The 72,089-nt window shown below is 34.3% G+C and overlaps 4 protein-coding genes across 11 annotated transcripts; 2 read left to right on the top strand and 2 right to left on the bottom strand.

Moving 5' to 3' along the window:
* The first annotated feature begins 10,573 nt into the window (after positions 1–10,573).
* On the top strand, positions 10,574–20,343 carry LOC122587241 (protein NRT1/ PTR FAMILY 5.2-like). The gene is made up of 4 exons (XM_043759389.1): positions 10,574–10,754; positions 12,971–13,188; positions 18,637–19,199; positions 19,298–20,343. Exons 1-4 carry the CDS (start codon positions 10,586–10,588, stop codon positions 20,187–20,189), a joined length of 1,842 nt encoding a protein of 613 aa, XP_043615324.1. The 5' UTR covers positions 10,574–10,585; the 3' UTR covers positions 20,190–20,343.
* Positions 20,344–20,607: 264 nt separating this feature from the next.
* On the bottom strand, positions 20,608–24,163 carry LOC122596589 (protein unc-13 homolog). The gene is made up of 6 exons (XM_043769203.1): positions 23,669–24,163; positions 22,671–23,543; positions 22,103–22,558; positions 21,802–21,988; positions 20,734–21,713; positions 20,608–20,626 (listed from the first exon to the last, which is right to left on the bottom strand). Exons 1-5 carry the CDS (start codon positions 24,161–24,163, stop codon positions 20,737–20,739), a joined length of 2,988 nt encoding a protein of 995 aa, XP_043625138.1. The 3' UTR covers positions 20,608–20,626; positions 20,734–20,736.
* A 9,486-nt stretch (positions 24,164–33,649) lies between these two features.
* LOC122605221 lies at positions 33,650–53,465 on the top strand. Of its 3 annotated transcripts, none has more exons than XM_043778145.1 (25): positions 33,650–33,727; positions 33,862–34,058; positions 47,756–47,973; positions 48,084–48,189; positions 48,338–48,439; positions 48,539–48,598; positions 48,719–48,800; positions 49,042–49,189; positions 49,320–49,443; positions 49,560–49,740; positions 50,560–50,588; positions 50,721–50,869; positions 50,986–51,088; positions 51,178–51,273; positions 51,350–51,402; positions 51,499–51,622; positions 51,722–51,784; positions 51,858–51,917; positions 51,993–52,154; positions 52,243–52,316; positions 52,401–52,494; positions 52,567–52,703; positions 52,778–52,858; positions 53,065–53,170; positions 53,251–53,465. In XM_043778145.1, the coding sequence occupies exons 2-25, from the start codon at positions 33,873–33,875 to the stop codon at positions 53,329–53,331; spliced, it is 2,619 nt and encodes an 872-aa protein (XP_043634080.1). In that variant the 5' UTR covers positions 33,650–33,727; positions 33,862–33,872; the 3' UTR covers positions 53,332–53,465. The 3 variants fall into 3 exon arrangements, with proteins under 3 accessions (XP_043634080.1, XP_043634073.1, XP_043634065.1); XM_043778138.1 differs by having other exon boundaries at positions 49,039–49,189; XM_043778130.1 differs by having other exon boundaries at positions 49,036–49,189.
* A 9,241-nt stretch (positions 53,466–62,706) lies between these two features.
* LOC122585644 lies at positions 62,707–66,516 on the bottom strand. 6 transcript variants are annotated; one of them, XM_043757770.1, is made up of 3 exons: positions 66,185–66,516; positions 63,383–64,908; positions 62,707–63,179 (listed from the first exon to the last, which is right to left on the bottom strand). In XM_043757770.1, the coding sequence occupies exons 2-3, from the start codon at positions 64,844–64,846 to the stop codon at positions 63,015–63,017; spliced, it is 1,629 nt and encodes a 542-aa protein (XP_043613705.1). In that variant the 5' UTR covers positions 64,847–64,908; positions 66,185–66,516; the 3' UTR covers positions 62,707–63,014. The 6 variants fall into 6 exon arrangements, with proteins under 6 accessions (XP_043613705.1, XP_043613708.1, XP_043613707.1 ...); XM_043757773.1 differs by having other exon boundaries at positions 66,283–66,516; XM_043757772.1 differs by having other exon boundaries at positions 66,304–66,516.
* Positions 66,517–72,089: the final 5,573 nt, after the last annotated feature.

Genomic DNA, 72,089 nt, shown 5'->3' with positions numbered 1-72,089 from the left:
ATAATAATAATAATAATAATAATAATAATAATAATATGAACATGGGCGCTTGCTACCGGGCTTGCTGGGTTAGGTTAAGAAAAGAAAACCACTCAAGTTTTTCCATACGGGCTCCAAGCAGTCATAAGCCCATAAGCAACAAAACAAAACCCATTTGGTCAATGCAAGTCAACAGTAGCTAAATAATTCCCACATGTCTTAGTGGTGGGACCCTTAGCAATTTATGAAATAAACTGAGGCTGTTTTTATCTTTCTTCTCGAATATTTCTTGCCAAACGCGAAGCAAACAAAACAACATTTAAGTGGGCTGATGGGGTGGGATAAGGCCTAATGACTATAAGATTAGGGGTTCAAATTCTATATAGGAGGTATTCTCATATTTAATGAGTTTTCTTTTTGAATTGTGTAATATATTATTGTCTAGTGAAGATATGATTAAATGGTACTCTGATGACATGACGATCCTTAATGTGTTAGCCAATAAAAAATACACTTAAAAAATGAGAGTTCCCTCTATTTTTCTTTCCTTCGGCCGTCCAAAATGAAACAGATTGAAAAGAGTGTTGGGCTGAATTTGTTGCTGGCCCGGGTAGACAAAACAATAATCAACATAGGCTATTAGGCTCTCTTCGACTCTTTCTTCTTCTTTTTATTCCTAGGCAGCTGAAGACCAAAACAATGATAATAAATGCAGTGAATGGTGATGGGATTTTCTTTTATTTCTGTTCGTGAGGTTCCCAGCCACCAAATGCAAAAATCAATAAAATGGAAATGAGAAAATGGAGCTTGGCTGGCTATGAGTTCGATCAAAGTGGTCAACTAAACCACCCCATTGTTATTTATTGTTGGAATTTTAAACCTTCAACAAACCTTAGTTATGAAGTGGACCATTTGTTAAGCTTAAATACCTTAACAAAGTGTAATACAACTAAGTTGAAACTAAAAACGTCACTTTAATAACTTGAGGCTTGAGCTGCTTAAATAATTCCCACCCATGTTGCTTAAATAATTCCCAACCATGTGAAAACAATAATGAATCTAAGCAGCTTAAATGATGATCGACCAAGCAAAGATTCCTACTAGTTAGTCAAATATTGTGAGCTATCTAGCCACAATATTTGACTAATAATACTAGTTAGTCAAATTTGCTGTTTAAAGCCAACACGATCTCTCTTTTCTTGCTTTTATTCGACCCAAAAACCCCTACAAAACTGTTGGTTTTTGTTCGACATGGAAGAAAAACGAAAAACTTGATAGACACGATAAAGAGATTTCCAATTAATACTTTGTTTATTAGCCAAGGTATTTCCCTTTTTACAATAGGATGATTAATCGGCTCCCCCATAGGAGGGGGATCTCCTAGTTACAATAATTCTAGTCCAATTCTATATCCTAATTAGAATATAGAGATTATGACACTGGAGTGTAACCAACATGACTGAATAGTTATGTAATGTAGTGACCTTTCAAATTGACTATTTGATGTAAATACCTTCTATTTTTGTTCTTTTAATGTACCAGTTGACCTGTTGTACCGTAGCCGGTAACAATGTTAATTTTACTTTCCGATTATGGCACTGAAGTGTAATTAACCAACTATGACTAAATGGTTATGTTTCTTAAAACCACATGCATAATAATTTTGGTAATATATTTTACAATCTCTACCTTATTAGCAAAATTCCATGTAGCTTTTAGCCGACTCCAATCCCCCACATCTTCGACAAACGCGAGCTCTTTAACCCTGGAAAAAACCTTCCAGCCACACCCATCCCGTCTACATGTCAACTTCCCTTGATTGCTTCCCATAGATGTCTTGTTCCAATTCTTGTCCCTTGTCTTTCCATCCACTCCCAATCAAGTCTCATATAGTCTTTGTATCCAGGTGGTTATCACCAGAAGTCTTTATATCGACTTCATTTTCTCTTTTTCTTTTCCCACATCACAAGCCGCATCAAGACCTGTTTTCCACGACCGTGTAAACGTCACCACTTGCTTTCCACGTCTATCCAAAGCAAGTTGATCTTGACGACCTTTAGATGCTATTCGCTCTACCCTACCACCTTGATCGTTTTTCAAATCATGATCAATCTTGGTCTCCATATTCTCTAAGTCTAAAATTAATTTGTTGAAGTCGTCTATATGATCATTCACCCTTTTACGCGAGCTCATATAAAACGTGCACAACATATTCTTTAGATATAACCAGTTTGCCAAGGACTTCGTCATATACAAGCTCTCTAACTTCACCCACACACTCGCCGTTGTTGTCTTCTTTGTAACCTCTCTTAGACAAAGAATAATAACGACATGATATTTTTCAAGCATACTTGACTTCTCCTTATCCGAAAAACCTGCCGGCAACTTTGTTTCGTCTTTTAGGGCCTTCATGATACCTTGCTGCACAAGCAATACACGCATCTTCACCCTCCAAAGCTCAAAGTCATTTTTCCCATCAAACTTCTCTATCTCAAAATTTGTGCCCCCGAAAGCGACAACCCGGTTGATGATGTACCCTATACGGAGCTCTACCTCCGTATTACGAAGGCTGCTTAAGGATGTTTTCTGCAATAATTACGGAGCTCACCTTCGTCAGAACGGAGCTCACCTCAGGAGAACGGAGCTCCGCCAAATATGGATGAAATATCTTATTTTCTTCCTCCTAAAGAAAAGGTAAGTTTCCATATCTTTTATTTTTATAATATATCTATTATATGGCATGTAAATCTCATAAACATGTCTACGATATCTTTTCCTAAAGTCTAGGGTAAAACCCTAATGACCTAACTTATTTACCAAGATTACCCATCTTATAAATAGAGGACTTCCGATCATAAGATGGGGATATATTCCTTTCACCCTAAAACACCTAAATGGATGATTTATCTTCTATGGAGTCGTCTCCACCACCAACACAAGCACCTCCGATACAATGGCGTAAAGCGGTCTTCGACCCTTTTTACCATAAGGGAATCGCCAACGAATTGGTCAAAACCCCCTTCTTGTTTCGATCGGAGGACCGTGCGGTTCTTTGATCAAACACCGGTACATTTCCAAGCCTAAAAACCTTGACTCTGATATCACTTGTTGAAATTTTAGACCTCCCAACGAACCTTGTCTCTGATACCACTTTAAAGACTTGAGCTTCTTAAATAATTCCCACCTTTGTTGGGAACTATATAAGACACACGAAATTGTATGTTTATTTCATCTAAATTGTTAGCAAAGGGTTTCATAAGTATCTTTCTGTAGTTTTGTTGTCAACCTTAATGTATTACAGTATAACCCGCATTGATTTGGAAGGAATACTAATGGAGAAGTGGGGACCTATTCCTTTTACAATATCTTTGTTGACAAATTCACATGACAGTGAGGCCCTTATTTGTGATGTTAGTAGTTTAGTTTTATTTAAGAAGTGTGTGACTAGAGATTTAAAAACTTACCCATTCACATGCTATGGTTCTCAGGAGGATAACTCATCTAACAAGACCAAGTTCACGTTCACCCTTTTTCAATCTACAAAATCTGACACGCATGTTACAATGTAAGTTGATTTCAGTTTTCATGTAAGTTATAATATTTTTTGAAGTCTAAATATATTAAAAGAAAAGTGAATATAGGGCTCTTATGCACCCAACTTGGATGAAAACCCCTCACATACCAATATTTTAATATTTTGAATAATTGTTTGGCCCCCCATGATTTTTATGGTTTAAAAAAAAGGTATGTGAGAGATTTTTCATCCAACTTAGGTGTCTAACAGCCTTATATTCCCTCCCCCCATATATTAAATTATGTGTGTATACATATAGATTTTAGGTAAAATAAAACAAATATTAAAGTAAAACAAATAAAACAATAAGTTTTTCTTCACTGAAGATCATTGTGCATCATGAAAATCATTGTGCATCAATTGCTTCGTTAATTTTCGTGCATCAATTTAACCATGATCCAAGGGTCAAGATCATGTCTTATTTGTTTTACTTTAATATTCATTTTACAATATCAACCCTTATATATATATATATATATATTAATTGTTGTATGTCACTCACTCAACTTGAAACATTTAATTTGTATGCTCGGGAATATCATCTGACTCACTTTTTAATAATGGGCTAACTTAGCAACTTTGATGCAACAACGTCCAAGGTCCAAGTTCAATCGAGGGGAAAGGGAGCATTGGAAGGCAAGTTCGTGAAAGGGTGAATGACACAGGAAAAGAATGACAAGAAAGGGAGATGTATAGTTTAGTTCAAATTCTTGGTTGTTATAGTTTTATTTTTTGAAATATAATGTTTTTAATAGGTTATGTTGTTAATTTTATATAGTTCAACTGTTGTTTTAATCTTTGAAACAATATATATATATATATATATATATATATATATGGGAAAAGGGAAAATAAGGCTGTCTGACACTTAAGCTTAGGTGTGGAACCCCTCACATACTAATATTTTAATATTTCTTGTTTAATGATAAATGTATGGACCCCCATGATTTTTATGGATTAAAAAACCAATATGTGAGTGTTCCACACCTAAGCTTAGATACCCGACAACCTTATATTCTCATCCCCATATATATATATATGGGTGGATTATTTATAGTACAAGCATTTAAAAAAATACAAAAAGTACATGGTTTTTCTTCCTTCTTTCCATCTCCGACCACCACCACCACCACCATGATCATCTCCGACCACCACCACGATCCGGGAAAAGCTCGAGACGATGGCTACAGGTCACCTCGAGCTCCCTCCAAGATTGGCAGTAAAAGGAAGGATGTCGAGGACAACGTCGCGGACATAATCTTCGGCTCCAAAGAAACCGGCAAATTCTCAGTAGACCCGTTAGTAATACAGATCGCGGTCTGCGATATCCTGGTCTATAGGATATATGTAGATGGAGGCAACGAATGCGATGTCCTTTACGAGCATTGCTTTCTGCAACTTCCAGATCAAATACGAAGTTTGATAACTTCCCCAAAGGCACCTCTGATCGGATTTGCAAGGGGACGAACCTGGCCGATAGGAGAAATCCACTTACCTGTCCGGATTGGCCAGTCCCCCATGGTCAGATCAGAAAACCTAGACTTTGTTATAGTAAGGTCACCCTCACCCTATAACATGTTGTTAGGAAGGTCTGCTATGAGGATACTGGGAATTGTTGCCTTGATGATCCATTCCGTGGTTAAATTCCTGACTCCATAAGGGGTAGGGACAATAGAGTCCCTCCATAGTACAGGAAGACGTGTCCATGATGTGAAACGAGCCAGAGAAGAGACGAAGGTCACAATCCATACGGCTGAGGAGCAGGACAAAGAGGAAGGAATCGCGATAAACTCGGCCTTCCCGGAACAGCTAATTCAAATAAGGAAGCAATTACCGGCGGAGTTCAAATCGAGACTTCGAAAATTACTGGAAGATAACATGGACGTTTTCGCATAGGAATACTCCGATATGTCAGGGATACCTCGGAAAATATCAGTCCGGGGCGAGGAATTTATAACGGAGCACAGTTTGAACGAGCACAAGCACCTGACTCCAGTTCACCAAAAGAAAAGATCCCTGGCAGCCAAAAAAGAGACCAAGCCGCGTTAAAAGAAGTAAACGAACTCCTGAAAGCCGGGATAATAAAAGAATCAGTATACCCCACATGGGTGGCAAACCCCGTTAGGGTAAAGAAAAGCGACGGAGGATGGCGGATGTGCGTAGACTTCACAAACATAAATAAAGCGACACCAAAGGATTGCTACCCTCTGCCCGAAATCGACTGGAAGGTTGAATCTGTAGCAGATTTCAGGTTAAAGTGTTTCCTAGATGCATACAAAGGATACCACCAAATACAAATGGCTAAGGATGATGAGGAAAATACATCATTCTACACCAGTAAGGGAATATACTGCTACACGAAGATGTCATTCGGCTTAAAAAACGCGGAGCCACCTACCAGCGACTAATTGATAAAGTCTTTCATCACCAGTTAGGTAGGAAGTTGGAAGCCTACGTAGACGACATGGTCATCAAAAGCAAAAGCGAAGAAAACTTGTTGACAAATGTACAAGAAACTTTCAACACTTTGAGAAGAATCAATATGAAACTTAACCCAAAAAAATGCTCTTTTAGTGTAGAAGAGGGGAAGTTTCTAGGATATTACATAACGAAGAAAGGAATCCAGGCCAATCCGTCAAAAGTCAACAAACTTTCGCAATTACTCCCACCAACCTCCATAAATAAACTACAAAGTCTGAACGGAAAATTGTCGGCGCTAAGCAGATTCTTGTCCAGGGGGGCTGAAAAGCAACTCCCATTCTTTAAAAGGGTTTCACCGTAACCCCTCAGGGGTAATAACGGAAGATAGATCACTGCGCCCTATCTTTGACATTTTAGTGATGAGTTAAAGAAAAAAGAAGACGAAGATTATGAGAGTTACCTGGAGATGGAGAAAAATTAGGGCAGTGCGATTGAAAGCGATTGGGGAAATTGGATCAAACATCAACATGTAAAAATAAGATATCTCCCCTCACTATTTTAATTTTTCATTTTTGATCCTTGAAGATTTTTGAGTCGCTACTGTCTATATTCTTAGACTTGGGGGGCTTGATGATATACCTCCCCGGAGCTCTACCTCCGCGCCCAGAATATGGAACAACAGAACACTAATACAAAGCAACACCTTCGTAAACAAAAGTAACTACGGACCTCGTAGGTTTAACTACCCCGGTCTGGAAAAGTATAAATGTTATACGAAATGCTTATCGAAGCTCAGATATACTCGGATATAATTTGGTAACAAGATTACCACAAATCTCCTCAAGAACGAAACAAGATATTCACAAAGGAGGAAGAGATTTACCCTAATTCTCTTACCCTTCTCTCCAAGTTATCTACCCTCTATATAAACAGATGAAAAAGCCTCACGACACATCATTCATTGACGATACACAAAAACCATTCCATCAAATATCGTTTATTCGACCTCCGAAAAAACCCTAAATAAAACCCTAAAGTCGAACACACGGCTTAGGATCAACAAAACCATAGGCGTAAAGCGGCCTCTCGGACCCTCTAACCGTAAGGGAATCGCCAATTAACACCAACAACCTAACTCACACATCCGGTTGAGCCATAGTGCAATTATTTGATCAAACACTAAGTTTATGCATACAATAAACAAAAACGTTAGTTCATGCACACTATAACTTTTTGGGCATAGTTTGTTCATTCCGGCGCACTAAACCCTAATAAAACGTATTAATGTATTATTAAAATTTATATATTAATAAAAAAATCCGTGTTTTCATATATACGTGTACTATCGGTTATTAATTAGATTAAACATATTTTCAATAACCTCTCTCTATATAACTTAGAGAGGATATATTTTTTCCTATGTGGCATCCTCTTTTAGATAACAACTAGGATTTTTGCTTAGTTGTCCAAATATTATAATTTTTGCTTATTTTTGGTTATTTTAAAATTTAACTTAGTATTTAATTAAAAATTAATATTAATATTTTTTTTTAACTAAAATAAAACTCCATGTATTTTTATCTACTAACCATCATTATGATTATTAGTATTATATTGTTATAGTTATATATGGAGTACTAATAAAGTAATAATTACCATATATGAGTATTATTTTATTTAATTAAACTTAGATATATCTCGATGCAAGTTTGAAAGTGTAAATTGAGAAAAACATTTAACCATGATCAATAATTTTGAAACCTTATAATTTACATGACTAAACTTTCAGTTATTATGAAATTTTTTTTAAAGTAGCCTATAATTCACAAGTATTTATATCTGGGTATAGTATCTGGGGGTGTAAGTAACTTTTACACCTTTTCTATTGTATGAGTGTAACTTTCATTTGGTTCATTGTATGTAACTAACTTGCTAAATTGAACGATTAATGTAAAAGTGTATACGTGGCACACCATATGAGCTATCACGTAGAAGTTTTTGATTGGTCAACATAAAAATTTTACATTAATCGTTCAAATTTAGCGGGTTAGTTACATACAATGAACCAAATGAAAGTTACATTCACACAATAGAAAAAAATGTAAAAGTTACTTACACTTCGAGATACTTAACCCTTTATAAGAGGCTTATTGAGAATGTAAATAAAAAATGGATATATATGTATATCAGTTATATTTACGTTTTCATCTCTTTACTGTCATATCCCTATTTTAGCTTAGGTTTGCCCAAGTTTCAGTGACATTTAAGTTACCAGTCAATAGGGCCATCTATAATAATAATAAAAATAAATAATATAAAAAATATCAAGTCATAACTTTGTGTAATGATATAAAAGATCTTTTGTGACACCTTCATTTAGATGACAACTAAAATTTTTGTTTATTATTTAAAATGTTATAATTTTTGCTTATTTTAAAATTTAGCTTCGTAATTAGTTAATAAATATTACTCCCTCCGTCCCATATTAAGTGTCCTATTTTGACTTTTTGAGTCTTTTTCTTTAAATTTTGACCGTAAATATTTTTGTTTGTGTTATATAACACTTGATATAACCTATATGAATTGATTGAGTTTACATGTATTTTTCATTGAAATAACTTTCGTCATTTGATATATAACACAAACAAAGATATTTACGTTCAAAATCAGAAGAAAAAGACTTGACCAGTCAAAATTGGACAATTAAAATGGGATGGAGGGAGTAATAATTTTTCCCTAAAATGAAACTCCATGCATTTATTTATTTATTTATTATTATTATTATTATTATTATTATTGTTATTATTATTATTATTATATAGTTATATATATACAATACTAATTACCATACATGAATATGATTTTTTTTAACTGAAACGTAAATATATCCCGATGCAATTTCAAAAATGTATATTGAAATACAATTTCATGCTTTAACATAATTGACATATATCATATATTAATATTAATAAATCATAATTTTACTATTTATAGTCGTAATCTAATAGATTTTTATATTATCATAAAATATGAATGATATTGTAACCATTAATTATTTATATTTATATTTTCGATGAGTTATGTACCACGTACGAGTTTAATCTGGAATCAATGGGATAATGGAAAATTGCTCAAGTGGACTGTTGATAAAAGTATGGCTCTCGATGAGTCATGTACCACGTACGAGTTTAATCTAGTTTTCGATATAAAATCAAATTGCATGTGATATTCAGTATCATGACATTACATTTTTTGTTTGTTTTTATATTACATGACTAAAACTTGTTATATATATTACTTATTCATAATATATAGTTTTCAAACGAGAAGATGACAAATTTGAACAGGTAGCTAGTTGTATTTAAATAGAGAGGATTAGTCAAAGATGTGAATAAAAAAATCAAATTTGGGGTTGGGTCTACACATTGAAAGGAGAGCGGTACCTAGTATATTTTATAGGAAAATGATAAATCCTATAAAAAATTTTCCTAATATATCCGCTTGTTAACACATATAATCTAATAATTCTCTTTCCTAATATCACCCATTGATTTTTCACATCTTACGATCCTATTAATTAAGAGGATTTTTAGGCTAAACAATTAGGAGGATTGATCATTACCTAATTTTATATACGAAAAAATGAGTATATGGTTGTCATATATCCAGTGACAGCTCTAGGTTTTTGGAGATCTCAAACGAAATTAATGTTGGGGGCCTAGTTCATTACCATATAAACTAAAGTAAAAAAAAAGTAGTTCGACTTTTGTTATTAGCAATAAAAAAGATGTAGATGTTAATGCAAAAACCAAAAAGGTGTTACTGAAATGCAAATTATATAATGATACATAGTCTAAAATTCAAACATTAAGTCCAATATACAAGATATTGAGGCCTTAAAATTTTGGGGGCCTAAAGCGTCGCCTAGTCTCATAGTACTGTTAAGCCACCTCTGCATGTATTTTTTTTAAAACATGTTATGCTGTATAAAATTTTAATATATATTATATAATAAATAAATGGTTATCTCTTATATTTTTTATGAATTAAAAAATTGACATATGAGATATTCTATACCTATACTAGATGGGAAGTAATATTCGTATCATTTATTTTGATTGATGTACCACAACTGTGCATTACTGACTTGTACAATCAGTTATACAATTTGTACATTGTGGTACATTAATCAAAACTGGTGGTACGAATATCACTTCCCAAACTAGATACATGACAGGCATATGTTTTCAAACTTCGGATTAGTTTCCTGGAATGTAACTATCTTTGACCGAATGTCTATAGTAAGAAAAAACTAAAGTTATGTGTGTTGTATGTAAGCAACTCAAAAAAATGTTTATTGTATGTAAGAAAACATACATGGCAACCATATACAGGTGCCACTTGTCAGATTTTAATTGGTTGAAACAAAATTCTTACATACAATAAACATTATTTCGAGTTGTTTACATACAATACACACAACTTTAGTTATTTCTTACTATAGACATTCATTCAAAGTTTCTTACAGGAAAGTAATCCCTTCAAACTTTTATATATATATAGAAGTAGAAGTCAGAAGTCTAGTATGTAGTGTGGAAGAAATTAATTAAGATGTCATCAGTCAATATGTTAGATAACATCAGAAGAAGGAATACAGAGGAGGGTGATGAAGATGGCAACTGCGCGGTGGGATACACAGAAGACGGGACGGTGGATCTGAAAGGGAACCCAATACTGAGATCAAAACGTGGTGGCTGGAAAGCTTGTTCTTTTATTGTTGGTATGTACCTACCTATCATTCATATGCCTTATCGTGTTCGTTTGTTATCTTTCTTTATATGTACATATATATGTTTTCCAAACATCCTCCTCCACTTATATCCAACCTTTTTGGATATATCACTTTTACTTGCTAGGTACTACTTACTACTACACCTTTTTTATTTATTATATCATTACATAATAAAACCAAATTACACCCATGCATATATAATTACCTATATAAAACCATACTTTTACTCTTAACTTCCCCCTCTCAGTTCCCGCGGATCAATTACTTTTCTTTTTACTGTAAAAAAAAACAACTTTTCTTTAAAATAACTCCCTACTCCCATGCATATTATATAATTACATATATCATCTTTTATTATATACCCTCATCATCACCTTCATTATGTGCATATGCATTTATCAAGTTGAATTGATCAATGATATTATTTGAACAACTTTGTCATGATTTAATTTCAATTCCATTCGATCACTCAAATTTATATTAAATGGTTTGAATTCATGTCCCATTTTTCTTAATGAAGTTATATTCCATGTCTTTGACTACTGTTAAATTTTTTTTTTACACACACACACATATTTATAAGGATTGGGTATTGTAAAACAAGTATTATGGTAAAACAAATAAGATAAGATCTTAACCCTTAGATTATGGTTAAATTGATGTACGAAGAATCACAAAATAATTGATGTGCGATGATTTTTATGATGCACGGTGGTTATCGCTGTAGAAAAACCTATTGTTTTATTTGTTTTACATTAATACTTGTTTTATTTTACCTAAATCCTATATATATATATAAGATATAATAAACTATTGATTAATTTAATTAGTAAATTGATGATCGAAGATGTTATATATATAAGATGTTATAATATATGTACTAGGTCTTTTACCCGCACGATGTGCGCGTGGTAAAAAAGTTGAAAAAAAGTAAAGATTGTAAATATTTTTAATATTAAAAACCCGTATAAAACATAAAAAGAAATGGTTTCTCACCCATCGAATAAGAAAATTACTTGGAATAAGAAAAAGGATAAAAACACAAATTATAGGTTTTCATAAAAAGTTATATATTTTTGATAAATACATACTTTCCAAATTTAAAAAAAATATGTTATACCTGTTTTAGTTTTGGTATGGGATTTGATTATGTTATTTTTTTTAATGTACGTGCTTTAATTTTGATATGGGATTTGATTTTGTAATTTTTTCTTATAATTATGTTTATATAAAGTTTTTATTTAGTTTAATGTACTTGTAAGAAATCCTACGTATATCCAAAGTTAAACTATTATATTTTTAATTTTGTATTTGTATATTAGTCTTTATTTTAATATTTAAATTTTTTTTTGACATATATAAATAAGATAAATATTGTAAAAAATTATGGAAATGACACATATGATGTAATCCTAGGTGGCAATGTTTTAAAATAAGTTTAATTTTGAAAAAGACTTTAAAATGCTAGAATATTTAGTCTTTTAATATAGATATAGATATAGATATAGATATGTATTTATATTATATAATCATGTTCAAATCTTTATCTACATGCATCGATTGATGAACATATATATACATATTCTATTATTATTGGTTAAAACAAAGAAATAAAGAAAGAAGGTATCTAACGTCATCAATAAATTTTTATTGGCAGATCGATTATACACACTTATCCAATTATGTGGAGATTTGGATTCTTGATCACACGTACACGAGTATTGCTATAATTACATGTGATGGACTTACATACATTTGATCATAGCAATATTCGTACACATGTGATCAAGAATCATAATTTTTATTCAACTTAAACATGAGTAAGTTGTACTTACACATGTGTAAGTCTCGCCGGAGATGTCGCCGGAGATGTCGCCGGAGATAAATATGGCCGGAGATGTCGCCGGAGATGATCAGTGGTGATTAGATATGATGAAAATGAACGGTCTAGATCGAGTCCCTAATAGTCCTTAAAATAAGGAGTCCCTAATCTAACCCACCCTTATATATATATATATATATATATCAAATCAAGCATATGTAGTTTATTTTAAGTAATTAAATTGTTTTTGACGTCTGCAGATTCATGATGATGATATAGACTAATATACGTATATATATATTATGGCCGGCCGGCGTGACTACGGGATATGATATATGATGTGTATTGTAAATTTGTAATGAATGTATGTACATACGTGCAGTGTATGAGGTATTTGAAAGGATGGCTTATTATGGGATATCATCCAACTTAATAATATACCTAACGACAAAGCTTCGACAAGGGACAGTAACCTCATCAAACAATGTCACCAATTGGGTTGGTACCATTTGGATGACTCCTATTCTTGGCGCTTACTTTGCTGATGCCGTCCTTGGTCGTTATTGGACTTTCATCATCTCTGCAGCTATCTACCTCACGGTACCTACCTAACTACGTGACTTAGTTTTACTTGGTAGATCACTCAAAAATCATCATTTTAAAAGTACATAAAACTAACATAGTGTATGTTTAACTAATTATCACTACAAAAAAACTTCATTTATTTACACTTGGTTATAAAAAATGTGAAAAAATTTATGAATTTAATCACATACAAAATTGTATAGAAAAAAGTTACATTTAAAAGTGTGAATAAATTTTAAAAGTTATATTTTTTCACACTTATAGGTGTGCAAACAAAATGTTAACACTTAAAAGTGTGAACAGTTGTTAAATATTTTCACACTTAATACATGTGAAGAAAATAAGTGTTCTAAATTAAATTTCACACTCTTAAGTGTCAACAATTGACATATTTTTACACACTTAAAAGTGTAAACTTTTCTTTTCCACACCTATAAGTGTGTGTGTTTTTTAAAGTTCTTCACACTTTGAAATTTTAATTAATTCTACACACTTTTAAATGTGATTAAATTAACAAAAATTTTCACACTTTTTAAAGATATTGAAAAATAAGTGTGAACAAATGACATATTTGTTGTAGTGTATCATTATTTAAGGTATAACAACATATTAATCCCTTAAAATCTAAAAAATCACATTTTTTTGTTGGATGCATCCATTTTATTGAATATGCATCCAAGATTAGGTGGAAACATTTAAATTAGTGAAAAAAAAATATATATTTTAAAATTATTGTACTCTCTCCGTCCCACTAAACTTGTCCAATTTTAAATTTTCAAAGTTAAACTTTACAGACATTGGTCATAAATATATTTGTTTGTGTTATATAACATTCGATAAAGTTATTTGAATTGATTGTATTTTAAATATATGTTTCATTGGTATAAATTTCATCAACTAATATATATACTAACATATATAAAAATAAAAATATTTATGGTCAAAATTTGTAAGATTGACTTTAAAAATTTGAAAGTGGACAAATTTAAGAGAACGAAGAGAGTATATTATTTGAAAAAAGTAATTTATTTTATAAAAGATAAAAATAAAGATATATGATCTTAATCTATCTCCTATTTAGGATCGATGTTAACCACAAGACCATGGATATCACTTTCCTTATGTACAAAAAACTTAAAAAAGTCTAATATTGGGCGATGTGAAAAGTTGACCCTAAATGCGGGCCCTGCCTTCAAGGAATACGCGGATCATTGACGACAATATTCTAATTCATGTAGATAAGATACTTTCTGAATTTTACATATATTCATCTATTCATGTATTTAGATTAATAAAAATAAAATTTTAGTTTAATTAACTAAATGATAAATATCTATTTGAAATATCTATAATATCCTTAATAAATTTAATATAGATAAACTATACTAACATTTATACATCAATAACCTATATCACTAGCCGCTGCCACCACTACCCATAATTGCCGCCCCCTACACCGCTTCATCGCAAGTAAATAACTAACTAGTATATATGAGTATATATAATAACTAGTTCTAATATTCGTACGATGTACGGTAGCTATATAGATTGTATCATAAGAAATTCGAATGCGTCACACATGATTCGTGAGTATAAAATGAATTGTGGTTAAGGTAAACCGATGGTCGAAGTTAAATTATAATAAACAGTAATGATGGATATAATATATCTTTAGTTAGACTTTTAAATTTACCTTAAATTTTTATAATCACATCAAAATCGGAACTTGTAAGCATAGTGGATGACGACAGATAGCCTTGTAATTTCGGATGGTAAAATCAAAATTTTGAAGTCTTCATGTTAATAACTTATTATAAGTAATAGGAGTTAGAAGAGTAAATATAGAAAAAGAGAAAATTTATTAATAAGAAAACGATCAATCAAATAAGGTTATAATGTCTTTTGAATTAATAAGGCAAGAGTTAAAGTTTAATTCTAAGTCTAATAAGGAATTTGAATCTATATACAATTAAAAAAACTAATTTAATAAAGTAAATAAATTAAAAAGACACGTGTTACGCCACGTGTACAATTAAAAAAGCTAATTTAGTAAAATAAATAAATAAATAAATACATGTTGATTAAGGATTATGTTACGTGTCATTTCAAAAACATTTGAATCCTGTTTTAGGTTATTCGTAGATACTATACCATGTATCGTATAATTAGAGAAAATTACACTTTTTGTACCTCAACTTGGCAACTTTTGAACTTTTAGTCTCCAACTCAAACAATTGCAGCTTTCATACCTAATGTTTTGTGTTTTTTTCAGTTTTGGTACCACGTTCATACGGTGTTAAATTTTGCAGTTAATGCCCTCACGTGACAAACACGTGAGGGGTATTTTAGTCTTTTGACCCTCTTTTTTTTTTGAAAAAATTACAGTTTTGATACCTCAAGTTGTCAACTTTTTCACTTTTGGTACCTCAAGTAGACAACATTTTTTTATTACACTCTATAATTTCATCTCACACATTAGCATCAATCAAACAACACACACTTAAAAATCAACACACATTCATATGTATCCATGTATACCTATATTTCTATACCATACCAAATCTAATACATAAACATACATAAATAGATTTAAATTTCTTATATAAATCATACACCACTAGAAAGGGTTGCCGACTATCTCCTTCCCCACCATGCACCAGATGCCGATCTAATCTCGTTTGTAACAAATATATCCATCTGTAACAGATTCCGTAAGGATCTCATTTGTAGCAGATTACGATCAAGTTTCGTTTGTAGCTTATTCCAATAGAAGAAGAGGGTAATTTAGGGGTGAGAGGATTCAGATTTCTTATTTGAATCATACACCACCAGAGAGGATTTTACGGTAACATGAGTTTTTTCCGGCAATCGATTCACCAATGTGAAAGGACCAGACTCGATAAACCGAAAAACATAAGAATTTTTTTTTTTATGCCCCACTGCGCCGCAGTGGGTCGAGGACTCCCCACTGCGCCGCAGTGGAAATCCTCGGCCAAAAGATGAACCTGCCCCACTGCGCCGCAGTGGGTTCGATACAACTCCCACTACGCCGCAGTAGGAAGAACCAAGACTCATTTCCGTCGGAATCCACTGCGCCGCAGTGGGCAAAACCACTCCCACTGCGCCGAAGTGAGCCACCTGATCAGCAAACCTAAACCTTCCCAACACTTGAACAAACTTGCAACCTTCACAATACAACATGAACTTTATAAAACACATTTCAAAGATGACCAAGAACAATATAGACACATTTTGAACAAATTTACAACATAACTTGTTTCAAATTCCAAGAGGACCATCAAATGGGTCATTTACCCAAATCGACATAATTTTCGCCCAAAAATGCAACTTCACAACTGATTGAGAACTTTACACCTGATCATAGACCCAAGTTTAATAAAAGTATGACCATTAACAAACAATGTACCAAGAGCCAAAAGGTATGGGACTTCTAAGCATCTACCAAAAGATCGTCATTCATCCGCAAATGACCTAATTACCTTCAGGAACTTGCTAAATCCAACTTCGGGCTTAAATCAACTCTTTTCAATCAACAATACTAGTTCCTTCTTCCAGAACTACCTATAAAAGGGTAAACAATTAAAATATAAGCAAAGGCTTAGTGAATACACCTGCATACATCTATGAATACGAATGATGGCACGTGCAAAGACTTTCACATGTAACCTATGACACCGTCGTGTTACATTTACATGCTCACTTTGCACACTAACAATACATATATGGATCCATATAAGCTAAACAACATAATCATGATCATCTATCGGGGTTCTTAGGCCACCGGAGGTTCTTAGGCCTCAATCGATCAACTATCGGGGTTCTTAGGCCCCGGAGGTTCTTAGGCCTCATGAACTATGCCCCACATGGGCTTAACGCCAAATCAATTACCATGCTTGGAACATTCACATCTCATGGTAATTGACCCAACGTATACATAAAGGTATGCAAATATACTCACCTCCTCCGCAACAAAAAAAATAACGCTAAATAGACAAGCACAAGCAAGCTTCAACCTATAATCATATCGTAAAATGCATAAGCTTACATTCACACTTGACTAGCTCAACCTAATCATACTCAATCACTAGCCTTTCTAAACCCAAAACCTAACCCATTTGTCATTGAGTTATTCCCATTCTCACAATAATACTAGATAGCTCATTCTACCATTTTCATCATCATTTCAATAGCTAGCAAAACTTCTTCTTTTCTCATAAATTCAATTTATCATAAGAACTTATCAATTTCATAATCAAACACATTATATAACTCAATGACAACTAGGTTAGCTAAGGAATTGGGGGAAAAATTAACCACAATCCAATTTCTAGCAAAACCCCAAATCTGGTTCCTTCATTAACCCTAATTTCAAAAGAAAAGATAAAGCTAAATTGGGGGAAATTCCTTACCTCAACAAAGAAGACAATTACTTAGGGTTTTCAATTCACAATTTCTTCCCCCTTTTCCTTTTAAATTTCGGCCACCTCCACCACAAATCCACAAACCCTAACTTTTCAATCTTGCTTGATAAGAGTTGTTAATGATGATTATTATTTTGATTTCTACCTTGGGCTTGGAATATTAAACTTTGATTTAGTGGAAGTAAAAAGAATGCATGAAATGAAGAAGAAGAAGAAGAAAAAGTGAAGTGGGAGGTGACTCAAAAGAAAAAGAGGGTTGACACTCTTTAAAGATGCCACGTCCCATATGATTTCTTGGTATTAAAATACCCGCTATCCACTAAAGTTCCAACTAAATTAACCCCATATCCAAAAATAAAATACTAGGAAATTAATTTAATGTTAAAACTATAAAAACGGGTTAATTTCTTTTACCTTAAAATCTTTGGGGTGTTACACAATGCATTCAATTCCTCCACCATCACCCGTAATTACACCAACAACATATAATATTTCAAGAATAGATACACACCATTGGGTGTTTTTTTAGGAGCCGTTAAAAAATAAGAATAAATCATGTGTGTTGACTTTTGAGTGTGTATTCTTTGATAGATGCTAATGTATGAGATGAAAGTTGGAGAGTGTAATAAAAATATGTTGTCAACTTGAGGTACCAAAAGTGAAAAAATTGACAACTTGAGGTATCAAAACAGTAATTTTCTTAGAAAAAAGGGGGTCAAAAGACTAAAATACCCCTCACGTGTTTGTCACGTGAGGGCGTTAACGGCAAATATTAACGACATATGAACGTGGTACCAAAACTGAAAAAAACACAAAACTTTAGGTATGAAAAATGCAATTTTTTGAGTTGAAGACTAAAAGTGCAAAAATTGTCAAGTTGAGGTACCAAAAGTATAATTTTCTCGTATAATTATATAGAAACCGTTGTCTAAGTTTTAATCGAGTGGAGACTTAACATTGTATTGTATTTGTACCATATATACATGAATATGGTGACAAATGATCAATTAATCAAAAACAGGGAATGTGCTTACTTACGCTAGCAGTTTCACTACCAGTGCTAAAGCCTCCTGGCTGCGATTCCGGGACGGACAACTGCAAGAAAGCATCCCCCTTGCAACTAGGCGTTTTTTTCGGCGCCCTCTATACTCTTGCTATCGGAACAGGTGGGACCAAGCCTAACATCTCCACCATCGGTGCTGACCAGTTTGACGATTTTGACCCTAAGGAGAAATCCCAGAAACTTTCCTTCTTCAACTGGTGGATGTTCAGTATCTTCTTTGGTACCCTGTTTGCCAACACGGTCCTCGTCTACATCCAAGACAATGTTGGATGGTCGCTTGGTTATGGCCTCCCCACACTTGGCCTCCTGATATCCATCTTGATCTTCTTGGCCGGAACGCCCTTTTACAGGCACAAGGTCCCTTCCGGCAGCCCCTTCACTAAGATGGCCGGGGTCATTCTTGCGGCCCTTAAGAAATGGAAGCTACCCGTCCCCACTGATCCCAAGCAACTCTACGAACTTGACTTGGCCGAGTATGCTAAGAAAGGAAAGCATAGGATCGATTCCACTGCCACACTCAGGTTCTTAATTAATTAAATATATATACTATACGTTGTTGATTATACGTACGTACATATATGTCTTATATATAGAGATATGTCTGTGTGTGCGCGCGCAGGTTCTTAAATAAAGCTTGTGTTAGAACCGAAGCAGCTAGTACTCTGCCATGGACGGTCACTGAGGTCGAGGAAACTAAACAGATACTGAGAATGATACCCATTCTGATAGCAACCTTTGTCCCTAGCACAATGATTGCACAGATTAGTACGCTTTTTGTCAAACAAGGAACAACTCTGGAGAGAAATATCGGAAGCTTCGTAATCCCGCCAGCCAGCTTAGCCGGGTTTGTCACCCTGTCCATGCTTATATGTGTCGTGCTTTACGACCGCGTCTTTGTTAGAATAATGGCAAAGTGGACCAAGAACCCCAGAGGGATCAGCCTCCTCCAAAGAATGGGGACAGGCATGGTTATCCATATAATTATAATGCTCGTGGCATCCTTTACCGACAGATACAGGCTAAGTGTCGCAAGAGATCATGGTGTTGTTGAGAGTGGGAAACAAGTGCCTCTGTCAATCTTCATTCTGCTTCCTCAGTTCATATTGATGGGCTTGGCAGATGCATTTCTAGAGGTGGCTAAGATCGAGTTTTTTTACGATCAAGCACCCGAGAGCATGAAGAGTCTTGGGACTTCTTGTTCCATGACTAGTTTGGGGGTTGGGAGTTTCTTCAGTAGCTTTCTTCTTTCAACGGTTTCACGTTTAACTAAGAGGGACAATGGTAACAGAGGATGGATTCTCAACAACCTCAATGCCTCCCACCTGGACTACTATTATGCCTTTTTCGCCGTACTCAACTTGTTGAACTTCATTTTCTTTCTGGTAATGACCAAGTTTTACATATACAAGGCTGAAGTCTCAGATTCTATGATCATTCTTGAAGAGGAATTGAAGTCAACCCATTATGTGGAAGCCAAACAACAAGTGGCATCAAGATTCATCTTAACTTAGAGAATACTATACGAAAAAGCTGTGTGTCCTTTCCCTTCTTAATTATATTAATGACATGCATGGGAGTGTAATTAAACCACATAAATTGCTCGTATATATAAAACGTGTTCCCAGAACCTGGGGTCGTGCCATTGGCGTTCCAGGGAACGCGTGAGAACGTCACTGTTGGGATGGAGAGCTCATGACCTTATCCTTCAAATTAAATAGGACACGTACGTACGTACAAGCTAGCTTCAACTCCAAGCACAAATTTAGTAGGTCTAATTACATACTACTGTCTTGTTTTAATTTGTTTGTGTGTGTGTATATATATATATATGCATTGCACATCTCATCAATTAATCAGATAAAGGCTAAATTAAGAATGACGTACATCAAGGCTAAATTAAATTAGTTAGTACAATGGTCACACAATGCATGTCCAGCAGCAGCATCCATAGTTGATATGTATCTATATATATTATATGTACGAACGTCATAAGTATTACTGTAAGTTGATGCACATTGGAGTAACATGGAGTGAGGCAGCAGATATAAAACTTTTAAATTAGGCTCTCTTGGCTAGATGGAAAGTTCTCTTCAAAAATTGGTTTGCGACACGATCTTTTCTATGGCACAAAACTCGCAACATGGTATTGGGATCACTGCAGCTCCACCTTCCGGTGGTGGGAGGCATAGGTAGTGTTTGATGCCCTCCTACTCCTCCTGATGATGATCCCATAATACCACTAGCTTCACAAGCCACCACTGTGAAGTCCTCCACCAATTGCTCCGTTGACTTGCCCATTAACCCCACCACCCCTTCCACCGTCTCGGCCTCTTTTTCTACCACCTCTTCCTCTACGCCGCCGCCTTCTCCACAAGTTGCAAACACTCGCTTCAAATGCTTCAAATCATCTTCAATCATTTCGTGATCCGCTCTCGTGAAACTTCTCCCGCTTCCTCCGGCTATTAGAACCATAAGGTAGGCTTCGAAAGAAGCCTTCATCACTTCTTTTACTGCCAAACCTTGAGCACGATCTGTCACGATAGCACACAAAAGAGTCAAATTCTGCTTCAGAACCTTAAGCGCAGGGCTGATCCTGGCATTCACCACATGGCCTATGTACAGGCTCCCATATAGAACCGAGTTTGAATCTAGGAATATCAGGCGATAGGCTGCAACCTCCGACACATGTTCCGTGGCAGCCATGATTGCGGATCGAGTATGCTCAAAGCGTCGGTTGCTGGTATGACGGTTTTTCTGGGAAGGAACAATTTTATTTGAGGGATGTGAAAGACACTTGTCAACAGAGTTGAGCTGGGAAATAATGTAGTGCAACGTGTTAAGGCGGATGTAAAGACGTTGTGTTCCACGACTAGTTGAAGGGCGTGTATGGTTTGCTTCTTCCTCCAATCCCAAATGATACGGACTCATCCCTGCTACTGCACAAGGAGTTGCCTTTTTCCAGAGTTTGATGAATTTCGAGCCTCGACTGCATCTAGTCAGGGGAGGCAGCGTAGGAATATAATTTTGTTTTGAACCTGAATCAAGAAATGGCCGGTTACAAAAGTAACTACAAGCTTGCTTTTAATCAAAGTTGTAGCGGGAGTACTACTACTATATTTGTACCGCATGATGCAACAAATGTAGCATAATCTCGGAGAATCTTCTCAATGCCATCGGCAAAGTCGTGAACCAAATCTTCAGAAATAGCTATTGGAATATCAAAGAAGGAAATAACTAGTTCTCTAGCCTGCTTCATTAGCTCAACTGATGATTGTGCGTACGGTTCAGTTTTTGACTTGGGATTCCATGTCTTTGTGTTCAAATACATATGAAAAGAGAGATAAAAAAAATGAGTTGGTGAAAGGGTATATATATATATTATGATGAATCAAAGAAATTAGAAGCTAGGTAGGTAGCTACTCACTTCAGTTTCTTTAGCTTTGTGAAGAACATCTTTGATTCTCTTGAGCCTCCCGGTGATTGATTTTGACAAAAATCTAAGGATAATAGAATCGACTTCATACGGAACCATCTCCCTGATGACTGTCTTGCCCCCATCCTCGCATTCCACAGAGTCTTCAACCACCATGTTAACTAACACCTTTTCAAGCTTGTCAGCCCTCTGCAAGACTGTAAGTATGTCATTGTTAATGTCAGAATTGCATGTTAAGAAATGCTTCAACAAGGCACCATAGCATGAGTGTAGCGTCACTGACGCAACTCCAGCTGATATAGGATGCCATCTCTTTAAAACCACGCTAAAAGTTTTCTTTTCCTTGAAGGCTAATTCCTCTGTTTCATTTGCCAGTTGAATCAGCGTTTCACACACTTGTTGGAATGGCATTGTTTTGCTTATCAAGTTCCGCCCGTTTGCTACCATCTGTTACATATAATCACTCATCGTCATATACGTGTGTGTCTCCAAATTCATTTTCCATATGTAATAGGTCGAATTGAATTGTTGTGTTTTACAGACAGATATATATATGTACCTTGGTGAAAGCATTCTTTAAGGAGGATCTTGTATATTGGTCAACCTTGTTCCCTGCAGCAGAATCTGAAGTGATGTCGCCTTTCTCTGTTGCGGCAGCTTCTTCCAAGATTCTGGTAGCCGAGAAAACCAGAGGAAGAATGTGTTCCATGACTCCAATAGTCGCTTTGTTGAAACTTTGATGGTAATCCATCAGTCGCTTCTCACACCAGATGGTAACCGAAGTCAAGACAGACGACAACATCTTTACATACATGGGTCGTCTATCCTCAACTTTCTTGGCATCGTTGGCCACTTGGGTCAGCATGGTAAAAGAGGCACTGAGAAGATCGTTGTCCACTTGTCCCGTCATAACGTATTGTTCAAAAAGTACCCACGTGAAACACAAGTCATGCATGGGTTTGTTAAACCCCAACGTGGTCCATGTTTTCTTCATTAGCTCCACCAGTTCATCTACCTCGTCAAGCACGCTGGTCCCGTCTTTCAAATCAAAGACGGAGCGCAGCAGGGAGACGTAGAGCTTGACATTAAAAGGGAAACCATCAGCCCAGTGACATACGTCAGTAGGGGAACCATCCACGCTCCTCCATGATAATGAAACTACACAATTACATATGGTCCTCATGGTCTCGGAGTTTTTTCCTGTATCGATGGGTTTAAGATCGCTGCCCTGGATGATTTCTCGAAGGCACGTCGCAAAGTTGTCGTCGTCTTTGTCCAAGGGGTTTGAGGGGTAATGGAGGAGCCCGGCCTCAAGGATTCTGAGTTGACGCCTTTGCCAGGTGTGATACTCGTTTGAATTATTGAACTCAGATGGTTTTAGGTGGCGAAGGAGCTCTAACGGGAGAATGATGGTCTCTGCACGTCTCCCCATCTATATATACATGGAAAAAAAAAACAAAAGAGTTATGATGGTCTTTACTCTAAATTGCATGCATGCATGAGATCAATCATTCCAATAATTAATGGGAAATGAATCAAGAATATTTACGTACGTACTTGGCCAACGAGGGTCCTCATGAGGGTCTTTCGAAGCCTGTTATCGCTAGCCTCAGAGACCATCATCTGTTGTCTCATAATTTCAGCACAAGTCAATGGTCTCCTGGACCTCCCCCCTGGTACTGTCGAAAACCCGATGCCATAATTGGGCCCACCGGGAGATAAAGGGTTGGATCCGCATGAGTTGCTCCTTCGAGAACGTTGTTTAAGCATCTTCAAACCAAGGGCCCTCTTGATACGGCTTCCGGGTGGTGGTTCATTATCACCGCCGTTATTACTAGTACTAGCATGATCAGCAGCGGCGGCGGCATTGTTCAATAACGATGCAGAGTAAAACTGAAGGGCGTTACGCCCACCGAAACCCGGGGAGGACCTGCATGAGGTGAAGAATATCTCATAAGCGGTCACACGGATATCATCCAAGTCGAGCCCCCCTTGGAGGCTTCCGAATGGGCAACAAACATCATCATCATCATCATCGGGTGGTTTGGGCATACTGAATTACATACAATCAATTTACTTATTGTCAAATTCCGTCCAACAATAATATCTGGCGGAAAAAGACAAAACGCAAAAACATTTCAATTCATTTCATTCCCAAAATCCTATTTCCGAAGAATTTGATTCCCTCTCTCTCTCTTGTTTTCTTATAGCAAACTTTTGGTATTCCGCATCTTAGGAATCTTAAATTGCGGGATTGCTATATATAAATAATAATATAATTTCACTTCACCTCCGTTCAATTTTTTGTCACCTTCTACTGACTAAATTTTGCCATATCTTCTATTCTCCTTGCTAACATTAATACCTTCAAATTAAATACATCATATTATTTTAAGGCTGCTGATCGCTTATGAAGCAAACAACTCAATGAAGCTGCTCTACTTTTGCAACGAGTAACAATTTCTGATCAATAAGAGAGATGGTGTTGGGCCTACGAAATAGGATGTAATTAATTTAATTATCTGTTCAATCAATGAAAAAAAACCTTTGTAATGTCAATGCATTGGAATCTCCCCTTTTATTATGAAATGGAATAGTTGGATTAATAGAAAAAGTGAATGTGTTTGTTTTGAAAGATGCCATGAATCGTGTTCCAACCCGTAAGAGCTTGATCAACTTGCCAAACAACGAAAGTACTCCAAGTCTCTTGTTTCGGTGTAATATCGGAAACATACCGGGACATTTTGACATTGTATCCAAAGCATTAAAGGAAGTTTAATTTACAACATCTTTAAGCGTTGTTGGTTCTCAGTCACGAGAAATATATTCATACATATCTGGGGCAGCATAGTGTTGCTAGACGAATGTTCGATGTCAGTATACTTTGACGTATATTGGAAATATCCTCAAGCGAGAATGTTGAAATTGTAAGAATATCCCAATATATTTATACGGCCATTTATTTATGGACCTTTAGGGTCGTACACGAAGAACGGTGAGAGCTTAATTGAACTTCATATAAATAACAAAAGATCCACTAGAAATGAAAATAACTAAAAGTTTTCGAAAATAGAGTTGGAAATGTCGAGCGGGTCGAACTCACGAATCGGGTTGAAAGTCGAATAGGACACCAAGCACTATGAGTCGACCCATGGGTTGACAAAGTTGATCTATGAAAAAAGTTTAAGGGCTTTCTTTTCTTATATAAAGAACCCTTATTCTTTCCGAGAACCTTTCACCAAATTCTTTCTCTCTTCTTTTCTTTGCGAGTTCAAACCCTTTAAGGATCAACAGCAAACCAACTAGTTATTTTTATCGTGGGTATTTTTGTTATAACTTGAATTTATAGCTAGCCCCTAACTAAGTGTATCGGAGATCTGTTAATGTGTGATGAGCGTCCATTTTGTGATAAAAACCCCTATTGAAAGGCTTCATTTCTATGTCTAAATGAGTTAATATTCCAGAACTATTGATACTTAATGGAATCATATGTCTAAATGAGTTAATATTCAGACTTTGTTATTCCTTTAATAATGCTAGGCTAGTAGGCTGAATACTTGTTTGGATCAATGTAATCATGTAGACGTTTATTGTTTTGTTTGTTAGAATCTGTTTTACTATTTATCGTAGATCCATGTTTTACTAGTCTTTCATATTATTATCGGTTCTATATCCGAATATATTAAGTTTAATTCTGATGATTGTCTATGATCATACACTATGATTAATATGCTAAGATGGAAAACACTATTCGCTCTATAACTAAATGTAAAAGGTGATTCACTTGTAACCCAGGGATCCAGAACCATAATAATTAAGATGAATAAAACATCATGCTTAACAATGTCAGACGCGATCCAGTGACTTGGAAACGAGCATTGTGGTCACCGGAGAGAATTATTATCTGATCATGGCTTAAGAGTCGGCTAACTAAAAGATGAATTAGTAACACAAACTTTAGGTCATTAATGCTTAAACAATGAATCTAACCATAATTTGTTTATAGGTTAGTGTAAGTCTAGCGACAACACTAGTAATTAGGCAAATTGAATCTAACGAGAATCAAAGCCGTGATTAAGTTTCCAACAGTCTAACAAACAAGTAGAATTGTATTTGGTTGTACCATGAGATCGGAGATGCCAAACAAGTATTTTAATATTATTAAAGTGTTTTAATTGTTTTATTACATGTTTCCGTATTTGTAACTAATTAGATTAATTTTACAACGCTATAAGAGGAAAAGAACCAACTTTCGAGAAAAGTCTTCTCTTGCTGATTTGAGAGTTATACGAGTTTGGTTCACGGTAGAGGACTCTGGAACTTTCGGGTAATCTGTTTGAGCGTATTCAGAGGTTTGATCATGGATAAGGTTTTGTAAGAGTGGGAGCGCGAGGAGTGTTTTGACATATGTTGAAATCGACGTTGGGTTTTAAAGACTAGGTTTCCGAATGAAATATCTCCTGTGATGCTACCGCTGGTGGAGAGTGTTGTCGTTCCTCTGAAGTCTTTAAGCTGGTAGTTCAAATTATTAGGAGTCATTTAAGATTGAGGATGAGTCCTTGGTGGTCTTTGCCATGCCTGGGTCAGCTATGTCTGACTATATTGGAGCGATATACATCAGTTTTGGTCCAGTCACAAGAAGTTAATCATCTTTGGAGGACAGTTCGCATGATTTGTGGAGTCTTCAAGGAGTGCAAGAACATGGGGTCATGGCAGCCTCTAGATCACTTACCCTCCAGTCCTTCAAATTTTGAAGCAATTATAAAAGGTCTAGATGCTGCCAAGGGGGAAAGATCTGTTCATATTCCCAGCACTCACATTGAAACTCCAAGTTCAAGTATTGGGAAAGAGTTGGTTGTTGCTGCTAGTACTGATGCTGGTATGCACATAATTGAAGAATTTGAGGATATAGGTGATAGGGGGAAGAAGAATAAGGGCAAGGCACTTGCAACTGATGAATCTGCCCAGCCGGCCACTGATGTACCCTTAAAGTAAATTGGAAATCCTGATCAGCTTCCTCCAGTGACTGAATCTGACAGCAAGAGATTGGCTAGAATTGGAAATGAAATAAATGAAAGAAAGAAACAAAAGAAAGCCACTTTGCTGGTCTCAAGGGTTCAACTGCAAGGATTGGGCATACTAGATGTTAATGATGCTAATCTGTTGGGCATCTCACTGGAGCAATACAGGAAGGTCAAGAGTGACCCAAGGATAGTGGGACTGGTAAATGATATGATTGAAGTCCATCTGGACAAAGATTATCCTGATGATGAAGCTGAGCATGATGCCAGAAACTTAAACATATCAGTGGAGAAGGCCAAGGAAGTTAGAGCAGAAGGGATTCTGAAAAGGACTGAGCAGATAACGAAAAGAGTCAAACAGGTGTTGAACCCACCCAAGTCTAAGAGTAAATTAAAGCCTAAGCCCTTGCCAAGGGATGCAAACTTAAGGACTTGGGTGGAACCCAATGAGCCATCCACCGAAGATATCCGAGCTGTTGTACAGAAACTGAGCACTGCCCAGATCAAACTGGTCAATGAGTCTGATGCACGTGCATACTTAAATGAAGTTCTTCAGCGAAGATATCATCTAGGAAAAATCAATGAAATTAAAGTTACAACCAAACCTGGAGGAAGGCAATTTATGGTAACCATTCAATACTTCAATGGACCACAACTCACCACTGAGAATCCTGATGTTCATCAGTATGGACATTCTGAGCAGGTTGAAATGCTGAATCTACTGGAGGCAAGGCAACATAAGAACAAGATCGAAAAGGGTTGGGTTTATTTACTTCAAAGTTTAATCAAGTTCAAGAAAGATGTTGAGAAAAGATTGAACTTTAATCCTGAAGATAGACAACCCATCTCTTCAGTTGCAAAGCGAAGGAGAACTGGCGAAGGGCCATCCATTTAAGTTCTTCTTCAGTTATCTATTTTGTAATTTTACTTATTCTCTTGTAATTGTTGTAGTTTTATCATGTATATACAAGTTGCCAGATTGTAACCACAAGATAGATAACAGATTAAATCTAACAAACTAAAAAGGAAAAACCAAGGCATTTGATGATCTATAAAAATGCCTTGGAAACTTAGATTAGATTTAGTCATACAAATCTTTCAAGTTCATACTTGTATAGTTACAAGAACTTGAACAGACTTGGCAATATTTCAGGACAAATAGGGGGAATTTGTTAGGACCAATTTCGACTAAAACTGACTAGTCTCCAGTTGCATCTGGAGACCAGAAGATTTGTCCAGAAATATATTGAAGTCTAGTTGCAACGTACAGTTAATGCAACTGAAGACTTCTTCCAGTTGAGATCTGATCAGAACTGAAGACATTCTAATTGACGTCGAAGACAACAAATGGAAGATAGAGAATGACAATGGCAGTGAAGCCCAGTTGGCATTCTACACAGATTGAAACTGGAGAATATTAGTCTAAAGCCTTTACAATGCTTTACAATGTTTACGAGGAAGACCTTTTTGCTTTATGCAGCTTTATACAGACAATATCATTTGTCTATGATTAAAGTACAAAAGTGTATAAAGCAGGTTGGATAAAGTAATATCCTGACTTACCTTATCAAGCATTTCAAAGGAACTCACATAGTTTCCTTAAATGCTGTCAACGATATCTGTACGAAAAAGTTGGAATCCCAATGCCAACTTTGTCTATAAATAGAGGTCTTTGCACAACAAGAATATAACTTTGCACATTCAGACTTTTGCAATATTCTTTGTGTACTTGTGCAATATTCTCTAAATCGTAAAAGGGAACACTTCACAACTTTAAGTGTTTCGATTTTTAAAGAAAATTTCCAAGTATAGATCGTTTGTATTTCATAGGTTGTTAGGATATTTACACTTATGTATTATCTTGGTTCCGCAACAACCTTGTATTTTATTTAGCGTCAATAAATAAAATACATTTGAAAATTACAACTTGGTCTCACCATTTTTACTTTGTTGTACTTACTTATTGCATTGTCTTTTCCTTACTGTCACCTGCTAAGTAATCTTACTAAGGACTTGGTATACATTCACTATAACAGGTAGTCTCCAGTTAAGTGTTTATATTGCAAAGAAATCTCACCATTGACATAGAGGTGTCTTCAGATAGTACCATCTCTTGAGTTGGGACTTACAAAGTTTATATATGATCATTAATGAGATTATTCAAACAAGTTTATCGTATTAAAGGCCTTGAAATATAGTTGAATAAGGTTATCGTATTTAAGTCCTTGAAATATAGTTGAATAAGTATAATAGATAAACTAGTACCAAGCTTGAACTCGAACGATACCGAGTCGAGTCAGGATCCAACACATTTTTAAATATTTATAGGAGCTCGAGCTCGAAAGTAAAAAATAAATAAATAACCCTAAAATTTATGAAACTCGACTCGGTTCGGCTCGGCTCGTTTTTCACCTCTACTGGGTAGTATATTTTTTTGAAAGGTGTGGATCATTTGTTCGTAACAGAGGAATCTAGTTTACGTTGTCTTAACCGGTTCCGCGCAAGAGGGTCCCTCACCTTCAATATCTTGTAGGAGAAAATCCCCCAATTAAACTATTTAAAGGCACAACAATAATTGGGATAAAACTGTGCCCCCTCAGCAAGACTTGACCCTGGGTCTTACATCACTAAAAGACTTGTCTAATATATCTTATACCATTAAGTTATTTGCTCGTTGGTCCTAGTGAGTAATATATAAGGTATCATAATAATCTAAATGTATTTTTGACGTGTACGGTTTATATTATATAAAGATTATAAATTATGATGAAGTATATCAAGTTTTGATGTACTTGGGTCCTTTTTTTTTATAGGTGTTAATTGAATATCATAACGGAATGTCTAGATTAGATTATTTTAATCGAGTTCATGCTAGAGAGTTTTTCGCCCAATATTTAGTAGTAGGAAAAATGCTAATTGCCCTGAGAGAACAAGATTTACCCCTATTAATTGTCATGTATTCAGATAAACTAATAAGTTATTTTATTTAATTAAGAAATTTTAGATAATTTCACGATTAAAAATCCAAAAAATAATCAATTTGAAACGGGTAAACCAACTCTACATATACTAATTTTTTAATGTTTACTTATATAATGAATATAATGTGGCTCAAATGTTTTTGGGATTATGGCACCGGTAATGCCACATTGGATGTAAGAAATAATAGAGATTAAGGCACCGGAGTGTAACCAATTATGAGTAAATGGTCATGTAATGTAGTAACCTACGAAAGTGTTAAAGTTGATGTAAGAACCTCTCTGTTTTGTTCGCTCGATGTATCCTACCGGGTTACTCTGATGACTTTATACTCTAGTCATCTTCACCGGCTAATTTTCGGCACTATCTTCGGTAACAACAATTTTTTCGGAGAGGAAATGTGAAATTGTAACTAAATGTTTAACTTCAATCCCAAACACAAATCAACACTAGATATAGATAGATGCACAAATCAACACGATTCAATAATAATCATACTCAAACCCTAATCCCTAAATCGAATTGTGTTATGATCACCCCATCATCGTTACACATAAAGATCCGGCCATCCCATCCCCACCACAATCAAGATCCAACAACTTTGGTTTACAATGGGGTAAAAGGGGGGATTTTGACAGAGAATGACGACCGTGGTTTTCTGGGTGGCGGCTGACATTTATTTCTTTTATTGGTGGCAATCAGCGGTGGCACGTGTCCGGACTTGGAGACGGTGAAGAGATGACCGCACCTCTTGAATGGAAGAAAAAATGAGACCGAGACCACCTACTACAACCTTGTCAGAGTCTAAGACCATCCACCATTGACCATCCATTTCGTCGGAGTTCATAACCCACAACCGTAACCATGACCGTACAACATGTCAACCGGTACATAAAAAGTACAAAAATGAGAGGTTCTTACATTAGATAGCCAGTTTTAAAGATCACTGCATAACATAACCATTCAGTCATAGTTGGTTACACTCTAGTGCCATAATCCCAAAGTAAAACTAACATTGTTACCGGCTACCGGTACAACAGGTTAACCGATACATTAAAAGAACAAAAATGAAAGGTACTTACATCAGATAGCCAATTTGAAAGGTCACAACATTACATAACCATTGAGTCATAGTTGGTTACACTCCAGTGCCATAATCCCAATGTTTTTTTATGGATTAAGATATTAACATGTGAGGGTATTCATACCCAAGCTTAGGTACATGACATCCACATATATTCTAATTTCTATATATATACGAAAATATTTTTAACAACCTATTTTCAACACGAATATAAGCTTAAACCTATTTTTAACACGTAATCACGTCTATATATGTGGAAAAAACAAATATAAGGTTGTTTCGTAATTAAACTTAGATGAAGCCTCTCACATATATATATATATATATCAATACTTTATATATGTTATATAAAAATAAGAAGTAAATTAATAACATGGGTCTCATGATTTTAATGGATTAAAAAATTAGTATTTGAAAGATTTCATACTATGAGACAACCTTATATTCATTAAGGTTAAGCTTAGGTATGAAATCCTATCTTTTATATATATATATATATATATATTATGGGGAGTGATATATGTGCATCACTTTTTAGTCATCTACAACAATTTTACTGTATAGTATACAACTGTACAACGTTTGTATTGTTGTGGATGACTAAAAGTAGTTATATATATATATATATATCACTTTCCATATATATTATCTATAATATAACTAAAAGATGGGGTTGAGAGTAGACTTGGCACCTCTAATCCCCTCTTTTAGTCTAATACTCCCTCTTTATTAATCCTCTATTTTTTTAATATTTATTCAATAAATAATGTCCGACCATTAATAAAAAAATCTTATAAAAAATCTTTTTTATTATTGTAATCTCACTAATGCCAAAGGTTATGAATAGTGGCTATTTTGTTTTTTTCTGTGTTTTTAACATAAATATACCATTTGTCAAAATATGAACATAGTTACCTTTGGTAGAGTTGATTTGGCCAGCGCTTTTCATTTGAAAGGTCGGGGGTTCGAAACTCCCCACCTTCTTTTTTTTTTATAGCTTAGTTTTTGAAGGATTTAGAATTTTACATTTTGCCCCCTTATTATTTATCTTATTTCCCTTTGCTATTTGTTATTTTGCTTTCCGCCCCCTGTTTTCTATTGTAGTTTCCATTTTAGACCATAAAAATTTTATACTTTACAGAAAATAACATAAATTAATTTTTACATATTTAACATGTGTTTGTCAACCTTGATGTACATTTTTTTTGTATATTTTGTATATTTTTTATGACTTTTGTAATATTTTTGTGTTTTAACATATTTTTTTTACATATACTTTTTCGAAAACTTTTGATAATTTTTGTTAATTTATTTGTATTTTTTGTTTGTTGGTTTTATTTTATTAGTATTTTATTTTTTTGTGACTTTTAGAGTTTTCTCTTGAAGCTTTTTTTAATTGGTTTCTTCTTTGAGTTTTTCTTTTAAATATTTATTTATTTTTTTCTTTTTAAGAGTAAATATAAATATGATTTCGTGAATGTCGTACTGGCATTAAAAAAAAAAATACATATCCGTGGCACCATAATTATCCTTTGATTTGGTTTTTGGGTTTTATATAAAAATATTTCTTTCCTTGAATTTCAAACTAAATTTATGTAATGTTATTAAATAAATGACTCTCTTTGCCGCCGGCTATCGGGCGGCCCCAAACTCCCTAGTTCTAGTTATTATTATTATCCATATATATACCACCTAGAAAAAACTCCTACATATTTTAAACCCAAAAAAAAACCTACGGCAAAAAAAAAAAAAAAAAAAAAAAAGAAAACCTATGATCGACTACCAAAAAGAGTTTTTTATTTATATACTTTGTTCATATTTAATCATTATTATTATTATTATTATTTAACATTGAATTCTTATATTTTTTATTTAACTAAAGTTGAAAAAAGGGGTAAACTGAAATGAATATGTATACGGAGTTAATTTTCATTTTTTTTTTAACTTTCGGATTGATTAAGTTGTGATAGTGGTCATATTGATGGTTACTCAAATCATACCGTTAATGTATAATTTTTAATTCGTCTATAATTAAAAGTTGTCATCAAGAATCAATTTAGTAAGAATATATATACAGATTTATGAAGCAGGAATTTACCCATTAAGAATTAGTACTTAATCTTCGTACGCAATGCAACTTCTTTATTTTTTAATTACTAATATATGTTTATGTTTTAATAATGAGTATGATTCCGATATATATGATAGGTCTTTCACGAAAGATTAGTTTATTATGCATTACTTTTTTAACTTTTTGACTTATTTAAATCGTTTTATGTTTTATTTTTAGATATTTTAATTTTATTTGGTATCTATTTAATATATTTGAATTTTAATTTTTTAATTTTGATTAAAATATTTTAAAACAACTCATCCAGTGAACGGGACTCAACACTAGTATGTATATGTAAGGTACCTAGTTGGTTGTTGCTAGACCATTTAAATTATCTATCTTTTCTTAACTTGGGGGTGCCCCGGCATCCTTCTCCTAGTCCATCTTCTTCTACAACACAAATACATTAATTATTTAAGGTATATATATATATATATATTAAAGATATATACTGTATACTAAATGTATAATAGTAATAATGCTGTTCATCCAAGCTTCAATTGATGAATTACTACTGTATACTAAATGGATAACTAGCTACTAATAGCTGCAGGTAGGAGCGGCATGATGAGAGTGGCGGTGGTTGGTGCGGGGATAAGTGGGTTGGTGTCAGCATACGTATTGACAAAAGCTGGCGGGGTGGATGTGGTGTTGTACGACAAGGAAGACTACCTCGGTGGTCATGCCAGAACCGTCACCGTCGACGACCACCACCTTGATTTGGACCTCGGTTTCATGGTCTTCAATAGGGTACGTACGTATCATATATACATCATTCATTATCCTTTACCTCAAAATGTAGCTACCTTACCATATCCATCTATATATGAGAACCATCGAAACTAAGAAAAAAAAAAAGTATAACTAATTTTGACTTTGTAACTTTATATGTTCATCACCACACCATCCTGATCCTATTGTATTCTATCCTATCATTTAATATATATAAAATCTAATTAAAGCAACATATTTTATAGTATTTATATATTGAGATAAAAATTAAAATAATAATAAGTAGATAGAGTAATGATTGGATAAGTAACGAGTTGTAGTATATATAAGTCATTTAATCGACTTTTGGAATATACCTTCATTTTTGTTATTCTTCTTATATTAACAACTACATTAAACCCATACATTAGCAACCAAGTTTAGAAAGTTCTTCTTCGTTATATAATCCTTATATAATAAATTTGATTAAGTTTATCCTTTAATTAATATCACAAAAGACTAAAAAGAGTAAAATACAACAAATAAGCAAAAACTTAGTTGACACTCAAAAACTTGAGCCACATTAAATATAAGAAAATTAAATAAATTAATTATAGATACGCATTAAGTATACAGAGATTAAATTAATTAAAAGATTAGAAAAATAAATAAATAATAAGTACAAAATTTTCTTTAATAATTAGCATAAAAACCAGAAAATCCTATCCTATATATTAATAAAACAAAATTTTTATGACATCATTATTGCTTACTTATCATTATTAGATTTATTTATATGAATTATTTTTTTTTTTATTTTCTTGATTTATGACATCGTCTTATTTTAAATTTAGATTTTTTGTTTAATTTACTTATGATATTAAGCATTTTCCTTCTTTAAGTTTATTTCATTTTTATATTTGTTATTTATGATGTCTTTTTTTTTTATTAAAAAATTACCTTTTTTTTTTTAAAACCCTAATATTTTATATATGGTCTTTTAGATTTTCATCATCTAAATATTTTTATCATAATAGATTTTTTAAATTATTTGCATGGTATGCGAGTTAATAAGCTAATTATATATACTCGAAATATAAGGTATACTATTCCGAGATTATGTGTATGGTTGAACTATCTCACAGTTCTTAGACATCGACGTAACTTAATATTACAAAATTTCTATTAATAAGCCCGGGTTGAAACCGGGTTAATTAACTAGTAACACATAAACCGAAATTCTAAATAGCAAATAAAAATAAGTGTATATAATAATTAACTAGTAACACATAAACCAAAATTCTAAATAGCAAATAAAAATAAGTGTATATAATTAAAATATATCATCTTTTAGTTATATATAAAAAACCACAAATTTAAAATTTTATATACATATATATTTCACCCTCACCTTCCCACAAAGAAACGATAACCCAATAAGGCAATAACCAATACATGACGACAAACTATGAAAAATCAATTGAATGAGAGATAAAATTCCGCATTTTCCTCTTAAGAGAACTGTATTTACCTTTAACCAACTAGCTAAGCTGAAACTCTTTAACTAATGGTAATAAAATGATTTTCCTAATATAAGATTTTGGACATGCATATATTTCACGTATACATTAAACCGTTAACTATAAGCTATATCAAATTGGACTAAAAATAATCGTTAAATCAATGTCAATATCGACCAATTTCATGCCTTGGTCATAAAGTTTCTCTTAAGAGGTGTTTTATGTGTAAGTATGGGGTTCGAATCTTTTGGTGTACATTACGATGAATTACTAAGCTAAAAGCAATTCATAAATTGATGCTCACTTTCGTTTTGAGCAACTTATAGGTGATATACATATAGTTTTATCTATATATTCACGTGTAGAAAGACGTCTTTTGAAAAGACTTACATCCAATAAAATACTCGTTAAATCAATTTAACATTTATCCTTTTAACTAGTATAAAGCAATAGTACTCGTGCAATGCGGCGGTGAGACGGTGAGGTGATAGGTCATAGAAGGTGATAAGTGATAGAGTGTGATAGCCAAATGCCTTAGCCGTACGGGCTCCGTACTCGGATTTAAAAATTCGTCGAAAGTATACGAATGACATCTCTAATGAAAGAGCATGAAATTTTAAGAACACCCATACAATTTTTATAATTTATTTTTGAGATAAAAGATTTTGAATAAATTAGAGGAATAAAATGATTTATGGAGGAGAGGGGAAAAAAATGATTGGTTGAGATTTGAAAAAAGAGAAAAACATAAGTGGTTGAGATTCAAGAGTATTATAGGTATATTAGGTAGAGATGTTTAAATTAGTGAATAAAAAAGGAGAGTATTTTAGGTAGTTCAAATCATCTTTTGAGATTTTAAATAAGGGCAAAATGTTTTATAAATTGTATAGAAGTATAGATATAGATAACATAACTTAATATTCATCCGTGACAAAAAAAAATGTAATATCAAATATATATTCACGGTATACATAAAGGAAATGATCCTTACACAACACCTTTAGCCATAGACAATACTGTATGCATAATATAATTGTACTATACAACCATATAATACATGTATTTGTTGTGCATGGCAAAAATAAATTGTATAGGGATCAACTCTTTATACATAAGGGAAATTCTAAATTGACAAACAAATTACAAACAAAATTATACAAACACACTTGTCATATGAGATACACCAATTAAATTAATTCTTTTTTTTTCTTTTCATGTTTTTCTTTCCATGTTCTATTGGTGACACCTAAGTTTGTATAATTTTGTTTGTAATTTGTTTGTTGATGTAGCATGTTGAATATGTAAGAAATGCATAATAAATTAAGAGTTTTGTTAATACAGCTGTTAATATTAATTAAATTGATACATTAAAATTTGTAATTTGTCTTGTGAAAATTTAAATGGACGGTTATTAGTATATAAATTATTACTTTTTATATATGTAATAAGTTGTTACTGTCATTATTTATTACTCATAATTTTTTTCTTGTATGAAAGATACTTAAACAGTTGAACATAAAAACGACGTGTCTGTTTTTTGAATGCAAAACCAAGTCTCATTTGCACCACACAAATGTGCTTTTATAGTGACCCCCACAAGAAACTGGCCTTCTCTATAGATATTTGTGTACCTTTTTTTCTCGAAATACTTTTAAAGACGGTTGACTTGTTAATTTGTTAGTATATTAATAATTTGTGAATAAATCTAAAAATGCATCAATCAGTTGGATCAGAGTTATTAACATATAAAAAAAAAACTGCATTTAACATGAGAAAAAAATATATATATCTTTCATATCAAAAAGTTGTCAGAAAATTTTATAGTACGCGTAAAACTATGTCTTTGACATTCGTTTAACAAAACCTTATTAAAAAAAGATATATAATATATCGTCCAAAAGATTAATCTAAAAATATTCTTAATATATATAATAATCTTTTGATTTTTTTAGATATCCTCATCTTACATTGAAAATAATAATTTTTACCCTATTTTTAAAAAAAGATTTACTCGTACTATATTGCAAGAAAAACAAAAAACAAACAGCAACAGCAGGCATGGTCCCTCTCTTGATTCCATATTCATATGACCCTACCTAACCAATTTAAATAAAGTTGATTGGCTTTGTTAATTTTTTAAACTTTTGGTAGCATTCTAACATGCAATTAAATAAGGTGGCTGATGTCCCGACAAGATTTTTAGTAATTAAACCAAACTATTTGCAGCAATTATCGCTGCAAATAGTGGTGTTTTTGTCCATATCTAATTATTTGCAGCGATTACTGACAGAGGGCCCGCTATTTTTTGCCAGATTTGTCATTACAAACAGGGGGCCCACACTATCTGCAGCGACTATCGCTGCAAATAGTAGGTTTGGTCGAGATACCAAAAAACCTTGGTTGGGATACAGTGGGCTTTAAATAATTGCTAAAAAAGATGATCAATTATGCTTTTTGAAGCGGTCAGTTTTTGGCTAAAAATAGTTTGGTTACATATATAAAGGTAGGACAAATCATAAATTCCATTCTTAAAACCCCTAAAAATCATATATACCCAAATTATAAGTATTCAAAAAAAAGATATATTGGGTGGTTAGGGTGGGGGAGTTGAAGTTTTGAATTTGAGTTGCGATTAAGGATGTAACTACAACTTGTGAATCATAATCCCGAATCATTGCTCGGTTAATACTATATTTAGTGTCATATCAAAATATAGCAATTTAGTGTGTCAATATGATATATAATAACCGAATAGCAATAAAAGTTGTGACCATTCGTGAACAGTCACAATGGATCAGTTTATGTCTATACATACAAAGTGTCTATAACATAATCGATCAAAATACTATATGACATATAATAACCGAATCATTGCTCAGTTAATACTATATTTAGTGTCTACTATATTTAGTGTCGTATCAAAATATAATATATAATAACCGAATAATGGTTATTGACAGTCATAGACAGTTATGTCTATTCGGGAAAAAGTTGTGACCATTAGTGAACAGTCACAATAGATTAGTTTATGTCTATATATACAAAGTGTCTATAACACAATTGATCAATCTATCACACATGGTTATATTTTAGTCACTTTTCTCTTGCACATATTTGTGAATCAAACGATTAGGGACAACAATTGGCATCAGAGCAATCGGTTGTTTGATTCCAAAACACTACTGTGACCGGAATTAAAAAAAACAAACATCAACCGGAAATTCTACGGTGGTGGACGGTTATAGGAAGAAAAGAATAATAACTTACTTGATATATAATCGGAATACGTCGGACACGGTGGTGCACAACCAAAATCCAGAAAACGACGGAAATCACTTCAATCGTACTTTGTAAAGAAGGAATAAACTCATTGAAGGAAATAAACCAACTTCCATCCCACTCTTGAAAAGGAGGAATACCGATTGGAGGAAAGAAACCACTTCGATCAGACTCTTGAAGAAGAAGAGGAATATACCGATTGAAGGAATCCATTAACCCGATCAATACTTTGATTTGGGGAAGAAATTACTTTTCTGTTGGGAATTGTTCGTAGGAATGACACAGAAGAAGGAAAATCTTCTTTTGTTTTTTAATCCAAAATACACGCGTGGCTTTATATAGGAAACAAGCATATTACTTTTAATTGGGCAAGGAAAGGAGTCAATGGGGCTTTTACAGTTTTTTTAAAAGGAAGATAATTTCTACAATTTAGGATTTATAACACTTTTATCGGCTCGACAATTTAAATCATTCTTGGATTTCTAATTCACTAGTAGTATAAATTTATTATCTATACTATTAGGAAAGCCCCAAATTTTAGAAAGTGAAAATCATTAGAATAGAAACCATGTCTAGAGAAAATCCTAATGGCACCTTAGTTACACAAAAACCTGTTGCACCAATCTCTTATTATCAATGCCCCAATTTGAAACCAACAAATTACACTGGGTCATTCAAATCAAAGTTATACTTGAAGAAAATTGATTATGGGAGATGATAGAACCTAAGGAAGATGCGAAAACCGATGAGAAAAGGGATAACGCAATGATTGCTTTTTTATACCAAGCATTGAACGAAGATGTTATACTGCATGTTGCGGGGTGTAAGACTACGAAGTCTTGGAGGCGCTGAAAAAGAGATATGTCAGAGCAGATAAAGTGCAAAACGCACATTCACAATCGTTGATGATTGGTATTCAAACACTACAGTTGAAGGAGGAGGACACGTTAGATGCCTTTACTGCTAAGTTAAATGGTTATGCCACTAAGGCAAAAGAATTAGGAAAAACTTTGGATCAACAGTTACTTGTACGAAAACTTTTAGATACCATACCAGATAGGTTCATCCAAATAATGGCATCCATAATCAAAACTCTGATCTAGACGAGGTCACTTTCAACGAGATCATTAGAAAATTAAAAGCGTATGAGGAAAGAATTAAACTCAAGAAAGGCGGACGTGGAGACAGCCAGGATAACTTATTATTCGCACATGGCGAACACTTTGGAAAAGGAAGGCAATTCGGTAATCGTGGACATGGTAGATCAAACTCTTCACGATGAAACTGGCAAAACAATAGAAATAGAAACGACTCGAAAGAGGAAGGCTCGACTCACAGGGCAAGAACAAACACAAGGTGGAATAAGCAAGTGAGGGATATGAGAAAAGTACAATGCTACAGATGTAGAAAATTTGGACATTTAGAAAGGACTACAATCAATTGCCAACAATGCAGGAACAATCAAATCTTATCCAAGAAGACGAAGAGCCATCATTGTTAATGGCAACACACAAAACTGGACACGAAGAGGTACTGTTAAATGAAGGACAATTTCAACCCAAAAAGTATGCTACAATAGACGAAAGTATTTGGTATTTAAATAATGGTGCAAGCAACCATATGATGGGGATCGAAAGTCACTTCAGGAAAAGGCTCTATTTTGTTAGGATGTAGGAATCACGAACATGAGATTATATCAGAAAGTATACTACATTCCAAACCTTAAGAGCAACATACTAAGTCTAGGACAACTCACGGAAATAGGGTGTAGAGTCCTCATGGAAGGAAACAAACTGACTTTACTTGACAAAAATAAGAGACTGCTGATGAAGATTGAGAGATCAAGGAATAGACTTTACAGCATCAAACTAAAGATAGGCACACTCATATGTCTCCTAGCGAATATAAATAGCCAAACATGGTTGTTGCACGCTAGATTAGGTTATCTAAACTTTGAGGACATCAAGAACATGACAAGAAATAATCTAGTTGAAGGGATACCAAAGATAAATCACGCAGGACAGATTTGTGATGCCTGCTTATTAGGAAAACACAGTAGGACTCCATTTCCAAATCAAGCCAATTTTAGATCGAAGAAACCTTTGGATTTAGTATATGGAGACCTGTGTGGCCCCATAAGCCCAACCACACACTCCGGGAAGCAATATATTTTCTTGTTAGTGGACGACTGTACACGTTTCATGTGGGCCTACTTTCTGACATCGAAAGATCAAGCATTTTATACTTTCAAGGAATTCAGGCAACATATTGAAACAGAATTGAGGACAAAATTAAGGATGTTGAGAACAGATAGAGGAGGTGAGTTCACATCTAATGAATCCACCAAGTACTCAAAGGAAAACGGAATAGCACGACAGTTAACAGCACCTTGCTCACCACAACAAAACGGAGTCGTGGAAAGGAAAAATAGAACAATGTTATCTACAACTAGAAGTATGATGAAGGCAATGAAGTTGCCACTGAACTTTTGGGCGGAAGCAGTCAGACACGCCATCTACATACTAAATAGGGTCCCTATAAGAGCCTGACCTGGTGGATAAGACTCCATTTGAGGCACTCTACAACAGAAAACAAAATCTGGAAAAACTAAGAATATTTGGGTGCACAGCTTATTCTAAGGTAACAACAACAAGTTTCCACTTACAAAAGTTGGATGATAGAAGCGTACCCATGATTTACTTAGGTGTAGAGGAAGGATCAAAAGCATATAGATAATATGATCCAGAAAAGAGGAGGAAACATGTAAGCAGGGATGTTAAGTTTATGGAAACCAAACCATGGAGTTGGAATAACAGTAGAGAGGAACCAGCCACACAAAACTTAGAATGGACAAGTTTTGTGGTACGAGGAGTCGACGATGGAAATACTACATCAGTCAACTCGGAAAGCAATGAAGACGCGCATCAGGAACAGGAACAAACTACTGCTCCAAACTCTCCCGTTATCCTAACAACATATACTTACAACCCATACTTAGAGGAGGAATATGCTACTATTAGTTCATTTGGGAACTTAGAAGAAAAATTTGAGGATACACCAACACGGGGTTTCAAAGATTTGAATACAGTATATATGCAAATGCACGTGTAGTTGAATTTGAAAGTCTACTACTTACGGAAGAGGAACCACGTAACTATAGGAAAGCATTGACAGATAGGAAATGGATTGAGGCCATGGAAGCAGAACTGGATTCAATTAGCAGGAATAACGCATGGACTCTTACTACTTTGCCTGCGAATCATGAGGCAATAGGACTCAAGTGGGTTTTCAAGACCAAGAGGGATGCAAAAGGAAGTATCATCAAATACAAAGCAAGACTAGTAGCAAAAGGCTACATGCAGAAACACGAAATAGACTTCGACGAAGTATTTGCACTAGTTGCACGCACTGAGACAATTCGTTTAATTTTAGCTTTGGCAGCACACCATGGATAGAAAGTACATCATTTGGATGTCAAATCAGCATTTTTACATGGGCAATTAAATGAAGAAGTCTACGTTACACAACCTGAAGGTTTCGTAAAACCAGGAAGTTCAGGGAAAGTTTACAAGCTCTCGAAGGCATTATATGGTTTAAGGCAAGCACCAAGAGCTTGGAATATGAAGCTTGATCAAACCTTAAAGTCATTGGACTTCAAGAAGTGTACTCTCGAACAAGCAGTCTAGGATTGCTGGCTAATTACCTCAGGATAGAAGTTACCCAGACAGGGTAACTTCTAGGATTATAATCAAGCAGATAGGTTACATCAACAGGATTTAAAGGATGCTAGTATGATGGAAAGTAATGACACAAAGATACCTATGGACCCGAGAACAAAGTTGGTCAAAGCGGAAGATGGAAAACCAGTTGACGCAACTTATTACAGAAGTTTAATTGGATGTCTAAGGTATCCACTACACACTAGACCAGATCTAAGTTATTCGGTTGGATTACTCAGCAGATTTATGCAAGAACCAAAGGATCACCATCTGAAGGTGATAAAGCAAGTAATCCGATACATCAAAGGAACCAAGGAGCATCGTATTATATACAAAAGAGATAGCGGCTGCAAGATTACAGGTTATAGCGACAGTAGTTATGGAATCAATACTGATCAAGAAAAAGAAACTACTGAAATAGTATTCTATTTTGAAGAATCCCTATTACCTGGTGCACTCAAAAGCAACCAACAGTAGCACTTTCATCATGTGAATCAGAATTCATGGCAGCTACTAGAGCAGCATGCCAAGCTTTATGGTTAAAGCGGCTACTTAGTGAAATAACGGGCTGGAAGGAGGAAAAAATAACACTAAAGGTTGATAACGTTTCAGCAATAGCACTCGTCAAGAACCCAATATTTCATGGAAGAAGTAAGCACATCGATATTCGTTACCATTTCATTCGTGGATATGTAGAGAATGGACACATCAATGTGGAACACGTTAGTGGTGAATTACAAAGGGCAGATATATTGACTAAAGCACTACCAAGGCCAAAGTTTGTCACTATGCGGCAAATGCTTGGGGTTCAAGATCTAGGACGAAGCAACGATCGAGATTAAGGGGGAGAATGTGAACCATAATCCTGAATCATTGCTTGGTTAATACTATATCTAGTGTCGTATCAATATATATGGGTTTAGTGTGTCAATATGATATATAATAACCGAATAGCGGTTATTGGCAGTCATAAACAGTTATGTCTATTAGGGAAAAGTCATGACCTGTATATACAAAGTGTCTGTAACAAAATCGATCAATCTATGACACACGGTTATATTTTAGTACTTTTATATCACACACGGTTATATTTTAGTACTTTTCTCTCGCACATATTTGTGAATCAAACGATTAGGGACAACACAACTCTTGGTTTAGAATATGTCGCTGGGAAGAGGATTTTTGTTTTCAACTTTTCTTATATAAGTTTTTATTTTAATAACTTTTCATGGCTTAAAGAGCTTTTTAAAGGCAGTGTCGGTCCTGAGTTATTTGATGCTCAGGGCATGATAGCCAAAATTTGCCCATACCAAAATTTTGACGTTAAATAAGGGTTTATAAAATTGTCAAGCTAACGGCTCATTTATATACCAATTCTTTTTTAAATACGTAAGATATTTCAAAGAGAAAATAAACTCCGAATTAAACAGTTTTATATTACGAGTCACTTAAATTAAATTGATGTATATCTTTGCATTTGAAGTAAAAACATGAAATATTATATATTGTAAGTCAATGTTTAGCTTAAAAGCTATGTTGCATACAAATTTTAATACATTCGATATCTCGACTTAAAATATTTTGTTAATGATTTTCAATAACAAAAAAAATACTTAATCGAGTTCTTTTGGGTAAAATCAAGAGCCTAAAATTAACAAAAACAAAATTTTAGTTACTTCTTAATTAATTATCAAGCATCTAAAGTTTTTATGCATAATTATCGAACATGTAGTAGAATATTTATGAGTCTTAAACCACTTATAATATCAAAACCTTTATTATTAAAAACTATATACATACATACATAAAATAAAACTACGTAGCCTAAAATTTGAAAATATGGGCTTGTCTTTTTTTTTTTTTAACCGTGGGGGCTTGTCCAGTTGTCTACATTGTTTTTATTCATCAAAAGATAAAAGAGTTAAAAACTCACTTAGTTCAAGGACTGATATAAATATTTAGATAGTTATAAGGGGTTATAGAAAACAAAATAAAAAGCGAAAAGAAGTTTACTATAGATCTTCATCTTCATGAATTAAACCATCTCAAAATATCCATTAGAACAAAAATATAAGTTTTATATTCAATTTTAAATTTTTAACCTCACCATGACTACATATTACATACTTATTTCGTTATCAAACATTATTATATTTACACTGATGATACGAAATTTGTACAATAACCAATGTAAATTACGAAACTAGCTCAAATCTGGTTTTAATTGACCCCAAAATTTTGTGCCCCTTATTAGTTCCCGCTAATGTTTGTCGCCCGGCCTGCCCTTAGATATTTGGGATATTTATTTCAAATGCTTATTCAAACAAGACTATCATTTTAAAATGAACTTATTTTTAAAAGATTAAAGTTTTATGCTTTAGAAGTTCCTTAAAAACTTTTTGCCAAATAGCATTTTTTTTTTTACAACTGAATTTTACCTCAGACGCGTATGATGTGTTTTAATCGCACAACGAAAGGATCTCGCACTAAGCGGATCTTAAATTGTCTTTCTCACCATACAACCTCCTTAATTGGAAAATACCGTGAAGGAGAACCTAACAAAGCTCGAACTCGAGACCTTTGAGTAAACTCCCCCGGGGCCTCGCATAGTAGGTTTAGTGAAACACCCTGGCCACTAGGGTTTGATCTCAAATATTATTATCATAAAGTTATATATATACATTGTATGTGTATATATATGGGAAATGATTAATATTTTTAAAGTAATGACTTAAAAATCTTTCTAATCACAAGATGATTACATGTGAAAAAAGATAAAAGGTAAGATAAAAAAAAATTTAGTTAAATTCACATATCATCATCTTATAATGTTAGGAGTATTTTTAATCTAATCTTTACGAAGATATATCATTTCATATATATTGAAAAAATTTAAACCATCTACTTCATATATCAAAGCACAACTTTTATTGTGTCTCATACCTCAAATAGATATATCTTTAAAATAAAATTATTAAAGATTCTCAAAATAATATTACAGAAAAAATAAATTGTTAGTAATGAAGTGGCATAAAGGTTGTTGGTATAAACTATAAACCTTTTCAGTTCATTAAAATAGATGCTTTATGCGAAAATTCAGAAGGTATTTTTTGATATATATGGTACTACTTTATAGGCATGCAATTGGTTATTAATGATGGGTATTTTTAATATATATAATATTACTATATAGGCATGTAATAGGTTATTAATAACAACCCTTAGGATTTTTACACACACAGTGATTTTTCAGTGAGGACACTCTTAAATTGAAAATAACGTGAGAACACTCAAAAACTTTACTTTGATACATTATAAATCCATAAAATAACATAGTGTATAGCTAATCATTATTTAAGTGTTTAACAACATATTGATCTGTTAAAATTGTGATTTGTTTTGTACATCTATCTTAATCACCTATATTTATTTATGCGATCTATATTGATGAAGATGAATGTATAATACAAAAAAACACGATTTTCACAATTTTGACTAATCAATTTGTTGATAATTAACGCTCGGCGTTCGACCACCTTTAAGGTTAAATTTCATTTCGCAGAGTTATAACGACGTTATAACAGAGACTATAAAATATAAAGGAATTTTCATAAAAAAATTATATACATACGAATATATATATATATATATTAGCAATATCCTAACAAAATTAGTCAAAAAGGATGTCTTTTGACCGTTATTTGACTATTAAGCTCCGTTAATCTCCGTTAAATCCGTCATTTGACCGTCGTTAAATCTCATTGTTAACGACCATTAAGGCCATTAAATCTATTATTTAACCTTTATTGACTCAGATCTTTAGATTTACCCTCCAAACCCCATAACAAACGCTGACCTCCATTACCGTTATAACGGCCTTTACAACACTGACCTTCCATAACATCTTTCATTTCTCTCCGGTTGTATTCAGAATAATCACATTGCTTTTTTATATACTTTGAATACTTATAACCTCATGCATAATCATTTATAGTTACTTAGGCATTCATCACATATCAAAATATTTATCTACAGTTTAAATCAATTTATAAATAATCTAGATACGTAGTATGTTACATTATTATGTTCATTTAACCAACTCAAACTTGAAATTATGACATGCGGCCATATGGATTTCAAATGTTAGCTTATACGACTCCCATGGAGTTACGATTGATTTATTATTTTCAAACACAACTTTTTCTTTTTTTAAGCCAAAGTTGCAAAATTTCGGACAGTATGTCCTATGTAGCATTTTGCAAATTTGGCTTACTTAGCATTTGAATTAGAATCTGGGACCAAATTTGTTGAAAAGTACATTTGAAGAGCTTCAAATTTGGATCTGACCTTGTTGAAATCGGATTAATGATTGATTTACTTTGATTTTTCCAAAACAACCTTTTTTTAACAAGTAAAGCTGATCAAATTTGGGCTCACTACAAACAGGGGCGGAACGTAATAGAGTCCAGGGAGGTTTGTGGTCATCCCAGATTTGAGGTTGATGTAGTACATATATTTAATGTTTTAGGGATATTTTCTGCCATTTTTACTATTATATGTTTTTGTTTTTACAGTGAATGTAGTTTTAGAGTCGGAGAATCCAAATGAACAAGATGATGTACAAGATAAAATTAGGGCCCACTTGATTTTATTATAGTTTTAGTTGTATGTACATATGGTCCTTCATATTAAAGTTAGTGTCATATAACTCCCTTGTAGAATTAATAATAACTTTAGTTTATTCATTTAAAGTAGAAAGAAAAGCATTTATTTAATTTTGATTAATTTTCCTAATGAAAATTTTTTTATACTTTAATTGTGTCTGGCCCTGCCAGTATAAAAATTCACGTTCCGCCAATGACTACAAAGACACCAATTCATTCTAAGTTAATCACAATATAAGGTACTGATTTTGAACAAGATTAACATCAAAATAACACCATTTTCAATAGCAAAAACTCACAATTTTCTCAACCAATACTAACGCTTATCCGTATATTTGGTTTCTCTTAAACATACTTTCATATCATCAATGCCAACATATTTTAATATTCTAAGATTGTAAATTATCTAATTACTTTCATTAACTAATTTAAAAATCCCAATTTTTTCATAATAATAAAACCTTAATTTAAAATATATATATATATATATATATATCTTTATTTGGGATGTTTGTTATAATAAATGTGTATGTATGTATAATGTATGCATGCAGGTGACATATCCGAACATGATGGAGTTATTTGAGACGCTTGGAGTGGATACTGAGATTTCTGATATGTCCTTCTCTGTGAGCTTGGAACAAGGGAATGGTTGTGAATGGGGCAGTCGAAATGGTTTATCAGGTTTATTTGCACAGAAAAGGAATGTTCTAAATCCTTACTTCTGGCGGATGATTCGAGAGATTACCAAGTTTAAAGATGATGTTTTGAGGTCGGCGTGTACTCCTCTCGCTAGCTCGTATATATGTTTGAAAAGTTACATCTTCATCTATGTACATGTAACTTGAAATTCCCCGGCCCGTTAATATATATATTATATAGGTACCTCGAAGACGTTGAACACAACCAAGATATTAGCTGCAACCAAACATTGGGGGACTTCATCAAATCACATGGTTACTCTGAATTGTTTCAAAAGGCTTATCTTGTGAGACGACAGATTTTCTCTCTCTCTCTCTCTCTCTCTCTCTATATATATATATATATTGGAGTATTATTATTTTTTTCACATTTTTTTTATTTTAGCCCGACACTAATTAAGCGAAATATAAGGTTCTTTGTATGACGACATGCAGGTTCCAATATGCTCCTCCATTTGGTCCTGCCCTGCACAAGGAGTTATGACCTTCTCTGCTCTTTCTGTTCTCTCATTTTGCCGCAATCACCATCTACTTCAGGTATATATATTTATATTTACTCATACTTCTATACATATATTATATATGCACTACTGTTAAGTTTAAACTCATCGCTCCATGTTAAACTTTCATCATCAGCTTTTTGGTCGCCCCCAGTGGTTTACTGTAAGATGGCGTTCACAGGCTTATGTAAAAAAGGTAGTAATTCTTAACTAATACCGTATATGGTTAATCGATCAGTTACCAATAGATAGTCATAAATACCTATATATATATACATATATATATGCCTCATATATATGAATATATAATTAAAAGGTGAAAGAAGTACTGGAAAGTAGAGGCTGCCAAATAAGAACAAGTTGTGCTGTTCAGTCTATCTCAAACTTATCCAATGACGGTAAGCATATAATTTCTTTTTTTAATCACTTGACTGTGACTGTGAGTATATAATCATAATAAAAAGTAAAGTAAATCCCAATGGGCATGAGGATCGAACCCATGACCTTTGTCTCCAGAGGTAAGAGCTCCAACTAGGCAACCAGTGAACCAACCCAGTTGGTTGGATCATGTTAATGTGGCCCTTAAATAATATAATCATAATGAATCATGTTAATGTTGCCCTTAAATATTAGCAGCAGGTTGTTTAGTAGTGTGTGAAGATGGATCTGAAGAAAGATATTCGGGGTGCATAATAGCCACACATGCACCGGATACCCTCATGATGTTAGGAGAAGAAGCTACTCATGAGGAAACAAGAATACTTGGGTCTTTTAATTATGTCTATAGGTAGGTGTAGGCCGGTGGTATTCTGAGTCTCGATCTATCTCATGAATTTAATGGGATATATATCCTCATCATCTTTTTAAATTCAGATTTGAACACTGCCTGCTTTACAAGTTAATGAATTTGTGCGCAGTGATATATTTCTACATCGTGACAAAAGTCTAATGCCCCGAAACACATCAGCTTGGAGCGCATGGAACTTTCTTGGAACAGTCGACAACAAAGCTTGCTTAACCTACTGGTTAAATGTACTTCAGGTTAGTTTGTATCAACATCATCATCATCATCATCATCATCATCATCATCATCATCATCATCATCATATCTTGTTAATTAACTCAGTATATATATATATATATATATACATATACAGAACATTGATAACAATGGGCTCCCATATCTGGTTACATTGAACCCACCCCGAACACCCGAAAATACGATGCTTAAGTGGACAACTGGGCATCCGGTCCCATCAGTCACTGCATCCAAGGCTTCACTTGAGCTTCCTCAGATTCAAGGGAAGAGAGGAATCTGGTTCTGTGGGGCATACCAAGGTACGTACCTAATTAAACATCGAGGATGCAGGTAAAGTACGTGAAATTGATATTATTGGTATGAGTTTGTTGGTTAATTTCTTCTTTGGATGTGGCTAGGTAATGGGTATGTTTGTAATATCTACACCGGCAAAGTGTGGGATTGGTTGGGGCCTTGGTGGTTTATAAGCCTAGGTGTCCCCTCCTCCTTTGAGCTAGCTTTCGGGAGTGAGTTATACACCTAGCTCATGGCATGATACGAGCCTATTATAGGATGGGTTCGTATCAAAGGGTGGGGTATTGATATGATCCCACATCGGCCAAGTATGGGATTGGTTAGTGGTTTATAAGCCTATAGGTGTTCCCTCCTCCTTTGAGTTTTACACCTAGCTTATAGCACGATACGAGCCTATTTATGGATGGGTTCGTATCAATTGGTATCAGAGATAGCCCTACCTTTCTAGGTTCCAACACTCGGAGTGGTGGCCTATGGAGTGGTGGCTTGGACCCAAGGAGAAGGGTGCCAACCGTGACCAAGATAGCCGTGACCAACGAGGACATTGACTCTTCAAAGGGTGGGGTATTGATAGGATCTCACATTGGTCAAGTATGGGATTAGTTGGTGGTTTATAAGCCTAGGTGTCCCCTCTTCCTTTGAGCTAGCTTTTGAGAGTAAATTCTACACCTAGCTTATGGCATTATACGAGCCTATTATAGGATGAGTTCGTATCGGTTTGAGTTCTTGGATGTTTTGTTTTTTAAATCCGGTCGATTCGTGTTAGTTTTGAATTATATTATATTATTATGTTGATTGAAGACGATTTTCTTTAACTTTTGTAGGTTACGGTTTCCATGAGGATGGACTAAAGGTAAATCATATCTTACTATGATAAATTGAAACCATCGTGTGGATTTATTATATATAATCCAGTATCACACACACACACACACTATATACATATATATCAATATGTTTAGTGTTAATAATTTGTTAATTCCAGGCTGGCATGATTGCTGCAAACAGTGTGCTTAATACGAGATGTGAAATTCTCAACGACCCTAAACATATGGTACCCTCTTTGATGGAAACAGGTGCACGGTTCTTTGTTGCCCGGTTCCTTCAGAATTATATTGCTATGGGCAGTTTGATGTGAGTAATAATATTATACTATACATACATCATTTCTTTTAGCAAACTTAACTTAATCATCTCACTACACTACTTTAGCCTAGCTAGCCACATTATCTATTAATTATTTCTTACAGTTTATTAGAAGAAGGAGGTACCATGTTCACCTTTGAAGGGACCAGAAAGAAGACCCCTTTAAAAGTTTATTTGAAAGTTCACAATCCCCAATTTTATTGGAAGGTAATTAATGCACTCTTCCGGTCCTTTAAGAATCAACCCAAATTAAAGTGTTACTCACTAGTAGTCGCTAAGCGCAAATCTCCCTGTAGATTGTTACAGAAGCTGACTTAGGTCTCGCTGATGCGTACATAAACGGAGACTTCTCCCTTGTTGATAAAAAACGGGGCATTATAGATATGTTCATGGTAATACCGATAGTTTTTTGTTGATATCAAAAATTTTCCTTCTTTGCTTCCTTACTGAAATTGTCCTGTTTCATAGATTTTCATTCTTAACAGAGATTTAGAAAGTTCTGCCTCCAGCTCCAGCAAGAGGTAGTAGTTATGTGTGTGTGTGTGTGTGTGTATAGCTTAGTTTCAAGTGAGTTCCCCACAGGTTGTTGACGATATTCTATGTGTACCTTTAATTAGAGGCTGGTGGACACCGATTTTTTTAACAGCTGGAGTGGCATCTGCCAAATATTTCTATCATCATATTTCAAGGCATAATTCTCTTACTCAAGTACGTAGGAACATATCTCGCCACTATGACCTGGTATAGTATATTACATTTTCTAAGTTTTGAAAACTTCTTGTTAGCATGCTATTACCTGCTATATTTTGGAAAACCATTATCGTCTCTTTTGGTTTTTAGAGCAACGAACTATTTGCCCTTTTCTTGGACGAGACCATGACATATTCTTGTGCAATATTCAAGGTGAGAATTTCAAATTTTAGATTTTCCCCGATTCTTGTTCGATTATGACTCTTTCCCCATGTTAACTCACAAGAGTGAAGACGAAGACTTGAAAACAGCACAGATGAGAAAGATTTCTTCGTTAATTGAAAAAGTGAGTGTCTCCATACTTGTACTAGTGTATTTTCTCTAAGCAGGTGTTGTGCTGAGATGAAACCACCCTATGTAGGCAAGAGTTGATAAAAACCATAAAGTTCTTGAGATAGGATGTGGTTGGGGAACTTTAGCTATTGAATTAGTGAAACGAACAGGATGTAAATACACCGGAATCACCTTATCTGAAGAGCAACTCAGATATGCAGAAACGAAAGTGAAGGAAGCCGGCCTACAAGTATGTTGTTAACAGATACTGTAACATTATACTCAAGTGGCTTTTCAGCAATTAGAATTATATTGTTTCAAACTCAATGATTGTTCAGGACCAAATCAGATTTCTACTGTCCGACTATAGGCAATTACCAGAAACTTACAAATATGATAGAATAATATCCTGGTGAGTTAACATATCCCTCTTCTCTAAAATTACTTCAAGATATGATGATCTCTAAGACGGGGATGGGGATATGCCTGTTTGCAGCGAAATGCTAGAAGCGGTTGGACACGAATACATGGAAGAGTTCTTTGGGTGTTGTGAATCGGTACTGGCAGAAAATGGACTATTTGTCTTGCAGGTATCTCTAGATAAAAAAGACTAACATTTTACGTTAACCTAAATGCATAACATGCTAACCTTAAATTTTTAGTTCATATCAATCCCTGATGGGAGGTATGATGAGTACAGGCGGAGCTCAGACTTTATAAAAGAATACATATTTCCTGGAGGATGTTTACCTTCACTTAGCAGAGTAACAACAGCCATGGCCTCCTCATCCAGGCTCTGGTAAGTCTTTAGGATTGTTTCTTTTCTTATTATAGTCCATCTGAAAGCTCAAAAAAAAATGCTTATAATTGCAGTGTAGAGCAAGTGGAAAATATAGGGATACATTATTATCAAACACTCAGATATTGGAGAACAAACTTCATGGAAAAGCAAAGGTAAAGAATTAGAGAAGCTATTCATATGCCTCACAAACAAAATTACACATGTCAAAATCAGAAAAAGAGGATGTTTTGTCATGTGTCAATAATTGAATGGATTTTAAAGCTTTGCTTTAGATACGCATATCATTACTCAAACAAATTACTAAATGCCTTTTCTTTTTATCATATGGCTTGTTGCAATGGCTGATTGGGTTGTTCAGCAACATACTTGATTTGGGGTTCGACCAAAAATTCATTCGCACCTGGGAGTATTACTTTGATTACTGTGCTGCTGGTTTTAAGACCCACACACTTGGTAACTATCAGGTAAACTTTACTCACCTACAAAACTAGCCTTTGCATATACATTTGACATCATAAAAGTAATGTTGTCGGTATAAATGAAGGTTGTGTTCTCAAGGCCAGGAAACACTGCTGCACTAAAAGATCCTTACAAGGGCATTACCTCGGCCTACTGTTTGAATTGAATGTAATCTTCACCTGCACTTCAAAATTCTTACTAGGGCATCATCTTGGCCTATTTTTAAATTGAATGTAATCTTCATCTGCATCAAGATCTTGTACTTACAAAGGCAGCTTATTATTGTCTAGACTTCATCTCTCTTTTGTGTTCAGGTTGTCAACTCTTGTAAGTTCGTAATAAACAGCCAAAAGTTAACATTTTTCACATGGCTTTATATATATCTATATATATATATATATATATATAGGGGGAAGAGATTATGAGGTTGTTAGGCACCTAAGTTGGGTGAAAAACCCCTCACATATCTTTTTTTAAACCATAAAAATCATGGGGGGCCAAACATTTATTCAAAATATTAAAATATTGGTATGTAAGGGGTTTTTCACCCAAGTTGGGTGCATAACAGCCCCATACTCACTTTTCTCATATATATGGGTAAAGTTATTTTGAGAACCCTTTTTCTTGCGAGAACCTTTGAGAACTTTTCAAATCAAGCCCAACCGATGATTGTTCTTTACATGAAAATTGTTTTTTGATTGTTTTCTGAATAACTTATGTGTAATTTTGAAGTTTATAATTGTGTGGGGCACGGATTATCATCCGTTATACAATTATGTGGAGATTTGGATTCTTGATCACATGTGCACGAATATTGGTATGATCACATGTATGCAAGTTGATCACATGTAATCATAGCAATATTCGTGCACATGTGATCAAAAATCCAAATCTCTGCATAATTGTATAACGGATGATAATCCATGCCTTCATACGATTATAAACTTCAAAATTACACATAAGTTATTCAGAAAACAATCAAAAAATAATTTTCATGTAAAGAATAATCATCAGTTGGCCTTGATTTGAAAAGTTCTCAAAGGTTCTCGCAAAAAAAAGGTTCTCAAAATAACTTTTCACTATATATATATATATATATATAGAGAGAGAGAGAGAGGGGGAGATTGAGGAAAGTGAGTTTTAGTACAAGGGTTTGAAAAGGTACAAAAAGTACAAGGTATTTCCTCCTTCTTTCTTCCATCTCCGACCACCACCATGATCCTCCGGCGACGGCGACCATCTCTGGCGAGACTTACACATATGTAAGTAACTTACACATGTGTAAGTACAACTTTTTTAGCAATTTAAGGTTTAAAATTTCTAGGTTTTTTCCTTCGCGAGACAACCACCACCAGCCACCATCATCTCCGACCACCCCAACCACGGCGCCGGCATCAAAGGCTTCGCCCGTACCGTATCCACCCGAAAACGAACCTGATTCTCGCCGGAAAGTTAACTTACACATGTGTAAGTTGTACTTACACATGTGTAAGTCTCGTTGAAGATGGTCGCCGTCGCCGGATGATCATGGTGGTGGTCGGAGATGATCATCGTGGTGGTGGTGGTGATCGGAGATGAAAGGAATAAGCATGTGTAAGTTAACTTACAAATGTACTTTTTGTACTTTTTTAACTGCTTGTACTATAAATAACTCACCCTTGTGTGTGTATATATATATGTGTGTGTGTGTAGGTATATAGGAAAAACTTCACATGAGAACCCTTTGAATGGGAGGAATCATGAGAACCATTAAATTATAACTTCATGCTCATATGAATGGTCTATGTGAACAAATTCGTACATATATGAATAGATCATCTTATACCTATATTTCATATGTTCATATATGAATAGTTCCCACATGAACCTTAACCTATATATACACACATTAAACAAATGCTCGCGTGATGCGGTGGTATGGCGACAGCGGCAACTAGGCGTGACTAAAAAACCAAAAACGAAAACGAACCCGAACCCGAAAGACAACCCGTAAACGAGAATGGTCAACAACCGGCTTTGACCCTAACCGGTTCGGGTTCTAAATAACCCGTAGGTTAGGACCCGATCACAAAATATAGTTGTTGTAATCAGGTTGGGACCGGTTAGTCAGGACCCGTTTAGGAGCCGTTTTTTTTTCTTTTTTTACAAAATTGCCATTGTATCATTTATATATATATATATGTACATTAATTTTGGTTAGTTTACAACAATCAAAAATCTTCGAAACACTACCAAGTTATGCAAAAACACTAAAATCACTCACTCAAAACATGGGAACACAAAGTTCTCAAGCTTCCACAGGTGTTAGTCTTTCTTCGAGTGAACCATGTAAAACGGTCATTCGAGTGTTACCTATAGATCGAGCAGCAGATGTTTGGTGTGATTTCGACTTGGTAGAGTATGAAGATCATACAAGAAGGGCACGATATAAAGTGTAATGTGCATTTGTCCCCCAATTCCAACACAACGTTAAGGTTGCATATGAAAAATTATTGTAATAAAAAAAATTGCAAAGGAAGGTCAATCAACAATGGGACAAAATGGGAGTATATTTGCACACTTGGCGAAGGTGTGTCGTCAACAATTTGCATAATTCGTGATTCAAGATGCATTGTCGTTCAACCACTTTGTCATTCAAACCGCACTTCAACCTCTATATACTAAAGTAAGTCGTGCTACTCTTAGACGTGATTGTATGAAATTATGGAAAAAAGGCTAAAACAAGTTTTGAAATTTAAAAATAAGTGTAAACTTAACAACCTATGTTTGGTCCACTCCTTATAATTTGCCTGGTTGTTACTTATGTGTTACCGCCCATTGGATTCAACCCGAATCGTGGCAAATGATGAAGCATACCATTGTTTTTGAAAACTTTGAATATCCTCACACGGCTCAAAACTTATTTGTCATGTTGAATGAAGTAATAAAAATGTTTAGACTACAAGAAAAAAAAAAATTTCATTTCATTTGGTTATGCGAGTAACAATACTAGTGCCGTAAAAATACTAATACTAAAAATACAATTTGCTTGTGTATTTACCATGGTCGAAGTGTAGGTCATATTATAAACTTGGTTGTCTAAAGTGGGTTAGCGGTATAGTAAGTGAATCATGCAAAAACCAAATTTAAAAGACTGTTACAAGAAATATTCATGGGGGTGGTTTGTATGAAACAAATTTATTTGGTGAGTGATAAAATTGGTGAATTTCAATGGAAGGGTGGTTTGTATGAAAAATTGGTAGATCCCATGAAAAAGAAACTTGCTAAGTATTTTCAGAAAATACCACCAACTTTTGCTTGTGCCACCGCATTAGACCCATGTTTGAACATTAGCGGGGCAGAACTACTAATTAAAAAAATAAGTGTTGGTTTGGATTTGAATCTTAAGGACCCATTTTATTCATCAAAAGCATATAATGAGTTTAAAAAGAATTTTAAAGAGTTTTTCAACGTTATTTTGCTAAACATGGTGGTAATGTTGGTTCAGGTTCGTCTTCATCATCTTATTTTACACCTTCTCAGAGCTCAAACCCATTGACCAACTTTTTAAATGAGTTTGAGAAATGAAAACACTAAACGGGCTAGGGGTGAAGGTGATGCATCTAGTGGGGAATAAGGGAGATATACCCAAACCGATTTTTTGGCCACAAGGGAATCGATGAGTTTGATTCTTTTGATATTTTGGGTTGATGGAAAGTAAGGGAATCTCAATTTCCCATTCTAGCCACCATAGCCCGAGATTACTGGGAGTCCAAGCTTCCACGATAGCTTCAAAATCCGTTTTTTCTCTTAGTGGTAGGGTACTTACTATACAAAGAACAAGACTCACACCGGTATCTTTGAAAATGTGCATTTTCTTAAAGGATCACTTAAATGCGGTGAACGTTTACAAGACACATCATCTTTTGAAGGTGAACTAGACATTAAGCAAGAACTACACAATGTTGAGGTGGGAGAAGGTATTGCAATATCACTATCGGATGAAGAAATTCATCTCCATGAAGCTTCGCGCGAAGCTAGTTCCGAAGATCATGAACTCATTGAAGTCTTGGGTGTTGACGATGATCGAAGACGTGAAGATGTTTAGTGAAGACTTAAGAATGAAGATTAGTTGAAAACTTGAAGACTTTTATATTATTGAAGACGTTTATTAATGAAGATGTGTATTTTTGTTATTGAATACATGAAGACGTTTATCAAGTATTTGAAGACGTTTATTTATTACGTATTTGTTAATGAAGACTTTTGAATTTGTACCTGAAGACTTAAATACCAAAAGTTGAAGATTTTCTATTAATATAGACATTTATTAACGAAGACGTTTATTTTTAGTATTTAATGTCAAACTCATTTGAAGTTTGAAGATGTTTTTATTGTGTGTTTGAAGCCTCCATATTAAGTATTTGAATGTCTACTACAACTTAATGTGGGTTTTTAAGCAAAAAAAAGACTATAATTCAATTAAGTTGAAATCTAACCGATTACTAACCCTAACTAATTAGGACCCCCGGGTTGGACTCGGTTGAGTTTCCTTCCTCTTAAAACCGAGTTGAACCCAACCTGGGTTGGGGGGGAGGGGGGTCACACCCGGTAGGAAAATGTTGACCACTAACCAAATCGAGTTTCAACCCGAACCGGTTTTCGCTCTAACCCATTTTTGTACACGCCTGGCGGCAACAGGGGGTGGTGGCGACGACGAGTGATGGTGACAACTGTAAAGGTAGTAGCGGTGTGGGCATTAATGTAAAAGTGATTGATGTAAAAGGGAATGGTATGATTATTTTAAGGTTGGGAGATGTAAGTCATAAATAATTTCATTAAGGGTATTATAGGTATTTTATGTGAAGATGTTTAAATTAGTGAAAAAATTGGAGAGAACAAATACTTTTTTTTTAAATGGCATTCTAATCTAGGGATGAGCAAATGACCCGAAAACCCGTGACCCGTTCCAGACCCGCCTGAACCCGACCCGAGAGCTTAACGGGTCGGGCTTCGATTCTGCTTTTAATGGATATTCGGTTCTCAGGTCGGGTCGGTCCAAAACCGTGAAAACCCGGCAAAACCCGAAAGTGTGAGAGAAAAGATTGGCAAAAAGAGTGTATATTTAGTTGAATGTGCAAGAGAAAAGATTGGCAAAAAGAGTGTATATTTACGTTGGATATGTATATTGTCAAGTCATGGTCATATTTGGCTTTTTCTATAAATATATTTGTTTATTAATATTATTGTACCTAGGGATGTGCACGGGTCGAAACCCGGCCCGACCCGTCAAGACCCATCCTGACCCGCGACCCGCGAGAGCATGAAAATGTCACCCGTGACCCGGCCCGTGGAGGTTCGGGTCGGGTCGGTTTCGGGCGGGTCGCGGGTTTCCTTCACAATTTTTCGGTTGTTCCCTTCACCCGACCCGTCCAACCCGTGACCCGGACCGTTATGGTTGCAGGCGGGTCGGTTCGGGCTGGTTCCGGGTCGGGCGCGGGTCAACGGGTCTTTTGCTCATCCCTAATTGTACCCTATGAATGCATTATAGTAGGTTAGTAGGTACCCTATTAATATTATTATATTTGTGATGGAAAGAGTTTCCCATACACGCTTTCTTTAAATATTTGAACATTTCCATACAGGCTTTCATTATTCCCCAAACATCTCTTTTACCACATATTTTTATATTGTAAATCTCCATATATATATCATTTCACGTATACTGTTACACACTTGCAGGGTAAAACAAGAAGAAAAGAACGCGAGACAAATCAAAAAACCCACCATCTTTGATACGTTGTCACTACTCGATCTACACCATGCTAGCCAACAAAAGATCTGCATTCTCAGTTCAGCCCTTAAAACCCGAGCCCAACCCGTTCAAACCCGAACCGAACCGACTGAACCCATTTCGGGCCGGGTCTCGGGTCCATGTTTTCTGCCATTTTGGGTTTCGAGTCTACACGGTTCAGGCCGGGTTTTGACCCGTGCTCACCCCTATTCTAATCTACTCCTACTCCTATATTACACGCATGCCTGGGATGAAACCAGGACTTTCGAAAAATCCCTATTAATCTACCCCCATAAATGTGGGAAGTGGGATTCGAACCCAGGTGGATCCCCCCAAGGTCAAAGACCTTACCAATGGGCCACCAACCCCATTGGAAAGTACAAATGCTTTATAATGTAGTAGAGATATACGAGTAATTGAATACCAAATATGCTTGTTTTCAATCTTCTATAATGTTTCATTTTGAAAGTTTAGACCTCTTCACCCAGAATAACTTAATAACATATTTGTTGGTTACCCATTTCACCTATTTCAGCAACAACTTTAAAATTACAATACATAGCAAACATAACAGTTCGCACGTAAGTTTAGCCCAACCAAAACCACTACTCTAAACATCTAAGTAATTAAGGACATAAATTTCGATGTTTCGGTCCAAGACTCGTATGCGAAATATCGATTTTTTTGGTGGTATTTCGGTAATTTTAAATATTAATATTTTATATATTTTATATAACATAACTATAATTTTTTAGTAAAAGTAAAATGCTACTCCTACCAAGTTACTCTGTAAATTGGAATCTAACATTAGAAATTTGGAATCTAGCATAAATATTAATTAAATGGTATTTTGGTACATAAGTTATTATAATGGAAATAATAATTTTCATTTTGGAAGCTAGCACATTTACATGACTAAAATATCTAACACGTGGTTAACGGAGTAACGGTAATGGAGGTCCAGCGTTACGTTAAAGGGGCTGGAGAGTAAATTTAAAGGTCTAAGGATTTAACAGCCGTTATAAAGGATTTAACGGTCTTAACGGTTGTTATAACAGGATTTAACGGTCAAATAGCAAAATTTAACGGAGCTTAACAGTCAAAAGACATTTTTTTGACTAATTTTGTTAGGATATTGCTAATATATATAATTTTTTATATAAAGTCCTTTATATTTTATAGTCTCCGTTATAATGCCGTTATAACTCCACGAAATGAGATTTAACCTTAAAGGTGGTCGACCTACCAATTACATTATTCTTTAACAGCCAACGTTTTCACTCTCATTCACACTTAAATCCTAAGTAGTTAAGCACAGAAATTTCGGTGTTTCGGTCAAGGACCGGTAAGCGAAATATCGTTTTTTTCGGAGGTATGTCGGTAACTTTAAATATTAATATTTTATATATTTTATACATAAAATCAATATGTAAGGGTTCAAAATGAAAATAATATATGGATTTATAATGGAATACAGCTGTATTCTTTCCACTTGTTCTTCCCAGACAGTTTATTTAATCAAAATTTCCAACACTTATCAAAATTTCCACTTTTTACTTTCACTCATTATGTGACCGACTTTCAAAACAAAAAATCTGCTCTTCTTACTTTCTTTTTGTTCAAGTTCTACACATATTAGCCACCATGATCCATCCCTCTCGCCACCACAGTGACAGGTCTGCTTACCCCTCTCCCCCTTTTCTCTCATCTCTTTATCCACCACCATATCCACCGGTGTGACCATTTTTCAGCCGTTGACCACCGTTGACTGCCACCAACAGTATTGTCTCCTCCACCATTTCTAAAACATTGATTCCACCTATATTTTCTCTTGTTTTCTTAAGTTTGGCCCAAAAATAGTAAAAAAAAATCAAAACCGGTAAAACCACCGAAATTTGGAGGGTTGAATTTGAGTCAAATTTCGGTCAATACCACCGATAATCTCGGAAACGAAATCAAAACCAAAATTTGAAACCGAAATCGGGTCCAATCACCGAAAATCGGTATACCACCGAAATTGATAACATAGCTTAAATACAAACATATTTTACAAATCTTCAAACACAGTGTCATCGGAGACCATTATGGCCGGATACACGGACCACCACTAACCATCGCACATCTGAGAACATTATGGCTTCATAGGTGACAGGTCCCCCCCCCCTTTTTCTTTTCTCTATATATTCTTCTCTTTATCCACCACCATCTTTACCGGCGTGGCTATTTTTCAGCCGTTGACCACCACTGACCACCGCAATCGTCTCCTTCAGCCACCATTTTTATAATTTTGCTATCACCTTATTTTCTCCCTTTTTCCAAAAAAGTTAAAAAAAAAAAAAATACAAACCGGCAAAACCACTGATACAACCGAAATCGAGAAGGTAATATTTCGGTCAAATTTCGGTGAAAACCGCCAAAAATTTCGGAAACAAAATCCTAACCGAAATTTGAAACCGAAATAATGTTGATGCACCGAAAACCCGTATACCAGTATACCACCGAAATTGATAACATAGTTAAACATGAGCTCTATTTACAAACATGCCATTCTCAATTAATAAAACAGTACAATTTAACAAGAAGAGTTTATTAGGGAGGTAGCGTTAGCAACGACAGCGAGGTCATCGACTCGCTCTTCGTCGTTGCCCATCCATGGGTCGAAGAGGGAAGACGGGAGGAGGAGCGTGTGTAGGGACCTTTAACCGTTTGAAAGTTTGATTTGTTTTTATTTTTTATTGTTTTTAAAACTAACGGTTAGTTTTTTTAATTAAGGGGGAAAAAAATCACTTATTTAAACCACTACTTATTCAACCATTCTCATCCACTTCATTTCGTTCAAAAACAAATATACACAATTACATGCAATTTTATAAACAATCCACCATTTCAAAAACTAAATGTCGAGTTTCGACTAGGATTCAACATTATACATTTGTAGGTATACAATAGATCTGGAAATGTTGAACCCATTTGTTGCTTTTTTGAAAAATGAAGATTGGAAGTCGAGAGCTCCACACGGCCAAACATACAAAGAGCACCAAGAAGGAACATACACAAAAACTAGAAGCGGGGCTAGCAGGAGGGCTGGCTGGTGCTCAGCCCCCGCCAACCCATCGTTTTCACTATGACCGGCAATTCCAAAGGTATTGCCAATCAAGCCACCCCAATGTCCAAATTTGTGCATCAAATTCGTTTGTGAATAAGCTGTGATTTGAAAACTGTATTAAAACTATATGTTTTTATGGTGATTGATCTTTGTTTCATGTTCTGTTTAACTTCTTGTTGAAAAAAAAAAAAAGATTAAGGTATTCATCTTTAATGGAGGTACTTTCTTATGGTAAAGTAGATGGAGATGATGAGTCTAGATGAGTAAGTGGACAGCTTTATCTAAAATTATTATTGACCCATTTTGTTTTAAACCCCCTTCAGATTCATTGAATACTTACAATAGTCCCTATTTTTGTGGTTTTGACTTTTGACATTCTCAGCAAACTATTTATATACAGTATTTTACAATAACAACGATTTAGGTGTTTAAAACTTTTTACATGATTCACCTATTCAAAATGTCAATGAGTTTCGTATTTTTAAAGATCAAGACGTTATCCAAGACAGTCAACCCACAACCGAACCATTTCTCAGATCTGATTGTAGGAAATAGCAACATGCTTCATAGAGAAATAAATCACACCACCGATAGTCGTAACACAGTTTTTTTAGTCACAAACAGGGTATAAAAAGGCATTAAAACTAATCACACCAGTTCAATATAAAATCATGTGAATCAGTAAATAATATTATCCTTTCTTCCAAGATGAACAGGAGCATAAGTAATACAAAGCTACACGGTCACTTTATCCATAACTCATAATCTTTCGATACTACAAAAAACAAGGGATTCCAATTGACTCCTATAGGAATCTGCATTGGAACCTCGCATCTATCCAAGTATGCAAGTATACAACCCTCTCTACAAGAAGCTCAACTAGGAAGAAACAAACAAATTCTAATCATGCATCATTTAAGTTTCTCCATAGCTATCATTATTAGTAGTTATAAAAGAAGAGTAAACTATTTCAATTTCTATATACTTTAGGTTTGAGGGTGGGACTGTGACTATGAATGATTGCCACAGCAATCGAAAGAGACTGCAGAGCAGACAGAGTTGGTTGGTAATGTATACAATACAAACCATCGTGAATGTTAGCCAACTCTAAAACTGGTGGACTTTGCTTAGAACCCTGAAATAAGCATCAAAGAAAATTAAAATTTAATAAGAAAAAAATATCCGGTGAATACGAAATTTGTAGTCCCTTCACCATTAAATGCTTGACAATTGCACTGTAAATGACAAACATAACCAAAGAAAAGAAAACGAAATGTTGAATCTTTAGCCAAGTCATATTTGCAAAATATTGTCAGAGATAAGTGTAAATGGTGGTACCTGTGTAAATAACTCAAATGAATTGCTCCTCCCAAAAACACCACCAACTTGGTGCAAGACTTGATTGTTATTTGGGCCAGCGTTGAGCATTGTTAGTGGGCAACCGATATCCCAACCACCACAGTCACAAAAGCCACCAGTCCTCCACCTTTCAACAAGACTCGAAGGGCCACCAATTTTTGTTCTGGGCCCACCGTGAATACCTGTGGGTACAATAACATCCAAACTACTAGATTGCTGACTGACATCTTGCCTACAAAATACAGATTGTGTCGCATACTTTTGTATGTGCCCGCTTTCTTTGAGAAATTTAAACCCCCACCCCCCAACTTCCACCTTCTTTTCAGCGTAGGGAATATGATCTTTCAGAATAATGGCGGCTAACTCAAGATTTGAAGGAAAGCTGGATTCTGAAGAGAGATTACCTTCATTGCTTGACTCAAAAGAGTTGTCTTGTATTGCAACTGACCCATCAAACATAGAGGATGTCTTTCTCCTATTATGGTATCCTTTTAAAATGCTTGACACCTTCTTTGTCAGCCCCTTGGTCTCCTTAACCGTCTGATTTATCGAACCCCCTTCACGATGATGATCAGTCCCACATAGAATAAACTGAGTCTCCATAATTTCTGTTTCAGGTGAACACGGTGTGAAAGAGGTAGACACCCGCATATTACCAATAAGATCCGACTCTTGATCATGGAATTGAGTTTCCCTCTTTCCAGCTCTAGAATAAAACTTGTACATATAATCGGGCCCGAGTTTGGAAAGATGTGTTGTATAGGCTTGTTTCTGGTCCTCTACGGAGAAAACATAACAGGGAAACCCGTTGTTCCAAAAGCAATGGAGCATACCTTGACAGTAGGCACTGGAAGACGTCGATGAAGAAGGAGGATCAGAGAAGGTTGAATTTGTACTAGAAAACGAAACAAGCCGTTTATTGCATCCATAAATATGATCTTCGGGTAGTATCCTTTTCATTTGTGTATCCTGTGATGAAACAGCAGGCAAAGAGTTCGTACCCTGGATTGCCCTCGGGTTATCATCGTCGGGGATGGGTAAATGGCGCAGTAAAGAACTGTTTAAAAGATTTATGATGCTTGTGCTACCTGTGATGGAACCAACAATGGGAGAAGAGCCTTTGACTGCATTTTCTTGTTTTGATGAAAATGAAAACAAAGCATCACAACTAGCTCCAGCAGCAACTAGAGGCGAATCTGTTGAGACATTGGCGGTCATATGAATGGACTGAAGGCAGCGGCGAAGGTATTTTTCGTCAAGAGTCATAATTTGCCTTGGAATTGTTAGATTGAAGTGTAGAAGAAAGAGTTTCTGTTTGCAGAAATGAGTAACGACTGTAGAAGGAGGGGGGGGTTCAACAGGGAAGCCATAATAATGTTGTATAGATAAAGGAGAATCCTCCTCCATCATGTTGTTGGATTCAACAATGTTATTAACCATCATCCTCCTCTTCTTCTAAGGTGGGAAGGTTGTCACATAGATACGTGTATGTCTAGAGAAGCCAACTGTGAAAATAAAAGAAAGAATAGTAGTGAGCCGATGATCAAAACATAAAAGTTACTCCTACAAGAATCGATAGTATTAAATAAATAATAAAAACCCCTGAAGCCAACCATGCCAAGTGCAAGTGATATGCGTGAGAGAATACAAGTAAGTAATGATAAATGGATAACAAAGTGATGTTAAGCAATCAGAGAATATGAATGGAATGGAATATATTATTGATTTTTTTTTTTTAACGAACACATTTGCGACACTAAAAATGCCAGAATCGTCCAAATCACCCCAATCCGGGATTCATGGCTAACTTTGGTGGATCCGGGTTTGGCTATTATTCTGACATTTCTCTGAACCGGCACTACAAATGCCGGATTAGAATGAGGCTGATAACTAATATGGGGTCACACACTCACACCTTGGGTAATCCAGTGTATTTTCAATGCATGCCCAATGGCTACCTTGTTACGATTTCACCCCAGTCGAAGACCCCACCGCGGCCCTTAATTGGAATTAGAAAGCCTGCCTTTCTTAGGTCTTATCATCGAAATTATAGCAATAATCCTGAACCGTGGACAAAAGATATTATTGGGTAAATCCAACTGATTTATGAAACGATTAATTCTAATTTTCTGCTTTGTACTCATGTTTGTTGTTTCTTTTGTGTGCTTTAACTACTTACATTTGAACATATCATGGCGGTGCACTAAAAAGCAAACGGAACAGAAGCTGTTGTATGCTATATTGACGCAGAGGCTGTATATACATATATATTGGGGGGGCGGGGGCAATCCGGCATTCATATTGCCGTTCAGAGACATGCCAGCCAGGATAATAGCCAAACCGGAATCTTCAACACCAAAAGTGGAGTGCCATGTGCAGAAAGTGAAGTGAATCCGAATCCGTCAATGGCAATGCCGGGTTGGGGTGAGTTGGACGAATCCGGCATTTCTAGTGCTGGAAAGATAAATTTTCTTTTCGAAACAAAATGCAATTCAAATATGTCCGTTCCAAAAAAAGCTTCATATAATATTGTTATTTGACAAGTCAACAACAACAACAACAAAAGAAGAAGAATAGCCATAATAATAATAATAATTTCTTGTAACTTCTATGGAAATTTAAAATAAGTGTTGTTATACTAATAATAATAATAATAATAATAATAATAGATGGAAGGAAGGAAGGAAATAAATTAAGTTTAATTAGAAGAAAAAAAATACTCGTAATAAAGAGGAGAACTGAAGGAGGAGGAAGATATAAAAAGAAAGAAAGAAAACATACGTGAAGATAGCAGCAAGGGTTTGGGAAGAAGGAGATATGTGGCGGCGAGGCGAGGGATTCAAACAACAAATAAAATAGGAATAGATGAAGAAGAGTACCGGAATTCTTAATTAACTTACTGAGGGAAGGAAGGGGCTCTTCCTTACTTGAACGCAAACCCTACAAAAATCCCCTAATTTTAATGTTATATATTGGATGGATGGAGAGACTGATTGAACTTTTTCCTTTTACTTAATTGATTATATAATCTATATATAAATGGGAATGGATGATGAACAAGAAGAAAGCCAACGCGATTTTTGGGCTTTGTTTACACCACAACATCAAGAAGAAGAAGGGGGTGGATGGATGGATGATGAACTGGTTTCCATTTTCTCTTACTGTGTTTCTTTTTTTCCCATTGTGTGCGAGTGGGTCCCTCCCCCCTTTCTCACACTCTCTCAGATTTGTTTTTTGGGGTTTTATTTTTTTTTTAAAGGTAACTTTTATTAACATATACCTTGACCAATCGTCAAGGTAAAACAAACATTACATCTTTACATCAACTCAAATCTTTGGGTTTCTAACTCACCACTTGGTTTGGTTTATAAAGACGAGCATGGTACCCGCGCAATGCGACGGTAATGACAATGAAAGTGATGTGGTGACATCGACGGATGGTGACGGCAACATATGCGTCAAGTGGTATACGTATTTGATTAAAATTATTTGATTTTAAAGAGAATTGGATATCTTTTAGAAGATAATGGAATGGTTGTGTAAGTTAATTCATTAAGGGTAAAATAGTAATTTTACATGTCCCAAAAATATTAACTTTTCAACATGGGGGCATAACTTTTATATAGTAATATAGATAATACAGAGTAATAAAGAAAAAATATTAGTCATATATGACTCACCACTTGATTTACCGTGCATCATGCATCAATTATTTTGTAAATCTTGGTTTATCAATTTAACCATAATCTAAAAATTAAGATATTATTTTATTTATTTTACTTTAATACTTGTTTTAAAATATCAACCCCTAAGTTTATTTTTAAGGTTTCACAAAGAGTATCATTACATACCTCCCTAGTTTAAAAAATTAGTATGGTCCCCTTTATATTTTTGACCATTGTTGCACCACTTTTATGTGGTCCTTTATTTTTTAACTTGTATCTTTCTATCTCTCTAGTTTATCTTCCTCCCAATAATATATATTCATATTCCTTTAACAAAGTTTTATTTCCAAAACACTCCTTTCTTCAAAAACCTTCCAACCGCCTCCCTTTGTTCTTCGGTAGTCAAATGTTGCCAACGATGGTTGGTGCCTGGCAGTGATAGCAGGAGGTTTTGCTTGGAGGGTATCTAGGTTTCAAAGTATACAAGATTTTATATATGCGTTTAAAAGCATACAAGATTTTATATCTTGGGTTGATAGCATACAAGATGTTAGGAGTATATCTTGGTTTTGAAAGCATGAAGATTTTATTTTTGTTAATCTTTTTGAAATTTAAATTAATTTGTGAATAATCATATGTTAAGTCAAAAATGGAGTAATCTAAACCCTTTATTAAATTTCTTTCTTATTTCTCTACCCTTAGATCAAGATGATGACATCATCATTGACTCAACATATAATCAAATATTCTTTTAATCCTTCAACTATGAATAAAATGTTCTAACAATACATATTTATAATTAATATTCTACTAATCATATCAATTTTAATATGTCTAACATTTTAGATACCCTTTTTTATTCACATCATCATCTATCTTTCTTTTAATTTTATTTTGATTTTATTATTGATTTTCTTATAAATCTTCTTATAGATTAATATTATTTATAAAAAACACGTTTTTTTGATTTGTTAACAAATAATGATTGTTTCAAAAAGCTATGTCGATCCATGTTATAACTTTTTTGATAATTGATTTTTTAATAAGTATTAGCATTTATATTTGCAGTTGCTTAACTTGTGTCAAGTAATATTATGCTCCATCTTCCATCATAGTTTATTTTTCATATTTGATTTACTTACAAATAATTAATAGCAAATAATTTTGTATTGTATGGTTTAAATTAACCTTATGCTATGAAGTATAACTAAACACTTGATAATATATGATTAAGGTTGAAATATAAGGTTGTTATTGTTTATAGTGAATCATTTGAATGAGCTGGTAGGAATTGAAATATTGTGACAAATAGTCATTACCGTGATATGAAAAATGTATGAGTATTATACATCAACTACACATTAGCATAATAAAGATTACATAGTTGCTTCCATATCACTATATACAATATCATAGCTGATCAAGTTTTGTGCGATAGGATGGTTGACATCGATGCATTCAAGGAATCTTGGAACATCTGGGTTAAAATTGTCTTACTTTGGAAGCAGACGTATACGTACAACCAAAAAATTGTCTCATTCGAGCCTCTATTTAATGAAGGAGGCGTTAGGGAAATCAATAACTTCGTTATAGCTTCAATGAAGGAGATTACATGCTTATGGATCATAGACATAAAATCAGCTTCTACAAAACCACTACTATTTGTGTATCCAATTATTTTGTGGATACCGTGAATCCTTATAACTTTTTATACTATACGTAGTTAACTACCTTCATGCATTGGACCAACTGTTTTTGTTTTTAGTTCACTGGGAAAAAACGTGTGTTGTAATATTTAAAAATATAATCATTGTGATACTACATAAAACTAAAAAACACTTGTCAGGTGGATGGAAAACCAATGTCAAACCTTAGTCTTTGAAATTATATTTATAGTATGGTTGATTTATGAAAAAATCAAACAGTTTATTTTCATTATTCTTATTTTATTTATTGTTTTGTAAATTTTAATAGCTTTTAAGTATTTATTATACCATTATGTTAATTTTTTATAAGTTTTTTCATAATTTTTTTCCGCATTTCACGCGGGTTATAATCTAGTTAATTCCATAAGGATATATAAACGAAGATATATATATATATACAGAGAAAGGCTTATTTAAGAACTTACAAGTAAAAAAGAACGCGAGAACAATTATGGATCACATATTTTCCCTACTTTCTATCTTTTCAATTAAATAAGAAAATTTATCCAAATCATTCAAAATGTTTTATCTCACCAACCGTAAATCGTTAAATGAAAAAAAAAATATGTGTAGTCTTAAAATTTCGTCATTTTTCATTAGAGATGCGATTCGATATACTTTTAACAACTTTTTAGTTTTCGTTTTTTTCCCCTTATACTTGTGTACTTACACATGTGTATGATCTTTGTTTTCACATGTAAATTACTCCCTCCGTCCCATTTTAATTGCCTTATTTTGACTGGTCAAGTCTTTTCATTCCGATTTTGACCGCAAATATCTTTGGTTGTGTTACATATTAGTTGGTGAAATTTATATCAATGAAAAATACATTTAAAACTCAATCAATTCATATATCTTATATCAAATTTTATATAACACAAACAAAAATATTTACGGTCAAAGTTGAAAGAAAAAGACTCAAAAAGTCAAACGTGGACACTTAATATGGGACGGAGGGAGTAGTAAATAACCATCTGTACACAACAATGAAGATTAAGGGCGGAGCCTGTCGGTCCATGGTGGAGCCCGTTATGTAGATCACCCATCACCGATCACCCCCTATGACCTATCACCCTATATGACCTATCACACTATGACTTATCACCCTCAATGACCTATCACCCCCACCAGCTACCCTTTATGAATATCCTTAAAGGCGAAGCCCGTTCAAAATCACAATTTTCATTCAACATACACATGTGTATATTAAGTATCAAAAGAAAACGAAAATTAAAAAGTCGTCAAAAGTATACCGATCGCAAAGCGGACGAAATTTTAATACTACTCATACTTTTTTTCATCTAACGATTTATGGTTTGTGAAATAAAACATTTTGAATGATTTTGATGGATTTTTCTTATTTTATAGAAGTGAGAGAAAATGAGTGGTCCTGATTTGTTCTCACATTCTTTTTTATTTGTGAGTTATTAAAATAACTCACCCATATATATACATATACATATATATAATAGTTAACGTACGTGGTTCCCTTGATCGCCATCCATAGTGAATAGAAGAATCAATTAAATAAAACATATTACTTAAACATAACGCAGTCATATCTCTACTACATTATAAAGCATTTCCTCCAAGTTTTCAACTTTAACTAAGTGAAAAGACCAAACTATCTCTATCACTTATTCATAATATCTTTAGAAGAAATCTCGACCACTCATTTTTTTTTCTCTCCTCAAATCTCAACCAATTATTTTTCTATCTCCTCCAGAAATCATTTTATTCTTCTAATTTATTCAAAATCTTTTATCTTAAAAACCGTAAATCGATAAATTATAAAAATTATATGGGTGTTCTTAAAATTTCATGCTCTTTTATTAGATATGTCATTCGATATACTTTTGATAAGTTTTTAAATCCTAGGACGGAACCTGGACGGCTAAGGTATTTGACTGTCACACTCTACGACCTATCACACTTCACCCCACCATCTCACTGCCACAACGCGCAGGTAATTTGTCTCGTATATATTGAAAGGGACATACATGTATATTTTTCTCCAAATCAACATTGATTGAGGAAGTAGAAAAAGGAGATGGTCTTTTTGTTGATTAAGTAAAAGCAGCAAAGTTTGGTAAAATGATGGAAACGCATATATATATATATATATATATATATATATATATATATATATATATATATATATATATATTTAGGGTAACACTCCGGTGATAACAATCTTAAAATAAGAACGGTGAGAACACTTAAAAAACATCATTTTGATTCATTAAAAGTCCATAAAACTAACATAGTGCATAACTAATTATCATTATTTAAATGTTTAACAACACATTGTCCTGTCAAAATCAAGAAAATCATGTTTTTTTGTTTTGCGCATCCATCTTGGATGCATATTCTTCAAAACGATGCATCCACCAAAAAATGTGAATTTTTCGATTTTGACGGATCAATGTGTTGTTAAACACTTAAATAATGATAATTAGTTTGCACTATGTTAGTTTTATGGACTTTTAATGCATCAAAATGATGTTTTTTAAGTGTTCTCACCGTTCTTATTTTAAGAGTGTTCTTATTTGATTGTTCCCATATATATATATATATATAATATATAATATGGGAAAAGTGAGTATGGTGCTGTTATGCACCCAATTTGGATGAAAAACCCGTCACATACTAATTTTTTTAATATTTTATATAAATATTTGGCCCCCCATGTTTTTTATGTTTAAAAAATGGCATGTGAGGGGTTTTTCACCCAATATGAGTTCCTAACAGCCTCATATTCCCTTACTCAAATATATATGTATGCTTTTCCATCATTTTTCTAGACTTTGCTTGCATTTACTTATATCCGGCTAGCTAGAATCATATATCTCTACTACATTATAAAACATTTGTTCTCTCTAAATTTTTTCAACTTTTCAACAATGTACACCTACTAATGCATAAGGTAGAATAAATCTATATACATCTCAACCACTCATTCTCTCCTGCATAAATCATTTTATTCCTCTAATTCATTCAAAATCTTTTATCTCAAAAACCGTATATCGATAAATTATATAAATTATATGGATGTTTTTAAAATTCATACTCTTTCATTAGAGATGTCATTCGATATATTTTCGACAAATTTTTAAATCTGAGGACTTAAAACTACGTATTGAAAAAGCGCATAGGTACATGCTTCTCTAAAACTGCGTTTTCATAGCATAATCGCTTTTCCATACAAACATTTTTTTAGATTATTTGCGTTTACAAATGTAATAATCAAATAATCACTTTATAACGCAATCCCAAACACCCTCTAATTTGAAGGCAACGACCCCACATATGCTT

Source organism: Erigeron canadensis, chromosome 1 (assembly GCF_010389155.1).
Source record: "Erigeron canadensis isolate Cc75 chromosome 1, C_canadensis_v1, whole genome shotgun sequence".
NCBI lineage: Eukaryota > Viridiplantae > Streptophyta > Magnoliopsida > Asterales > Asteraceae > Erigeron > Erigeron canadensis.
Note: the sequence above shows the minus strand (reverse complement) of the source record. Positions and strands in the feature narration are given on the sequence as shown.

Excerpts from the sequence above, each read along its gene's own strand:
- LOC122587241 (XM_043759389.1), top strand. The coding sequence starts at position 10,586 with ATGTCATCAGTCAATATGTTAGATAACATCAGAAGAAGGAATACAGAG. Across the intron at positions 13,189-18,636 it reads CTGCAGCTATCTACCTCACG|GGAATGTGCTTACTTACGCT; the intron begins GTACCTACCTAA and ends AATCAAAAACAG. Across the intron at positions 19,200-19,297 it reads GATTCCACTGCCACACTCAG|GTTCTTAAATAAAGCTTGTG; the intron begins GTTCTTAATTAA and ends GTGCGCGCGCAG.
- LOC122596589 (XM_043769203.1), bottom strand. The coding sequence starts at position 24,163 with ATGCCCAAACCACCCGATGATGATGATGATGATGTTTGTTGCCCATTC. Across the intron at positions 22,559-22,670 it reads TAAAGAATGCTTTCACCAAG|ATGGTAGCAAACGGGCGGAA; the intron begins GTACATATATAT and ends TATATGTAACAG. Across the intron at positions 21,989-22,102 it reads ACAAAGCTAAAGAAACTGAA|ACATGGAATCCCAAGTCAAA; the intron begins GTGAGTAGCTAC and ends TTGAACACAAAG.
- LOC122605221 (XM_043778130.1), top strand. The coding sequence starts at position 33,873 with ATGATGAGAGTGGCGGTGGTTGGTGCGGGGATAAGTGGGTTGGTGTCA. Across the intron at positions 51,785-51,857 it reads ATTCTTGTGCAATATTCAAG|AGTGAAGACGAAGACTTGAA; the intron begins GTGAGAATTTCA and ends TTAACTCACAAG. Across the intron at positions 52,317-52,400 it reads TATGATAGAATAATATCCTG|CGAAATGCTAGAAGCGGTTG; the intron begins GTGAGTTAACAT and ends GCCTGTTTGCAG.
- LOC122585644 (XM_043757770.1), bottom strand. The coding sequence starts at position 64,846 with ATGATGGTTAATAACATTGTTGAATCCAACAACATGATGGAGGAGGAT. Across the intron at positions 63,180-63,382 it reads CATTTGAGTTATTTACACAG|GGTTCTAAGCAAAGTCCACC; the intron begins GTACCACCATTT and ends TGCTTATTTCAG.